General features: G+C 31.6%; 1 protein-coding gene and 1 long non-coding RNA gene across 2 annotated transcripts; one reads left to right on the top strand and one right to left on the bottom strand.

Moving 5' to 3' along the window:
- Positions 1 to 31,049: 31,049 nt before the first annotated feature.
- LOC129289929 (uncharacterized) lies at positions 31,050 to 34,139 on the bottom strand. The gene is made up of 5 exons (XM_054926671.1): positions 34,077 to 34,139; positions 33,526 to 33,588; positions 33,062 to 33,154; positions 32,454 to 32,741; positions 31,050 to 31,166 (listed from the first exon to the last, which is right to left on the bottom strand). The coding sequence occupies exons 1-5, from the start codon at positions 34,137 to 34,139 to the stop codon at positions 31,050 to 31,052; spliced, it is 624 nt and encodes a 207-aa protein (XP_054782646.1).
- A 4,834-nt stretch (positions 34,140 to 38,973) lies between these two features.
- Positions 38,974 to 45,911, top strand: LOC129290202 (uncharacterized). The gene is made up of 3 exons (XR_008588282.1): positions 38,974 to 39,299; positions 45,217 to 45,349; positions 45,467 to 45,911. It is a non-coding gene; the product is annotated as an uncharacterized LOC129290202 (long non-coding RNA).
- The last annotated feature ends 26,178 nt before the right edge of the window (positions 45,912 to 72,089 follow it).

Genomic DNA, 72,089 nt, shown 5'->3' with positions numbered 1-72,089 from the left:
TAAATTAATACAAAACTAACATTTATACTAGTATCTTAACCTCTCACAACCATTACAACATAGATATGACAAACCTAGGTCAAGATACCTATAGTTCACAACAAATTCACGCAAATGCATCACAAAGTTATATATATATATGTCCTAAGTTGGCATATGCATTCAACCATTTGCTACAAACCAAAGTAAGTGAAAAGGGCTATACAACTGAGAGCTAATCCCCTCAATGCTTGGTTGTACCTTTCTTTCCCTTGTCCCTATCAGAGCCTTCACTGTAAAATGTAACTACAGGGTGAGTTGAGAACTTAGTAACCAAATAGTCTAATCAACTACTCGTGTATGGGAATAGTTTGTGCATATGTGAAGTGGTATAGCAAATCATATAACATATCTCATAAATTCATACATATGGTTATAGAATAATATGCATGATTAACACACCACCTTATACCTTCCTTATGTCTTCCGACTGAATCTGTGGGCTGACAATTTGATCAAACTAAGTTTATGTGACTGGACTAGCCTAAGCTCACCATTAGTAGGAGGCATCCCCAGCCAAGAGCGCCTTCGCCCACTATGGATCATAGATTTCCCCTATCCACAATTATTAGGGTTGTTGATGCCCAATCTACCACTTGCAGTACTAGTACTTTCAAACAATATAATACTGAGCATCGGGGCCTTTATAGTGCTAGTGTACTATATGGATTTCCAAAGAATGTCCTGATAACACATTATGGTGAACTCTCACATTGTCACAATGATCATGCCGAACATGCTTAGTATATCCAATATATACTCATAACATATCAATGATCATGATTGTTCATTTTCACGTAAATCATAGAATTTTGCAAGTAGTTATACATAAAAATAGCATTTACTCTTCAAATACTAAAACGTTAAACAACTTTTCATTCCACCACATAACTTCAAAATCATAATTTCATATTAGTACTACGTTAATTCCAAACCAAAATATTAACTTTGAAATTTACACACTACCATCCAAACACACAAAAAGGAAGATTAGACAATCCAGTTACCTTAATCCTTTTATCACTAAAAGGGTTATCATGGTCAACTAACGACTCCACATGTGTCTACTAGCACCACAATGCTTGATCAAATGTTAGTCAACACAATTAAACCATTAATTGTCAAATCCTTACACTAATCACCTTATTTTATAGTACAACTAGGGATACTTATTATACTCAAAACCTCCATTTAACCCTAAAAATCCTTCCAACATACTACATTAGTCCTATTTAACATTCCAACACATAAATAACACCATTACATTACTCACATTGCTCTTAATTTTCTAATTTTTACTTAGGATTCGTCCAAACCTTAGCCAAAAATTTCAAATCACCATAAAACACATAAAATTAGAGTTAGAGGCTTAATTCAACTCCCCAAGGCCTTAACTAATGTAATGGGTTCAGCCATTATCCAAGAAAACATGAACCTAAAATACCTAAATCATTAGAAAGTTCGAACAAAGGGAGAAGGAGAAGGGAAGGAAGCTTTCCCAAAGCTAAATCTTACTCTAAATGCTTCCAGATTGTTCCCAAGTTCGAGCCCTAACACCCTTTGATCATCTCCCATCGTCTCTTCGCATTCTCTCTATCTTACTTCTCATTTTTTGTCTAATTTCATGAGTTAATAAATGAAAATTTTGTATGTGCCGCGGCGCATGGCACAGAGAACTCCACACTCATTTTTAAATCTCTCTCTGTGCCATAGCTCATTCGTACTTCAATCTAACCCCTTTTTATGGCTGTTTAAGGATCCATTAGCTATATTAGTCTCCTTAAAACATTATTAACCAAAAATCTACATAATTTGACTAAAATACCCTTATAAATAGTGAAAATTTTCAAAGTTAAAATCCACGATGTTACAGGTAGCATTTCATGAATAAGTGAAAGAAATTATGTGAAGATCGTATCAGTCAACCTGCCTCTTGCTTTTAGGTTGAACAATCTCAGCACAGTAGTCAATTTTGAAAATTCTATGCAATCATTGTATAAAGGTGTGCTCACATCATTTCTCAACCTCTCAAGCATTTATGGACAATCTCAAAGTTCCTCTTCAACAGCATTTGTCATCTCTTTAACATGATCATCCTCGTCTATACTTGTTTCAAAATCATATGATGCATACGTATTGTTATATCCACAGCTTCTATCAGTCGTACCCCTTGACTCACCATGCTTATGTCAACATGTATAAGTAAGATCGATTTAAAGTATACTAAATGATCTTCCAACTCGCTTGCACTAAACCACTTTGAGAGGCCACATTTTACACAAGGGCACACAATTCTATTATGATATGTCTCATGCTCTAGTGTAAATCTAATGAACTTCTTCACCCCATCCACATATTCTTTCATGACTTTATTCGTAGACTTCTATTTCTTGTCCATGATTTCTCTCAATCTAACAAGAATTGTTAAGAGAAATGATATTAGTGACTTAATTATATTGGAAGAGTTAGTTTAATCTATAAATTAACTACTAACTCAATCAATTATGAGCAACATACTTTCACATTTATATCATCTTTCTCTAAGCTAATTAAATTTAAGATAATACTTACAATTATATTAAACTAATTGTAATACTTTATCTTAAGTGAAAACTTGCCAACAAGTGAATTCTTTTATTTTTAAGTTATAAATAGTTTATAACATTTATTTTCATGATTTCTTTAGGCATTGTATTTGAATATATATATATATATATAATCCAAACAACATTAAGGCCCATGTGTTTAAGATTAAAAAATAATTTTTAAATACTTTAGAGATTTTATAATAAGTGATTTATAATTAGAAATTATTTTATGTTGGCTACAATAATAAAAAAATTATTTTTCACTTATAATAATAAGTAGAATATATATTTCAATATTAACATTAATATATAAGCTCAATTGTTATAAAAATTATATATAATCAATATATAAAAGTTGCTTTCATTTTATTCAGGGCCTTTTGCCCTCATTTCAATCAAAACATCATCATCATCATCAACAACAATACCAACAATATCATATGCTATTTTAAACTAAAAATTACACATGAATAACAATTTCAAGTAAGTTAAAAGTATTCATACACAATTTCAATCTCTATGAAACTTCATATACAACTCAACCATTAGGCAAAGAATCAAAAATAAAAATTTTTCAATCAAACTAGTTGAATGTTGTTCAAACAAAAAATAAAAAAAATACTATAAAATCGGATAAAAATAAAAATTAAATATAACTCCTATCTAATCATATATTATTAGTCTAACATGTATTTTCAAGCTATTCATAAGTTAAACGTCATGTGGTTTTTGGCTAGAGGTTTTATGCATCGATTACAAGTCATTCGATTAGGGCACCATGTGAAGAGATGATGTTGTTTTTCTCAAAACTCATCGCTCACAACTCACACCGCCGTTGATAGTCTGTTAGAAACGTCCCTCAACAGTCTCCCAAAATTTATAAAGCATACTTGTTCGGATTGCGTGAATAAAGGAAGAAGAGAGGGTGGCATTTGTTTTCAAAGTTTTTTGTTTCGGACGAGGACATTTTGGTTAGATCATGAAATTATAAAATAAATAAAATAATAACTTTAGTCTTTAAAAACATTTGGTCCTTGGGACCAATTTTTTTTTTTCAAATTAGTCCTCTTCACTAATTTTCTCAAGAGTATATTTATTTTAATAATATCTTATTAAAATTTTAAAAATTAAATACACACACAATGATTCAAATATTATTATTATTTATAAATCTTCTTCACTGCTGGCAGTCAGGTTTTGACAGCCGCGGTTAGCAATGATAAAGAAAGGTGGACTACTTAAAGAAGTAGGGGTGGTTGACATTTCTCATACAAAATTATTCTCTCTTTCAAAAATAATTTAAAATTGGTAGTCCTTTTCATACATTAAATATCCGCTGTCCTTTACAATACTTTTCTCTAGTCATGTTGTGACACTAAATATATATTTAAATATACATTAAAAATTATCTTAACCCATGAATAAAAATTCAAACATGCGTGGCCTCAAAATAAACGAGGCCAGTTGCGTCCCTCATATTCAGGAGCAGAACTACTTATATGTGGAGGGGGGCCATCCACAGTCATCTTCACGCGTGAGTGTGTCATGGGACTCGCTTTTGTGGGGCTAGGTACCCTCCCATCCCTTCTTTAAAGAACAATCTGTTCTGCATTAAGTAAAAATAATTTATATATTATATTAATTTATAAAATTATTTTTTCCGAGATAAATTATTACTATAAAAATTGGGTAGTTATTAAATAAATTTATTTTTATTATTTGATAACTAGCATATAATATTGTTTAATATCAGTTTAAGGATATCAAGCATGTAGTTTTTTAGAGTTTCTAATATATATATATATATATATATAATATGTCTTAACTTTTTTCCATTTTTTAAAAATTATATAATTCTAAATTATTCTTATCTTAATATTTTTTTCATATTATAAAAGTATTTTAACATGATTTTTATCCTAAATATTTTTTTAAAAAATATATCAATATATTTAAAATTGTTTTCTGAAATTTTGCCCCCCACCCTTCTTGTCTTAGCCCCGCCCCTGCTCATGACATTCCCGTTATAGATAGATCCTACTCTTCATCCATCACTGCCCATCTCATGCTCTCTGGTCTATCCATAGATATTTAATTACGCATCTTCCCCAGCATATTTGCTTAAGGTCAAGACATATATGCTTATCCTTATATACTCACTATACTTTTATCAAATCAATTCAAAACATTTGGATTTTAAATGTTAATGATATTAATAATAAGAATTTATTATAGAATAAATAATCTATAATAGATATGCATGTTTTAATTTAGTTGGAAACAAACACTTAAAGTATATAAGACTAAGCATATAAGGTTTTTCCTTTGCATAATTAATTGATTACTTGGAACTTTCAATTCAAAACAATGACTCTCGTCGAAAAAATGTACATACAAGTCCTAGTGCTCATATGGCCCTGCTACCATAGTGACCTTTGGCATCGCCACTTCTTCTAACTATATTGAAGTAGGCCAATTACTGACTACTGCTTCTGAATAACCAACAGCAAGCACATGACGACCCACCTCGAAGAAAATTCAAGCGTATTTGTATGTCAGAATCCTAACATGTGCATTTATATGGCTCCTTCGCTTGATGTACGTTAGCATATATTTGTGGTCTGAGGTTCCTAAGCTCGGAAAACAAGCTCACGTTAAGGCCTTCTAAGAATGGGGGCAACTCAAGTCCAAGATTACCCACCTCATTTTTTGTGCCACTTCCCTCGTTGATATGCTTGGCGCCAATGTTCAACTCACCAAGCTATTGGAAAAAATACTTTTTAGATTGGCCATACAGTACTTTTCAGATCATTTTCGCATAGATGTGGTTTCAAGGGTTGTAGAATGTTGGACATTTTAAATCGGTTCTACAACCGATCTAAAATGTTATCTTTGACATTGGTTTGAACCCTAGTAGATCTAGAATATAGAACATTTTAGATGGGAAAAACAGTATTTTCTAGATTGATTACACGATAAACCAATGTAAAAATCATAGTTTCTAGATTGGTTTATGGCTTTAACCGAACTAGATTGTTTCATGTTTGAGATCGGTCATATGCATAACCGATATAGAAAGTATAGTTTTTCTTTTTCTTTTGGAAAAAAATGCTTTCATGATAATTGTTCTCAGCCTCCCTATTACAAACAACTACCACAGCTAAAACAACCCAAAGCATCTATAGCTATGATAGATTTCAAGAACATTTTTCAAAGTAAAATTAGAACGTGTTTCAAAAACAATAAAAATGGAAGTCACTTCAATATCTGTATTCAAATTAAACTCATAATCAAACTAAGAGGCCGTCTCTTAGCCAAACTAAAAGGCCATGCGTTGCAAATTAATAAAAAATTACGAAGACGCAACGCTTACGACCATCATCTATTTCTCTCATAGAAAATGGTTCCTCATTATTGAGCTTCTGCAAGTTAAGGAAGTAAAGCCAATTAGATCATGAACTTGCAAAGGAGTAAATTATGCATCATATAATTACCTCTTCAAATGAATTGACAAAGTTCAACGTGATTTATATTTATTATATGTCTCATTACAAAATATCCACACTCCTTGCTTCCCAACTGTTTACGACACTAAAGATATATAAATGAAGACAAAAATCAACTGTCTAAAGTGATGATATTTATCATAAGTCTATAATCAAAGTTCTCAAGTTCCAACTATTTACCAGTGGGAAGGCCCGTTTAGGCTTCCTTAACTGACAGGGGTGCTTACCCTTGACGATATGGTATGTATCCAAGGCTCTATGAACAAAATACAAGAAAGAAATTACATTATAGACTAACTAAATATCACAAAACAAAATTATACACAAACACACTTACGTGTCAACCATCTTCACGAATTCCTTTTCTTGGTTTATATCATTTGGAGCAAAACCAAGTGACGGTGTTCAGCTTAGGGCCAACACCATCAATTGTCAATATTGCCATCAAAAATTAAGATTATAAATCATGCAATGTCTTAAAATCATATCACATCAACTAAAAAAAAAAAATCTTACCCATGAAAATATGGTGCCAAGAAACATTTGTAATTGCATTCCTAAACCTACTACACATGTAGTTGGATATATCTTCAGGTTCATCTGTTTTAGCTTGGATGTGAAATGGGTCAAAGAATCCATATTTTTCACTTTTTCCCAATAAGGTGAAAAGGCTGCGGAGGTACCTAAAGTATTAATAGACAGTATAAAACAAGGAAAACAAGCCAGAAATAAGAAAAAAGGAATGCAGTAAAGACAAACTATATATAATCATATAATGCTCAGCATATAAATGCATTAAACCTACAACATGTCATTGAGTTTATCCCATTGGGTAAAGTCGCCAAAACAAATAATTAAGATTTGCAACAAGAACTTGTTATTAAAAAAAAAAAAGATTTGCAGCCAGAAAATGACGAGAGAATCAAGATTGCAGACTCTTATATAATGACTAGAAGAAAGTGGAACAAACTTAATTAAAGAGATTTAAGGAACTGAAGCCTACTCCTTTCTGTATCATGCACTTTTATATATGGAAAAGGTGAAAATTCCAAGAATAACTGGCATTATCAAATTTAAGGATATTTGAATGAATGGGAGTATTACCAATCAAAGCAAGAAATACAAAAGCCAATAAAGATGAGGGAAGGCTTCAGAAACGGGAACTTACCATCCAAGTGTCGTCCCGAAAATTTATTTTCTGTTATAATTCGTATATCATTAAACTTAATTACAAATTAAAATAGCATAGAAATATAAGGTCCTAAATGCTAGAAACGCAGGATATATTCACTCAGCAAATGTAAATGGCACAGTAGTGGACAAAAATAAGGTGGTATAAATGTAACTTAGACTCCAATCAGTTGATTAACATAAAATTTTTATTGCCCTTTCCTACGTTGCCTTCATAACTCAAACCTAGCTTCTCCCCTACTCCAGCAACAAAAAGGCAAAGTTAAAAGTTTTCAAGTAACAAAACCAAAAGCAGTGAGAAATTTTAAAATTAAAATCTTGTACTCAAGTAATAAAAAGATGCCCTTGTCAGGCCGTCCCCTCTCCAGCCGAGGTTATGGCCAGACTATCAACAAAGTTATTGATGGCCCCACCCTCCACATGAGTCATGACCCTCTTATATATTTTTATATTCCATATGGAATAGGCACAATTTTTTGGGTCCCGAACTTAACTACATTAAGCAAGCTATTAGTCTATATGAATACACAATTAATGAACACACTTCACAAATAAGCACAAAGCTTGGGTACAAGTTGTGAGTGATCGGGTTTTCCAAATTTTAAGGTGTCAAGTCTGTTGAATAAGTCCAATTTCTTCCATGACATTGCAAGTGTAGCCTGTGGGTAATTTCAGCTGGAACAATGGACGCTTAATATTCAAATACATATGTATTATTTATATTTTCATGTGATGATGTTGTTCTCCATAAAATTGGTGAGAAATCATCAAGGGCCTTAGGTTCAGCGATATTCCAGGACGTAAATTTTAAATCCAATTAAAATTATAACCTTCTATTATGAATAGACAGGGGAAAAAAGTCTAAACATATATATATATATATATATATCTAACATTCAAAGGTCTCACCCTCATACTTGCGCATGATTCCATTTGATTAAGAAACTGAATCATTTGTTAAATGTAAGGCCTCCCTTACTAATATACCATTAACTTCCAAAACTAAGATAATTGTAGGGCTAACTTGATTGGATACTAAGTTCGTAAGATTTCAATAACGGAATCCTGAGTTTTCAAACTTTTTAAAATATTATGATAACATTTTATAGACTAAAATTGGTGTAAAATATGTATGTGAAAGCATAAGATTCCAAAAAGTTTCAAAACATTTGCATTTAATGTATCAAAACATCATAAGTGTAGAAAATAGGAGGTACACCGTAGCATGTGCTCAATTCACTGAGGCACATCCCTCTTTGTGTCGTGGCGTGGTTCATTCCATAGAATGACATCTTCTATGACTATCATTGACAACAACATGGGAAACTTCCGACATGCTCCATTTCTTCATTCAACGTACGATTGATGTGACTCAGATGTTTATAGAAAACTTTCTACAAACTCTAGTTAATGGCATTCGTTTTACATTCAAATTATTTCTCATTCCTTTTACAATTGAAGCACCAATTTGGGTGTCTAATTTTCAATCCAAGTGTCAAAAGCATAAACTTAGCCCTAGACCACACTCAATAGACTATAGGATGCCTGTGCAATAAATCACATCACATACATGTGTACAATCACAATATTCTCAATACTCAACCCCTTAATAACAAAAATAATAGAGGGATTCTCAATTGCATAGAGAGCATATAAGTAATCACCAATCACAAGTTTACCCATTTCTTAGTTGCACTAGGATTTAGGCTTTTTTTAGATTTCACAATTTAAAACACATACAAACTAGGGCCCAAAATATGCAAATTTGTCCAAGAATCACATAGTGTGAGTAAATGAAAAATATGAAAACTCCTAGTTAGAAATATCATGACAAATTATACATCTAGTTCTCAAAAAAAAAAAAATAAGGCCTACAAATTAGGAAGACATCCTTAGTAACTAAGGTACATCTAACCTATACTAATACATGTTAATTAATTAAGATGCGAGTGGCATAACATTTTCACACTTGTATCAAAATATCATTCACAAGATCAATGTTACATTTACACTATTAATTACATAATTTTATATAGTTATAACACAAGTGTCACAATACAGACAACCGTGTGCCCTTAATAACAATATGTATGATCACACCTATCTTATTTCCTCCTTATGCCTTTGACATGAAACTGTAGGCTATTATCCAATGGGCTTATCCATGTGATGAGATTACCTTAGCCTTTCATGGGTAAGAAGTTACCTGACTAAGGTTATTTAACTCACTTATGAGTCACGGTTTTCCTAAAATCTCCTACAATAGGGTTTTGTTCTCCATAAACTAGTTTCATCATCGAACAAGTGAAAATTAGATTACGTTTAAGTCCCTCAATAAATCATGGGACAGGCTCTCATCAAACAAGTGGGACAAATAATATAATTATATCAAGACAAGCCATCGAGTATTTAAATGGCAACCAAAACCATATAGATTTAAACTCATTCTTCCTCTTTCTAGGCAGATTTTGCCTCACATGATCATGCAATGCTCAAATACAATATCTCATAGCATGCAAAGTAATCACATTATTGGCATGTTTAACAACATCGTTGTACTTTATAAGCTTTTGTTTACCAATTAACCTACTATAAACACTCACTACTTATCCCACAGCTTAGTATGCTCCCATCATTATTAGCATTAACAAACATAATCATAAATTGATCATTTTTCAACAAACTAACCATAGCCCTCATAGGCTTGTACTTAAAGAGTTAGCCAATTTAATTAGTAAAAAACACACACTCAAAATTAATATGCACTGACAGTCCTTGATAGGGGACGCGAAAGCATAATCGTGCTAGTTTAGGGACAGAACCCTAAAATACAATGAAAAAACAAGAACAAAAAGAAAGGGATGAAATTTATGATGAAAATAAAGAAAGAAATGAATTAAACGATGAGATAATGATCAAGGATAAGATCCTCTAGAGCACCTGCCTTTAGGAATCTCAACATTCGAAGATACTACAAGAGTTGATCACACTTTTGATATGCCACCATAAGCACTAAGGCTCACAAGAGTTGTAAACTCTAAAGTGAATAATTTCATTCAACTTCTACTACTACAAAAATAAATATAAGACACCATAAAAAATGACGGTCAAATAAAAACACATCATATATGAGATAGGCGGGTGATGGTGACCAAATAAATGACGGGCCTTAAAAAAACTGTCATATATTACAAGACTTTATATGACAGATATTAAAAAATCTTGTCATTTATTTCAGCCAAACATTTCATTTATTGGAAGAAAAAAATAAAAAATAAATTTAAACTTTAAATGATGGGTATTTTAAAAACCCGTCATATAAAGTTTAAACAATATATGACGGTTATATAAAAAACCATCATATATTTGTGCCCGCCGTTTTAGATTCTTAAAATAAAAAAAATAAAAAGTTTTAAAACTTTAAATGACGGGTGTTTTAGTGGCCAACGTTTGATTTTTCTCATTTAAAAAAAATAAAAAAACGTTAGGCTTTAAATGACGGTTGTTTAAAACAACCATCATTTAAAGCCTTCTTTATATATGACGAGTGTTAAAATACCCATCATATATTATGGAATAAATGACAGGTATTTAAATACTCATCATTTATTCCTCTTTTATTTTTGTTTTTAGGTTCATTTTTTCATTCCCGCTCGTTCGTCGTCCCTGTTTTCTCTCTTCTCTTCTTCTATAAGAAATCGATAGAAATCTCACAATCAGCCTTCATTCTTGTCGTCAACCACCGTAGTCTCTCACCGGCGTGAAAGTACTCCTCCTACATCGTTCGGTTCCTCTCTCATTGGCTTCGTCTTTGTGTTTCATCCTCTCTTCTCTAAGGTACATGGGTTTGTGATTTCTATGATTTTTCTTCATTTTCTTCCAATATGCTTAGATTTCTAGATTATGGAATTGATTTATTTGAGATTATGGATTGTTTTATTGGTTGATTTTGTTGTTTAAATATCTCCTCATGTTTTGCCCATTTTAATATTGTGGGTTGTTGAAAATTGCTAATGTTTGGTATTTTATTGACTTGAAATGATTGTAGATGATTTGCTTTGCCTTAGGATGATTATTAAGATGAAAATTAGTGATCAAAATGGGATATTTTGTGATGATTGTATTTTTCTATGAATTTTGACTGATTTATTTCAATAATTTTTAATTTAAATTTTGTGCATTGTTTGATCAGAGTAGTTTTATCGTTCAAAACTACATTTTAAAATGTACTAGTGTACCAGTTTTCATTACAATTGGAGTTCATTTTAGTGACGAAAACTGACGCGCGGTTTCTGTAAAAATCATTGCTATTTTATTGAAATTTTTACATTTGGTAAAGAATGATTTGTTCTTGGCTTGAGATTGCTAATATAGGATATGTGTAATCTTAGAATGATCAATGAGATAGAAAACATTGATTCAAAATGATGTTTATAGTGTTTTTCTTTTTTCTATGAATTTTGAACGAATTTTATATATAATTTTATAATAATTAGAGTTAATTTGAAAATGCTATTTTGTGAGAATTTCTTGGTTTTGTGATTGTATATAGTTGGAATTAGTTTGTTGAGTAAGATGCTTGAAAATTACTTATTGTTTTGTAATGTGTGATTTACATTAAACCTGAAAATTACTTATTATGTGCTTTATTTTTTTATATTTTCTACTTTTGTAGGTAAATGGCTTCTCAAAGGAGTATTGGTCTTAGTGGACCTAGTAGTGCTGATCCTAGCATTGAGATGAATAACCAACAAATTCAGCAAGAAGCCAATCAAATAACTAGAGGATTGACATTGATAACCGAGGTGAATAGAAGAAGGGCTGCTGGATAGAAATATGAAGTTGAATGGAATTTTAAAGGTCAACCTATTAAGACCAACAAAAATAAATTCATCAGCTACATAGGGGTTGTGGCGAAAGAAAATGTGCCAATTACAATTAGGCACTGGAATGATGTTAGTCCAGCTACTAAAAATTATATTTGGGAGTAAGTAGAGGTAAAATACTTTACTCACATCATTGTAATTAATTGAAATTACTTGACCGAAAATCTAATTAATTGTTTTTGTTTGCAGTCAGCATTTGCAATTGATGCTAGTCGGATGAAATTTGTCATCCAACAAGCTAGAAAGGCAATGCTAACATTTCGGTATTTCGTGGGAGCAAAATACATTAAAAAATCAGGGGGAAACATTACTGCTGAGGTCCTCGACTTGATAAGGCCATTAGTTTCATAAGAACAATGGGATGAATTTGTTGCTCAACGTCTCGAGGGACAATTTCAAGTAAGAATAATAAGATGAATTAATTTTTTATTATTTTCAATATAATTAATTTTATTGATATGATTTTTTGTGTTTTGCACAGGAGTTGAGCCACAAAAAGAAAGAGTTGCATGAGAAAGATTTATACCCTTACAAGAAGGGGCACATAGGATATGCAGGAATTGAGCAACAAATGATAAGTTAATATTTATACTATATAATTTTATCTTATTTCATGGATATATGTACTATACTCCATTTAAATTTACTTAAATTTGTAGATCGAGCGAGAGGGTTCAGGGGCAAGCTCAGTTTCACGTCACAAACTATTCATAGAAGGTCGAACCAATAAAGAAGGAAACATTGTTGATGAACGTGTTCAGGAGCTTGCTGATAAGTGTGTAAGTACATTAACTTAACTTAACACTTTTTTTATACTCAATCAACTAATTTAATTTTCTTACTATATATTGCATAGGCCGAGATTGAGAAAAGTGGCATGCCTGATGATGATGTTTTGGGCAAGGTGTTAGGTAATCCCGAACACCCTGGTCGAGTTAGGGGATATGGCTTTGGTGTCTCGAAAAAAAAATATTTGGGTCACAAAAGAAAGCAAGGTCAACAGAGGATGTGGGTGCAAGGGCTGAGATTGTCACCCTAAAAGAGGAGCTATCTAGGCAATGGGACATGATTGAAGCTTTGCTAAAAGGACAAGGAGAGGCGGGAGGCAAGTTTCATATTAGTCCTAGCAGGAAAGGTAGTTACAGTGTCATGCAGCCTATTAAAAATCTCTCTGAGGTAAAACATTATTAATTTATTTCACTATTTCTATTTCCCATAACTTTAATATAGTATATTACTTATTAATATAGGGTGAGAACTTATGTGAGTTGTTGGCAAATAGCCCGAATTGTCATGTGGTTGCTATTGGTTGGGTGTTCAATTTTCCAGGAGACATGTTACATAATATGCCACTCCCTGCGTCCTATGTACGTGTTGCTATTGATGTGCCGAAGGATTTGAACTATCCGCTACCTATTCCCACCGAGGATGCAGGGATTATTGGAGAGGCGATGGGTAGTTTTGTTGGATGGGAAGCTAGTCAAGTTAGGATGCCAAGTCTAAAAAAAACTACCAAAGATGCACAGTAAAAAAAATATGATACCCCGATTTAGGCTCTCCTCTAAAAAGGCAGTCTCCCATAAAGCTATGCCTGAATAAGAGCCTCAATTGCCAAGCCAACATAGAAATTTGCTCCAAGCATATGCAACGGTACATAGGTCTAATCCTCCAGTCCTGCAAATCCCATTCGAGATTGGTATATATGGCGAAGATCGATATGATATGCTTTCACTTGATGTTGTTGATGAAGTGCTTCAACATGATATGACCAGTCTCACTGTTCTCAGCTTCTATATAAGGTAATTTTTTTCCATATATGAATAGTTAATATTTTAAATATAAACTAATCTATTTCTTGTATTTATAATAGGTGCTTGTATGACAAATTTGTTGTCCCTTTCGATTTACAAACGAAGTTCATCTTTGTTAGTCCTCATGAAGTGGGTGTACATGCCTTAATTAAAAGCGACAAAATTTTAGAACAAGCAAAGGCATTAAGCAAAAATTTCAAAGCAAGAGCTCGAAAGGGAACATTATTCATAATATCATACTGTCAAGGGTAACGAAATTCTCACTTATCATAATAATTTTTTTATTTTTAATTTAATGGATTAATTATAATTTTGCCACACTTGTTAATACTATTAGGGACCATTGGATGTTGATCGCCGCTGAACCATTCGGCAACACTTCAAAAATATATTATCTCGATTCTCTTGGAGGGGAACCAGGGAGGAGACAAATTTTATTAGAGTTGATTAATACGTAAGTGCATATATAAAGTATTTTACATATTTATTTAATTATTTAAATTTCATACTAATATATTTTTTATTGTTTCATTAGGGCGATTGTGTTATACCGCACTAACACAAAACAATCAATTCCAAGCTCCCTTACAAATTTTGATGCGGCCTATACTTAGAATATAATTAAGGTAATGAAATCATTTATTAAATTAAAATTTAATACATTAATACATATTTATATATTCTTTAATTTTTAGTGTCCAAGACAAAAGAAAAATAGCTTGGATTGTGGCTATTGCGTCATGAGGTTCATGAAGGACATCATTATCCATAACGAGAGCATAATTTCCGAGATGGTATGTTAAAAATATTAACTTTTAAATTACAAAAATATACAATGTATTAAAATTATATTAATATATGTTGAATCATTTATATATTGCAGTACTATGATGATTCTTATGTTGAAGAATTCGGGGATGTAGAAATAAATGAGGTAATTGAAGAATGGTGTCAATATATTTTCCAACTATGGACTTCATACAAAGAAGATTAATAGAACTACCTTGAAGAAGTAGCTAGGAATTTTTTTAATAGGCAGTTTATTTTTAGAAAAAGGTTACTTTATGTAATTACATTTATTTATTGATTAATTTTGAAATTGAATACAATAAATTTCGTTGGTATTAAAATCTGGAATGGTTGGCTGCTGCTATTTTGATTTCTTTTTGCAAGGGGGCTGGTATAAAAACAGCTCACGAATTAAAAAAAAACCACATAAAAAATAACGGTTATATAAATAATCGTCATTTATATTGAAATAAATGACGGTTAAAAAAAATGCCCGTCATTTATACTGACTTTAAATGATGGGTATCTCATTTACCCGTCATTTAAAATATGGTTATAATTGTTACCATACTTTAAATGACGGGTAAATTAAATACCCGTCATTTAAAGTGACTTTAAATGACGAGTAAGTTATATACCCGTCATTTATTCTGACTTTAAATGATGGGTATTTCATTTACCCATCATTTAAATTCTCAGTTTGCTTTCCCTTCATAAAAATTTTATTTTAAATGACGGTTTTATAATTGTCATTTATTGGGGGTTTTTAAATGTTAGTCGAATAAATGACACTTATTAACCGTCATTTATGGACTAAAACAACCGTCATTTATTTCCTTTTTTGTAGTAGTGTTCTCTTTTTTTGTTTACAAGAGAGAGCATGCCTAATATATATAAGCTTATAGAGAAGACTATTTCCTAAATTTAAAACCCTAATTTCCTAATACTAAAAGGAGAAATAATATAAAATAATGAGAAAATATTCAATCACATAATTTAGGAGATGTGATCCTAAAATTATGGGATTACAAAACTTAAAATTAATAATATAATTAATTCTAATCTTTGACTAGACTCAAAATAGAAAATTAAGACTAATCTTACTCCTTAAGAAAGGGAGTCAAATTAAAGGACTATTAAAGTAGAAAATAATTTAGGAGACAATCAATGGATCATAAAGGCTTTAAAATCACGTCATCCTTGACTTCTTCACTAAGGTTTCATGCTTCCTTACTTGCAAGAGGCTCAACTTGTAGTCTTCCTTATATTGGGCTGAGGTTTGCATCTCTTGGGCTTAACTCTTTATGAATTTGCATCTTAAGCACATTATACACGTATAGATGCTCTCCTTTGGGCTTGAGAGGAGTGCCTCAATGCTCTCCAAGCTCTTGGACTTCTTGCACAAGACTAACTAAGGCTTGCTTTATGGCTTTAGTTTGGGCTCTTGTCATTGGACCTCTAATATATCGTAAAGGGTCTTTAGGCATGTTGGATTGAAAGTATTGGGCTCCTTGCTCCTTGCCTTGGGCTCCTTTCATGTCATCATGCTCATGATTACCATCTTTAAGCTTCATTGTCATTAACACCATATCATCCATGCCATGGGGTCCATCAATCCTAGTTAGTAATATATAGATATACATAATATAAATCCTCTACACATATATGCTAAGGCATTACAAGCAATCCTTGATTGTGTGCCTCTGATTCCTTTTTCCTTTACACCTACTAAGCATCACCTATACAAATATTAGCAATAAAGAGTGAGATAAACATATCAATAACGAAAGAATTCCTAACTTCTAACATATTTAAATAGCATTTAAGGTTGGGTATGTGAAGTCCGTTACTTAATTCAGACTTTACCATCACATTCACACACAATCATAATATAATAACAATACAATATCAAAGTAATAGCTCTTTATTTGTTTTCAAAATACAGGATCCTGACTTCATAAAAGGTATGTTCAAATAAGAGGGCTAATGAAAGTGTAAAAATAATATCATGACTCAAAATGACACAATTACTTCTTTGAAACAGGGCCATGTACCACAGCGTGCACCACCATGTGCCTCGACATCTGGTATAAAGCCACAGGCTCTACTCCCTCTGTGCCATGTGCTACAATATGGCATACTATACGCTGTAATGCATATGACAACAATCTTGTTGTCAAATGATAGTTTACAGAGCGAACATTTGCTATATGCCAATTCCACATTTGATGTCCAATTGGAGTGATTCAAGCACCCACACAAAGCTTTTAACATATTATATCTAATAAGATAAGTTTGGACATGATCTAATGGTTCAATCTACAATTAGACACTTGAGTGCAACAAGTCATTGTTTCTTTCAAAACTTGCACCCCAAGTATTTAGTTCTTATTCCTTATCCCATTAGACTACTTTGGACCTTGAACTAAGTTTAAAAGGGCTATATACAACACAATATATCATATGTATCATATCAAACATTCATTTTGACCTTTCAATGCCACATTACATACTTCTAGGTTTATATGAGGCACAATACATACAATCACATAATATATAGACTTGTTCTACTTTAAACCATCTGACCTCCTCATATGGGGCTAAGCCTCTCCATATAGTCAGGTATCAAAAATGCACTTGACTCATACAAATGGGGCCAAGCCTCACCATTGGTCAAGATCTACAAATATGCACATATTTTCACAACACAAGCACATTTATATATATATATATATATATACACGATGGAACAAGTTATACAACATAACATACACTTGCTTGATTGGCATCTAGGCCTACCTATTTATACCTATTATTATAGTACACTTGGTGAGATGCAATTTAAAGTATACAAGCAAGTTCTCACAACATAACCACATATTCATGTTCACATACACTTATGCATTCTAGTTGCAACTCAAATCTCTAACATCAAATTTATACATTCATTATCCACAATGGTAGTCATACCACTACCAATAGAGCCTATTCTCTCCTCGCTTCCTTTTCCAACCTTCTCGTGTTCTCTTCACCTGTGTACAAAAGTAACAGAGTGAGACATACGTCTTAGTAATTCAGATATAACCCAAATATTGGTTAGTGAGCAAAATCATAAACAAGAGATAAAGTAGCATCATTGTATAAAATAGTAAAGTATACATTCATAGGATATCTTTCACAATGATAGTATGCTCATGCACTCCCAGTTTCCCCTGGCAAAACAAACTCTATGCTTGAACTAGGACTTTCAGCCTTATACAAAATAGGGCCCACCAAATCATTGTCTCAAATTAGCTATCCTCATCGCATATGGGTGGTCTCCTGAGTCCTACCTAACAGAGTATTATTAATGCTTAGACTGCTAGGACTTCCAAACCTTGCACAGAGTAGGATCACAATCCCTAACCTTGGTCGAAGGTACACTTGTGGATCATTCTCCTAGATCCTTTTTGGTAGAGCAAGGTCTATGCTTAAGAATTTCAAGATCTCTTAGGTCCTTCTTGGTGGAATAAACTCTATGCTCAAGACCTTCAGGACTTTTTAGCCTTACACAAAGTAAGGCCACAACCCCCTATCCTAATTTAAGGTATACTCATAGATGCAAATGCACATATCTCATGTCATACATTTCATGCATCACTCACACACCCACATACATAACTCTTTTTCAATATTGCTACTCTGTCAGTTTATAAACATAATACATATAGTTATACAAAAGACTTGTAAACAATTTCACAAATAAACAAGTATAAGGGTTACTCTAGTTTCCCTTTTACCCTTCTTCCTAAGGGTTACCATTCATACTGACCCTCTTAAAGGTGTAGATTCCGACGAACAAATCTTTGAATGCTCAATCTATATCATGCAATGCCCTTCAATCAGTTCTTAATACTTGACATAGGCACTAATTTCACAGAACCAAATTCCTTAATGAATAAAACAACTTAATTAAACCCTTTTTAATCCACACAATCCATTCTCTATAGTCATTATCCTTATAGGCTACTTAAATGATCTAACCGCCCTCCTAACTCATTTTACTAACCAATTTACCCTTTTTGACATAGTTCTTTAGGCTAATTTGAGCCTATATCCTTAAGGTTCAACGATTTAACTTCAGACCAATTGAAAAACCTTAGTTTCACATTTGAAAGTCTTTTTTAAACCTTTCCCTTAGATTTCAACTTCCTAAAACTTCCTGATTCAATTTTTCTACTGACCAAACTTAAAGAAATTTGGGTAGAAATGTAGCTTAGGGCTACACGATACTTATTCAACAGGTCATTAGCTAAAGCGGACTCACGATCACTGAATAATCTAAGCCCTAACAGAGCCAAGCTTCCTCTCTTATTTTGATATGTTTTTTCTCACTTTCTTCTTTTGTTTTCACGAGCTAAGAGCTCTTAAATAAAAGTCTGTACCATGCACCGTGGCGTATGCAGCATATACCATGGCATGTGGCATAATGAGATAATTCTTACTACTACTTATGCATTATGTCCCGAATTGCCATTCTACCATCCGATCCTATAACTACACCAACAACATACATTAGTCTAACACACAAAACCATAATCAATCTACTGATTACTAATCTACTCTTGATTAACAACTAGTTCCTTGGATTGAAATTTAAGATGTTACAGGGTAACTATAACAGTCTCATACCAAAACCATACAATCGTATATAATACCACATATTTCCCTATAATACCACATATTCACATAAATATACATGCATGATCATCTACCACCTTATAATCTTCTTATTCCTTTTGACCGAGTCCATAAGTTATGAAATAACAAGACTGAATCTAGATATCTTGACTCACCTTGATCTCTCCAAAATTTGAGGGGCAACTCAGCCAAAGGTCACTGCTTCCTAAACTTGGACCATGAACTCCCTAGCCTATAGAGTGTCATAATTTCCAGTACACATAACCACTTTTTGATTGAGTATCATTAGGTCATATAATTGTCAGTATATATACCTACTCCTAGAGTGAGTATTATTGGCTAAGCTAGAACCACATCTTATCAAAATTAGTGCCAGAACTAAACAACTCTATGCTCTACCTATCTATTGTCCATGCCATGTAGACGTAAATATACTCTCTCATATCACAGGCTGAACTCCTACCGATCTGTATCACACATATACATCACATTTATGAACATGCCAGTCTCATATTCTCAATATTTTTTATCACATATGCTATCACATATTCCTCAATAATTCATAATTCCACAATAACAACAATTCATGATTCTACCACAATTCATAATGACACAATAATTCATGATTCCACAATAATTTATAATTACATAATAATTCATGATTTCACAATAATTCATAATAGATCATACTCAATACTCTAGTTCATTACTCAAGCTTGAAAGACATAAATCACATACATATACATTTTTTTTGCGCACGTACACACACAATACTTATACCTTTTTCCTCAAGAACATCATTTATAAAAAATATACAATAAATGCTAGAATTAATATATGAAGGAATTTAAGTTCCTGGCTACCTCCACCCCTTGACTCAATTAAAGGGGAAATCAAAGCACACTTTCAAAAGGTTTCCAATCATGCACAATAGCCATAAAACATTAATCTACAATTAACATAATAGACTTTATCATTACCAAGCACAAGTATATACCTAACGCTACTCATGACCTAACATAACACTCTAAAATCATTCTATTAATTAGTTTAGAGTTTATATTGATTTCATTAAAATCATTAAACCTTTAAAAGTCAAACTAAACATACTTTATGCCCCCACAGTCTATTATTTGACTATAAGGATTCTTTATTAGGTCTAGGCTTTTAGGTTAAATCTCATATGAAAGGTGATGTTTATAAATTTCACATAAGGAAACAATTCAAAGATTCAACTATTGGAAATACTAATTTGGATGTCAAAAACCTATTGACCAAATTTTTGACAAATCCAACAGTAAATAAATTCACAAATGAAACTTTATCAAGACTACTTTGTGAACATGTAAAAATAGTTGTTACAAATGATAAAGTTAATAACTCCTCAATCATGAAACTAATAAATGATCCAACCATAAGGACAAACTAGATGTTATGAACTTGATGACCTAATGTATGTCCGATCCAATGGGGAAACAATTTAAAAACATCAATTTATTGAGACTTCTCTATGAAGACATGAAAACATCTATTGTGAATAACAAAGTTAATAACTCTCTAATTAAAAAGATGATCAATAATTCAACCGTTGAAAAGGATGAGTTAGATGTTATAAACCTTATGATCAATTTTAAACCTTATCTAATGGTGAATGAATTCGTAAACGTTAATTTATCAAGGCCACTTTGTGTAGATGTGAAAATAGTTTTCTCTCGGCTTCTCTCTCAAATAACTATAGCTTAACCTTGTATATAATTTGACCTAATCTAAACCCTCTCTTATATACTTATTAAAACTCATATTAGGTGTTCCTCCACATAAGAAGGGTGCCCAAACTCATTAACCTCATACTACTAGAAATTATGCTTTCGACATCACCTTTTAATGTCTGTGTTTATAAAAAATCATGGTTATAAATAAAACAGTGGCAAACATGTAAACAAGTTAATATATTTGATGTTGGTTAGGCTTTCCCACATCGGTTAAATGAGTAATTGATGTGGAATATATGGTTTTCAATGTCACTTACATGGTAATTGATGTTTAAGACCCAAAAAATAAAAAAAAAAAAATTTATAATTAAAAGGGATACAGTGTCAGTTATTGCTGAGTAACCGACATCATATCTCTTATAACATAAAAAAATTAATATTTAAAGTTTCAACATCAGTTACTATAGAAACCGATGTAATGTTGAAACCCAAAGAAAAAAACTTTGAAATTCAAAGGAATATGATGTCAATTGCATGAGTAACCAATATTGTATCGCTTAAAAGCTAAAGAAAATGGTCAGATTAGTGCTTGAGGAATGGGAAATGATGTCAGTTACTATATAACTGACATTGTTTCCCTTCTTTTATTAGATCAGCGTCTTCCCTCTATTTTTTTTTCCAAATTTTAGTTTTCAAGTTTCTCTTCTCTATCGTCCAACCCTCCGAAGTTGAAGAAGCAAATCACTCCTGTCAATACTGAGTCTGGTTACTGTCAAAGCCGTTGCTGATATGCACTTCTCTACTATCCTTCCCCATTTTTGTGACATTTTAATTCTTTAAAGGTTGGTTTTCTTCATTTATCTTTGTGGGTGAAGTTTAATCTATGATTTAGGGCTTCCATTTACTTTATTATTTCTTCCATTATGTTCCATTGCTAGTTAATCTTCCATTTCAGTGGGTGTACTTCCTTCTTCCTCTTCCTCCCTCTTCCTCCATTGTTGGTTGTAGCTTCAAGTTGATCTTTTGGGTTACATTTTCATGTTCATAGATTCCAAGTAAGTATTACTAATTTTTTTATTTTTTATTTGATTAATGAAAATTTTACTAGCTAGTTATATATATTTTTTTCTATTTTTTCTATTTGTTTCTATTTTTTAATTAATATAATTATTTTCTTTATCTAAAATGATTCTTGATAGAGGAATTAATTTTTTTATGATGAATATTGTTGGATAGAGGAATGAAATTTGTAGTTATTTAGATGAATTGAATTTGTTATAACGTTTATATACATAATATAGTAATGGCTTGTGAGTTTGATTTGTACTTCATTGTTGTTGAGATCTGAGTTAAATTTTATTTTTGTTGAAAATTTGGAAGGTCCTATTTTGAGGGAAAACTCTACCAAAATTTTTTAAATTAAGTTAGAAAAATTTTAAATATAGTATTATTTATGTTAATTAATTAGGTAGTTAAACAATAGATTATAGTTGGATGAATGCTAGAAGAACAAGTGAGGAATATGAGAATGGGGTGGGATATTTTCTTAAATTCACTAAAAGAAATGCTCTTAGTAAAAATGGACAGTATTTTTATCCATGTGTGAAGTGTTTAAATCGAAGTCGATTGGATATTGATGAAATAAGAGAGCATTTGCTTTGTAATTGGATAAATTTGAGGTATAAGAAATGAATATGGCATGGTGAAATTGAAAGATTGACTTCTATGTCCTAAGAGACAGAAGCAAGTGAGAATGCTTGGGATGATAGAATAGAAGATATGATCTGTGATATTAGAATGAAGTCCTTTGTGCAAGCGCATGCATTTGAGAGCTTGCAAAGTGATGTAGAGAAGCCTATGTATTTGGGTATAAAAAGTATACATGTTTGACTGGTGTGTTAAGTTTGGTCAACTTGAAGGCAAGATAGGTGGACCAATATGAGTTTTACTTGGTTGCTTGAATTGTTGGTTGATATGTTTTCAGATGGTAATACGCTTCTTAATCATCATTACAAGGCCAAGAAAATCTTGTGCTCGATGGTTATGCAATATAAAAAGACACGTACTTGTCATAATGATTGTGTGTTGTATAGAAAATAGTATGAAGGGCTACATAAATATCTGAAATGCAACATATCACGATATGAGTTAAAGAAGGACATTAATGGTGATATTAATGAGATGACTAAAGGCTCACCTTCAAAGATGCTGTGGTATCTTCCAATAATACCATGATTTGAACGTTCATTTTTTAATGCCACGAAAGCAAAGAATTTGAGATGACATTTTGATGAGAGAATATGTGATAGTAAACTTCAGCACCTGGCCGATTCTCCTCAATGGAAGACAATAGATCAAAAGTTTTTTGATTTTGGTAGTGAGCCAAGAAATTTTTGACTTGGACTTTATACTTATAGATTTAATTCTTTCGGTAACTTATCAGCATACATAGTGCATGGCCAATTCTTTTGGTGTTTTACAATCTACCTCCTTGGTTGTGTATGAAATGCAAGTATATGATGTTGACCATGATGATCTCAGAACTAAAACAACTTGAAAATGATATTAATGTGTACCTGGTACCCTTGATTGAGGACTTGAAGATGATGTGGGAGGAGGGCATTGATGTATTCAATGCTTACCAATAACAGTCTTTTAAGCTTTGAGCCATGATTTTTTGCACGATAAATGACTTTCTTGTATATGAAAACTTGTCCCGATACAGTGTTAAGAGGCATAAAGCATGTCCTATTTGTGAAGAAGGAATGCACTCTTAACATCTAAAGCACAAGAAGACAGTCTTTCTTGGTCATAGAAGATTTCTTAATTGATACCAACCTTATTGTAGATTGAAAATAGCTTTTAATAGCTCTCAAGAGTATGAATTTGCTCCTAAGGCATTAACTAGAGACTAAGTTTACCATCATATAAAGAGGACTAATGTAATCTTTAATAAGAATCGAAAGACTACAAGTGAGAAGAATTTATGGAAAAAGATGTCTATCATCTTTGATCTTCCATATTGGCAATCTCTTAATGTAAGGCATTGTCTTAATGTGATGTATGTAGAGAAAAATATTTGTGATAGTCTTATGGGCACACTTTTGCACATTAATGGAAAGACTAAGGATGAGATAAATGTTAGATTGGATTTGGCTAAGATGGGAATAAGAAAATTATTATTTTTATGATGAGAAGAGGGAAAAAGGCCTTATCTACCCCCCGCGACCTATACACTTTCAATAAAGGAGAAATGTAGCTTATGTAGTTGTTTACATGGTATTAAAGTGCCTCAAAGATATTCTTCTAATGTGAGAAATCTTGTATCAATGAAAGATTTGAAGCTAATAGGCTTGAAATCCCATGATTGCCATATATTGATGCAACAATTGTTACTAATTTTTATTCCAAGCATATTAAAAGTGATGTGCAACATACAATTACAAGACTATGTAGTTTCTTTAATTTTACTTGTAACAAAGTCATTGATCCTAATAAGCTAGATGAATTGGAGAATGAAGGTTATATAATTTTGTGCCAACTAGAGATGTATTTCCCTCCAACTTTTTTTGATATTATGGTGCATTTAATTGTTCATTTAGTGACAGAAATAAGGCTCTGTGGTCTGATTTATCTTCAATAGATGTACCTATTCAAGTGTTACATGAAAATATTAAAAGAATATTCAAAAAATCCATATCATCCTAAAGCCTCAATTATTGAAATATCTATTGATGAAGAGGCCATTAAGTTTTATACTGAATACCTAAATGGGATTAAGGCTGTTGGAGTTCCTAAATCTCATCATGAGGGGACTATTCTCATAGATAAGGGAACACGAGGGGTTAGAGTAAAGAGTATGTGTCATGAAGAGATGTTACAAGCTCATCTTTACATATTGAATAACATGGAAGAAGTCTAGTGTTACTTAGAGACTCACAAGAAGATGTTAAAGGAAAAAAACCCAAAAAAGAATGATATGTAGCTAGCAAATGAGCACAATAAGACATTCATCAAGTAGTTCAAGGAAAAGATTCATAATGAGTCTTATGTGTTTGATACAATAAAATGGTTAGCTGAGGGACCTCATTTTGAGGTTGTCTGTTGGGGTAGGTTTAACATAAATGGTTATTCATTTTATACAAAAGCCTAAGATGAAAAAAGTACTATACAAAATAGTGGAGTGATGGTGATGGTTGAAGCTCAGCATTTTTCTAGTTTGAAAGATAAAAACTAAAATAGGCACCCATACCCTATTATGGAATTATTGAAGAGATTTAGGAGATTAATTATACCAAGTTCAAAATTGTTGTTTTCAAATGTAAGTGGACTTATAGGAGTGGCATCTAAATAGACAATATTGATGGATTTACCTTAGTAGATCTTGATAAGGTAGGTCACATTGATGAGTTGTTTATTTTAGTAAATCAAGCAAAACAAGTATTTTATGTGACTGATCGAGCCAATAAATTGTTATCTATTGTTCTTCAAGGCAAAAAGCATACTGTTGAAGCCGATGGTGTTGACAACTTTAGTTTTGATCTTGATGAAACCCCAGCTTTCACAATAAATCCACATAAATCAATTGAAGTAGATGATACAAACAATGAATATGCTATTAGAGATGATCATTCCTAAGGAATTTGGGAGAATGAATAAAGTCATAATCTTATTATTTTAGTTTACTTGCTTTCTTATATATTTACAATTACTTTTCTTACTTATATTTTTAGATTCTTGATCAATCTATATCACCTTGTTTTTATTAGGCATATGGAGGGTTTTGGAGAAGGTGTTAATATTGCTAATTTACCTCGTAAGAAAAGGGGTAGAGGTCCTACAAAATTGAGAGAGTTCGCCATACATCATGGTACAATAGAGAGGTTGCATGTTAAACTTAGTCCAAATTTAATTCCACTTGGCACCAAGAGAGATTGATTTATCAGCTTTATTAGCCTTTAGGCTCATAGTAAAATTAGTATTCTATATAAAGATTAGAGACAAGTTCCGCAAGCTATTAAGGATCAAGTTTCGAAAGAAATTCTAGTAAGTACCACAAACTTTATTAATGTCATTTTTATAGTATTTTTGTTAATTTTTGACTTACCTAAAACTTAATTATGTTATAGTTGATCTATGATATTTCTGCTACCTCTAAAAAGAAAAGGTATTGGTTAGAAAATATTGTTGAGTGGTGGAAGGATTTCAAGTCCAAACTAACTAGAGATTTCATCTGTATAAATGGGAAGAAGGCGGGTCAAGATCTGTGTCGAGAGTATAATTTTCTTGATCATGACACTTGGAGACAATTTGTGGCATCTTGAAACAATCCTAAATTTTAGATAATAAGTCGTCACTTAATTTTTGTAGAATGTTTTTTGACTTCACTAATTTAATTTTTTTCATTTGTAAAGAAATTAAGTGTCGCAAATAAAGTAATACAATCACAAAATATATTTGCTTATTACATGTCTTGTGGGGGATATTGAAAAGTTGAGCAAAAGCTAATTGAGGAAGATTAGAAGAAAATGGAGGAAGTAGAAAAATCAAACCACACTATTGTTGTTCAGCCCTACGATGCCCAAAACATCAAAGAAAATAGAAGGCTGGGAGGATCATGAAGGGGAACTATATCACTCCAGAGGCTACTACAGTTGCTAAAAAAGATTGTAAGTAGTTAACTATTTTTATTTTTTCTTCTAATTGTTTTTGAAGATTAAGTAATCACTTGACTCATATGTTATAGGATTTACTTGAGGAGAAAGCTGCTCAAGGCTCCTCTACTCCTAGTGGAAGGATAAACATTCTATCAACTACAAAAGCCGAAACATCCTAGTCAAGTTAGAGGGGTTGATAGAGGAGTTGGTCTCAAGCAATACTTTAAACTGACTCCACAAAGCTCTCCAGGAAATATGTCCAAAGATGAGATCCATCAATTGGTGGCCAAGGTTAAGGAAGATACTCTAGCTGATGTTTGACAAGAGATTTGAGCCGAGGTTCAATAAGAGGTTGAGTAAGAGTTTTGTGAATCATTCTGGGAAGATATGATAGCCTAGATCTATGTCATTGGTCTGATAGTTTCGAGAGTTGATCATTTACTTTAGGTTTGTTCCATTTAATTTAATTTAATATAAACATGTGTCTAATTTAATTTAACATAGATTTGTATTTCATATAGACGTTTCTTGTGATACCAAGCACAAAAGGTAGCAATAATCCATCAGGGACAATGGCACTGGCATTAATTAATCCTAATTCCCCTGTACCAGATAATAATAAAGGAACTTCTTGTTATCTTTACCTAGAGAATCTAAAAAAAATGTATTGTTGTCGAAAGTCAAGTATACAAGTTTGGGTCTACAATTCATCATTAGAAGATTAAAGAGGACCAATTTAGGGTGACAATTACATGTGTTCAAAAGGATGAGAATAATGTACAATTGCCATTTCCTACTTCCAAGTTTACAACAATAGGCCAAGCAAAAGGTTCTTTCATTTTATGGCCTAAAAATCTTGTGTCAGATATCAATACAACATCACTAGAGGTAAAAAAACAAGTTAACATTATGTTATTTTCTTTAAGCTATTTAATTACTTATATAACTCTTTCATTTTATGTTTTAATAGGAACCTATAAATGCTATTAAATTTCCCTTCCTGGCACAACTGCATGAAACTTGCAAACATATGACAAAAGGCATTACTGTTAAAATGCCACTTAGACTCGTGGGTATGGAAAGAGAATATGATTTTGAATTTGACAAGACAGATCTCAGGGAGTTTCTAAATTTAAAGGAGCTAGACATATCATGGGCCAAATTGGGAATCTTGTAATTTTTCTGTCTACTTTTTTTAGTTCATTTTATTTTCAGACCATTAACATTTTGATCTCATCTCAATGATAGGTATCTCTATAATATTTGTTGTGCAATGGAAAAACAAAATACATTTAGATTTTTGTGCCCGAAAGCTGTGCAGAAAGCTCACAACGTAATACATAGAAGGATGACATATGTATGAATCATATGTTGGACACGAAAATGCCATGTTATCTAGTGCCAATTATTAATGGGAAAATATTTTTTATTTATGAATGTGTATTCGTGTGTGTGTGTGTGTGTGTGTGTGTGTGTGTGTGTGTGTATTCATGTTATCTAATACTCTTATAAATTTTTATATGCTGCAGCTACCATTGGTCACTTTGTGTTATTTGTCCAAATCAAGGTGTAGTATATTGGTTTTGTTCTCTGGGTAGAACACAAAGCAACGAGTTAATATGAATTTTAAATAAGTAAGTTTTTATCTACATAAAATTTTACTTCTAGATATATTTATACATTTGTAATATTTTTTCATTTACAAATGATAATAGTGCACTTGAGACATATTATATGCTTACATTTGGGAAATGCAAGTCAAAATCATCGGTGGAATGGATTTACCTAAATGTAAGTATGAACCTCTAACTTTCATATTTAATTATTCTTTGCATGTTTTGGTTTAATTTTAAATTTTCATTTATTTTAATGCCATAGGCAACCAGGAAGCACAAAATGTGGATATTATATTATCCGTTACATGTATGAGATAATTCAAGTTGAAACTACTAAAAGATTACAAGAGGTATTTAGTTTTGTTATTTTAGTTCAAATTCTTGTATTTAATTACTTTAAATTATTATTCTCATTAATTTTATCATTTAGATTTTTGATAATACGGAGCCTTATAATGAAGAAGAGATCGATAGCATTCGGGATATTTTAGCTCAACAACTTCTCTAAAAATACTTTTCAAAGTGATTGAACATAATTTTATAATTTTTAATAGTTGAACAAATATATAATGTAGTTATAACTTGTTGTATATTGATTATAGTTGTGTTGGCTGACTGTTTATAATCTATACCATTTTCATTTTTTCAGCTGTAGGTGTGTAGAAAATTAAAAAAAATAAAAAAAAGACCTTTAACCACGATTCTTCAAAAACTATGGTTAAAAAGATCGTGGTTAAAAATCATTTTAACTACAGTTATATATGATAACCATAGTTTAAAAGACTTTTAACCACGATTTTTGAAGAACCGTGGTTAAAAGTCTAATTTTGAAAAAAAATTTGAATTATTTTTTTTGCACAGTTTCAACGTTGGTTATAAATATAACCAGCATTAAATATTTACTTTTCACTTTCCATTTTTCCGCTTTCCCTTAATAATTGATGTTAAAAGGTTAAAATAACTATTGTTAAAAGTTCGTCCTGCAGTAGTGTCAATTTTCCTCAAAACACAATTTAATTATTAATTAAACATTATAATTTTCTTAAATTAAATTCCTTAATAAAAAACTTAATCTTATAATTTTTTTAAACTAAATTGTCAATTAAAAATAGGATGTTACAATTCTCTCTTCCTAATAGAAATTTATCCTCAAAATTCAAATACCCAAGTAACACACATGTTTGGAATAGTTATGAGTATCACTACTCTACCTTTCCTCTCCCATCTAAGTCTCAATATTGTAACTCATGTCCTCTCAGTATTTTTACTAAAAGGATGGTTCTAATTCTCAGCTGTCTATACTTTACATCCCTAATCCCTTTCTATTCTATCCAGTGGTTCAAATTTCTTCTCAACTCACATCTTCTACCTTTTCAACTTCATATTACATTATAAGGGTTCAAGATTTTTCACACCTAACATTATCCATAACCACTTACAGTGGTACTAATACTATAAATCACGTTAAAATCCTGTGAATTACAACATCATTCCTCACTTAAAACACTATGATTTTAACCTGCGAGCTCTCTAATTAATCTACTCACAGCTTTGGCAGTACAGATATACAAAAGCCTTATCATGGCACTTATGAGTAATATGTTTTCATCCTCTATTAATTAATAGTTCTAGTGTTTTACAGGTAATCGATCGAGTTCACATCGGCGATATTTATTCTCAACTAACCATAAGATATTTCATTAATGACCTCTAACTCTAATATTAGAGATAATCAAAAATTTCAATAACACCACTAGTTATACACTCATTTACATGTTCAACAAGTAGAGTTTAAGGTAGTCATACAAATATTTCAATATATTCATGACACTTCATAAAACATTATGGTTATATATATATATATCTGAAAAATTCTCCTCTTTTTTTTTTTAGAATATTTTCATATATGAATACAATCCCAATATCATTTACTTAACCAAATAAAGGAGTAACAAATAATGTATGGAAGCTAAGCTTGATCCTTATCATTCCCTTTTTAGTGCACCCAATATTATATTGCTTGAACCTCAATATGATCCTTATCGCTCCCTTGTTAGTGCACCCAAGCTTGATACAAGCATAAAGTTTGGCTTTGCCTCTATTCTTGTCATACTCCACATTAGACCCCTAGAAGTGGAGTAAACTCCAATTGTCAATGTATATATACACATACACACAATAATTAATAATTGCATAAATCATTATTGGAAAATATACTCGCATATTTGAATGAATAACTTCAAGGTCCATAAAAGTTAGTTTTGATAACCAACAAATACAAAGATTTTTCCTTTTCAAGTCTAGATTTCACATTCTCTTCAATTACTGCAACAATTCCAAAATCCTTAGTGTTATACCTAGTTACATAGACCTTTTATTATAATATAGTAATCCATGGGTTTATAGAAATACCAAAGCAATTAGATATATATATTTAATTTCCTATATCTACTTATACCCGAAATCCGATGTCATAAAAAATTTATAACTTTACCTACTTTACAAGTTAAAATTTCAAAATTAATTGGCCTCAAATATAAAATTGATCAAAAAAAATAAATGTGTATACCAAAACTAATTGGGTCTAACCACTACTGCTATCCATATGTTAAACACGGCCTGAGCTACCTCTTCAAGGTTTTCCTCTATATGTGCAGCTGCATATCGAACACAGTAGGCATCCTCAAAGTACTATATGCAAAGAGTTACAACAAATTCAAATTAATAGCTATCTAACAAAAGTTGTTAAAATTTATAATTTAAGTATCATTAAATTTAATATATATACCTTATTAGATAATGTGGTAGGGGCATGGGTGATAATGTCCTTCAAGAATCTCATCAAGTAATAGCCATAGTCATTGCTCTGATTTGATTGGAGTTGACACTGTGAAAAAAAATTACATATTAATAAAATAAAAGTGAAAAGGTCATGGTTTGTTAATTAAAAACTTAGCCTATTACATTTACCTTAATTGTGACCCATGTCTCATAAGAGTCTAATGCCCTTAAGTTAGGGGACAAGGTCTTGTTGGTCGTAGTACAATATAAGACTACAGCTCTAAGAAGGAAGTAAAGAATAAATGTCAAAAATTCATTATATATGGATATTAAAATAACAATTGATAAAAATTCAACTTACTTATTAAAAAGTTCTATCATATTTGGCCTGTTGCTTGGTTCTCCATTAAGAGGATCAAGATACCAAATTTTTGGAGCAACAGGGTTAACTACAATAAGCATCCAGTGCCCCTTAATAAGAAATAACAAGTATTATCAAATAAGTAAATATAAAAAATATTTACTTCTACCAAAAGTAGCTAGAAAGGGGCTTACCCTTGGTAGTAAGGAGTAAGAAATAAAGTATCATTGCTTTCTCTCCTATCCTTAAATTGATTCGAAAGCTGCCTTGCTTGATCAAGAGCTTCCTTTATAAATCCATTATAGGCAGAGACATCGTGGGGATTAATCAGCTTGAATCTTGACTCAAGGTTGCTAGGAACCACAAATGAGGTATAAAGGTGGCTTAGGTGAAAAAATAACTAGGTTAATATACGCGCGTGCACACACACACACACACAATTTAAGTAATTATTTGAGCATTATTAAAGAAATACCTCATATAGAAGCTTATCAGACTAGTATTGGCCATTTCATGCTTGAGAATTTCATTTAAATTTCATCTCGAATAACTTCAAAGAAGCCCGGTCTTCCATACAACCCATCATCAAAACTAATGATATCCCCCAATCGCCACTTAACGAGCCATCCTCATAGCCATCGCATATGTCTTAAGAGACACACGGTATTTATATTTTATAGTTAGCACCGGTGCTGTTGGATATTGTGAAACTATGGTTGACTCTTTGGTATGGCCTGACTTACCTTTCAGCTTGCTCTTCCCTCTCAACTGCACAATAAAAAATTTAGATATTTATAATTATATTATAAAATTATAAATAACTATTTAAATTGTACCTTTTTCTTTGGAGGCATTGGGTCCTTTGCTGACTTTGATGTTACCACTATTACAAGGTGGTTAGGCCATGCAACGAAGCTTCCTACTGCTTCCCCCACCGTCTGTGCCTCATTAGTAGGAACAGGCAATAGATAGTTAGGGTCGATGGCAACAAGTAGATAAACTCTAACACAGTTGGGCAGGAGGGGATGATTATGGATCATATCCCTGGAAATGTTATACACACACCCTGTTGCAACTACTCTACTTTCAAGAGTTTCTACTAAAAAATTGCAATTGTTCTTGCCCTAATTAAACAAACAATGACAATCAGTTTCTAAAATAAAAATAATTAAAAAAATTCATAAGATAAAACATATTATCTCAGGTAGTTTTTCTGAGGGAACTGTGCAACTATCTTTCTAACTAGGGCTAATCTCACCCAAAGTCCTCCCAGGGACTTGCCCTTTCAACAACATGTCAATTAATGCTGCTTGGGCTTATAGTTGCTGCTTCATAACGGCTTGCTCTTCTTTCAGCTCTTAGATCTCAGACAAAGAAGCTGTTGTTGCTTCTTTATCTTGCTAAATTATTATTTCTTCGTGACACTGAAGCCGACACCCCTGACATGACCAGGTTGGTTAACAGTTCTTAATGCCCTAGCCAAGATATCTTCATCCTTAGGAAGGTTGCCCTGTGAGACTTCCTGAGAGATGGAATCCTATGTAGAGTAAATATGATTAGTTTAGATATTCATAATTAACTATTAAGTAATAGATAAATGAAATACTTATAATCTTTTTAGTAACCTCCTTCATCTGGGGGTTGTCAAATTCCTTCTTCATTAGTGTGTGCCAATGCCTAGAGCTTATGGCGAGATATGGTAACCTTTGATCCCTCCTCCTTTACTTGTTTTTACTCAATGCCTACATACCCCAACCTCCTTGCTCTATAAGGATATTCGTTCTTTGCTACTCTCTCTATATTCTAAGCATTCAATTCCTTGACAAGTTAATAACAAAAAATTTTGTTAGTATATACACATATAATTAATAAATAACACCAAACTTGAAATTTAAGAAACATTAATACCTTGAATTCCTTCTCACGCTGTGAGGCAACAAAAGCATCCCAATCCTCTTGTTTTACCAAAAGCTATAATAAGGGAGGAACTTGGCTACAAATTCAGCATCAGGATCTTTCAAATATTTCTATGTGATGAAATATCTAAAAGACCGTAGTGCCCTCCCAGCCTTTTGTAGTACAAAATCTTTCCTACTCTCATCATTGTCAAATCCTGACTGCAAAATAAAATAAACAACATATCAAATGCATTAATTTTAAAAATAGTTTATACTAAAATATACTTAGTAGAATGTAACTTACTGCTATAGTATCCCAAACAGGAGCCTTCATGGCCTCATCTACTTTGCGCCACGATTTTATTGTGATAGGCATAGTAGTCTTTGCCACCACCCTAATATAACTTATAAATTTTGAGAATTTTATTGCTTGCCCTTTCTTGTTCCATTGCACATCAATTTTTTTTTCTGCAGCTCTTGTCTTTGTCACCTCTTTCATTATCGTTAGGCCTTGTTAATGTTATTGTACTCTTGCTCTAGCTTTTCTTGTGTACTCAGAACCTCAGTCGAATTCGTAGCTAGAATTGATGGAGGGGTATCAACAGACTCACTATCAGAAGCCATTTATCTGTAAAGGAAGACAATTAAATCAAACATTAATTAACTTAAACAAAAATCACATAACATTAATCAACTTAAGTAAAAAGAACACAATTAATCAACTTAAAAAAATTTAAACAAAATTCACATAATTGATTCAAATATTAATCAACTTAAATAAAAAGAACACAATTAATTAACTTAAACAAAAAGTTTCATCATTCAAGTTCTCATATAACTTAATTATACTCAATCAAGTTACCCAACAACAATTGATATAAAAATTTTATCCTAAAAAATTCAGCAACATAATAGCTGAAACAAAAGAGTTTTTTCAGGTTAACCCTCTCTTATTCAAAAATTTCATCATTTACAAGTTCTCATATAATACTTATACCCAATCAAATTATCCACAGTCACAATTAATACAAAAATTTTGTCCTATAAATTTAATATAACTCAATCATATCTAATCAAGTTATTCAACAACAAAATTAATCACCATCACCATAACAAGAGAAACAAATTTTCAACAAATTTATATAATGCCCAATAGTAAATTAATTTTTATATAATCTTAAATTTAATTTCATAACTAACAAAGAACCAAAAACCAAAGCCTATATATATTCAATCACAAATCATAGCTCTAATGAACAAAAAATTCATATTCCAATTGCTAATTCCAATAAACTCCCTAATTACAATCAATTGACAACAATACCACAAGGAAGAAGCATAGGCCGACTTACTTAAGAGAGGCAAAGCATGAGGATGAAGAAGAAGAGTAGGGGAATTAGGAAAGAAGATAACTTGCGTTTTGCACTATTGAAAAGCAAGTAGAAAAATTTGAATTCAGATTTATCCTAAATACTAAACCCAAAAATGAATTAAATAGATGAAGGAGAAATTACACTTACATATGGAAGATGGAGAATGAAGCCAAAATGCTTGAAATGAAAACTTTGATGAATGAACAACCCATGAACCCCAAAAAATGGAACCCATGAAGAATCGAGTCTAAATTTGTGTTTTTGGGCAATTTCAGTGATGGAAAATGATTTTCAAGCACTTTGGGTGTGTTTTCGAAAACGTTCGAGTTGTAGAAATGTGAAAATGAAAGGTTTTGGAGTATAAATTTAAAAGGCAATACTTGACGGTTATTTCATAATAACCATCAAGTATTCCTTACTTGACACTTGTTATTAAATAACCATCAAATAGAATACAGAAATACTTGACGGTTATTAATAAACAAACATCAAGTAATTAATTTTTTTATTCTTTTATTTAAATCATATATTTGATGCTTATTTACAAATAACCGTTAAGTATGCAGATATATTTGACAGTTATGTCAATATAACTATTAAATATGTACTAAATACTTGATGGTTTTTTTGAAACAACTATCAAGTATTTAGAGCTTTTTTTATTTGTCGTTTTACACTTATAATCATCAAATATAAGGCATCATATTTAGCTTATTTTGTTGTAATGATAAGGAATCACTTCTCTTAGGAGCATCAATATAAGAACACCCTTCCTTAACCAACCCACAAAATGTACAACCATAGTAGCTAAACCAAAGTTTTCTCTCTGCAAAATTAAAATATGGTCTTTTGTCCACTTTTTGAATCCAAAACACAACAAACCACACACAAAAAGCCAAATAGTTTGGTTTAGAGTTTAGGATCAAAATACAATGTGAAGTTATCTTACATCTTAGACATGTAGATTAAGTAATTGAGCCTTCTCAACATATGAAACCAAAATCAATCACAAATCCCAATTTGATGCTTGATTATCTTAGAAAACAATCTCTTTGGATTCAAAATAGAGTTTATGTAGGTAGGGTAATAAAAATTCATTTTATAATACAACAGTTTGTGACATGAGAATTTGTCCCAAACTAATAAAAATTAGTTATGTTCCATATTAACTTCATAACCTATGTGCTTATAGCATGACATCACCAATTTTTAGCATGATTATATTCAAAAGATATTTCTTTGAAATCCCCATGAATCTTGAACAACTTAAACAACGCACAAAGTTAAACAATTATTGAGTTCCTCTCATTAAGATCTAAGCTTAAGTAATTATTACTGATCAATGCAAACATCAATTCAGAAAATAAGAGTTTGTTTTTAAAATCTAGTCTTAATATATAAGAATCATTTTTTTTAGACCCCAGAGTGAAATCGCACATGCATTGTTACAAAGTCAAACTCTAATTCAAAATATTCATTTTCAAGTACAAAAAACCTTGATTTAACTTTTCAATTGTACATAGCTAGGTTACCATACTACAAAAATAGCTCTAACTCAATTTCAACTAATTTCAATTAAATCCATACTCTTTTTTTTATGACTAGGTAATGTTAGGTAACTTCAATAGCTTTTATAAGACATTAAACAGAATGACGTGTAATATTAATTTACTAAAAATTATAAAAGATTAATTCTACCAGAATTATATATTCAAGGCTATTGAACTCACAAAGTTAACTAGAGTTTCTACAATCTTGGTCGCAATTACATGTCCCAAGAGTGGAATAGCAAAGAAAAACATCTACCCTCAATGTAATTTGACTTAGAATGAGATACCAATTAATTCACAATATTAAAGTGACTTATGTGACTTTACAAATCTAATCCTCTCATTAGTACAAAACATAAAAAAAAAAACTAAACAATAAATAATAGACAAAATGTGAATTAATAATAAAATGTCAATCAAGTTTAATTAAATATGTCAAAATTCAAACACAATAAATGTATCTCGATTCAGTAACAATTAAATAAAAAATTTAATTGAAATTAATTAAGAAATTAATGAAAATATTTATTACATATTTATTTAAATTTAAATAATAATTAATTTTAATTAAATGTGTCTCAATTCAAACTTATTAATGTGTTTGAACTGAGACACATTTATTGTGTCTAAATTTAGATACATTTAATTAAAATTGATTAATAAAATAATTAAATAACATATAAAATTAAATTAGAATTAATTAATAATTTAAAAAATAAATAATTAATTGTGCCTGAAATTCAGACACACTTATGGCTACAAGTGCCATACGTGCTGGTCCTGATTAATCAATTTACTTTATACCTTTTACTCTGCGTGCCCTCAGCTCCTCATTCCTGCCTCTCACTACCCTTTCTCATTTCCCTTAGGTCTCTCTCACACCCCCAGCTCCCCTCACTACCCTCAGATCATTAAAATTTTTAAAAAAAGTACATTAAATAATAGATAAAAAGTTAATTAATAATAAAATGTTAATCAATTTTAATTAAACATGTCCAAATTCAGACACAATAAATGTGTCTCAATTCAGAAACAATTAAATAAAAAATTTAATTGAAATTAATTAAGAAATTAATAAATAAATATTTATTACATATTTATTTAAATAATAATCAATTTTAACTAAATGTGTCTCAATTCAAACATATTAATGTGTTTGAACTGAGACACATTTATTGTGTCTAAATTTAGATACGTTTAATTAAAATTAATTAATAACACAATTAAATAAACATAAAAAAGTAAATCAGAATAAATTAATAATTTAACAAATGAATAATTAGCTGTGTCTGAAATTCAAACACACTTTTGGCAATAGGGGCGTGTGGTCATTAATCAATTTACTTTGTACCTTTTACTCCGCGCGCCCTCAGCTCCTCAATCCCGCCTCCCGCTATCTTCTCTCATTTCCTCAAGTCTTTCTCATGCCCCACCTCCCCTCATTGCCCTCAGGTCATTAAAATTTTTTTAAAAAATTGTACAATAAATAATAGATAAAATATTAATTAATAATAAAATATTAATCAATTTTAATTAAATGTGTCTAAATTCAGACACAATAAATGTGTCTCAATTCAGAAACAATTAAATAAAAAATAAAAAATTTAATTGAAATTAATAAACAAATATTTATTACATATTTATTTAAGTATTAATCAATTTTAATTAAATGTATCTCAATTCAGACATATTAATGTGTCTAAACTCAAACACATTTATTGTGTCTAAATTTAGACACATTTGATTAACATTGATTAATAAAACAATTAAACAAACATAAAAATTAAATAATAAGAAATTAAATTAGAATTAATTAATATTTAAACAAATAAATATTTAAGTGTGTCTGAAATTCAGACACACTTATGGTGACAGCCGCCACACGTGCCAGTCACCATTAATCAATTTATTTTATACCTTTTACTCTGTGTGCCCTCAGCTCCCCGTTTTTGCCTCTCACTGCCCTTTCTCATTTCCCTCAGTTTCGTTGCCCTCAGGTCATTAAAATTTTAAAAAAGCTGTACAATAAATAATAGATAAAAAGTTAATTAATAATAAAATGTTAATCAATTTTAATTAAATGTGTCAAAATTTAAACACAATAAATGCATCTCAATTCATAAACCATTAAATAAAAACAAAAAATTTAATTCAAATTAATTAAGAAAAAAATAAATAAATATTTATTTAAATATTAATCATTTTTAATTAGATGTGTCTCAATTCAAACATATTAATGTGTCTAAACTGAGACACATTTATTGTGCCTAAATTTAGACACATTTAACTAAAATCGGTTAATAAAACTATTAAATAAACATAAAAAATTAAATTAAAATTAATTAATAGTTTGACAAATAAATATCTGAATTTCGAACACACTTGTGGTGACGGGTGCCTCTCATGCTTGTCGTTGTAAGTTTGTGTGAAATTTTCACACACTTGTGGCAACAAGCGCCACAAGCGCGAGTGGTGCCTGTCGCCATTAATCAATTACTTTACACTTTTACCATGCACGCCTTAAGCTCCTCATTCTTGAATTCACCTGCCCTCTCTCATTTCCCTTAGGTCTCTCTCACACCCCCAGCTTCCTTCATTGTCCTTTCTCATTTCATCTTAGCTGTCTCTCTCTCCCGCCACTCCCTTCAACTTCCTCGCTCCCTTTAGCTCCGCTCTCCCCTCAGTTACCTCAATCCCGTTACCAGCTGTCTTCTCTCATGTGCCCACAGCTCGCCTTACTGTCAATATCTCACAATTCGTCGCTCCGGTAGCTCACCGTGCCCGTAGCTCTCGCTTCCTTGAACTTGCCGCCCCCAGTTCATTTGCCGCTGGCCCACCTCCTGCACCGCTCGCCTCAATTGGTAATTTTCTCCTAATTATTTTTCTTCTAAATTACCCTTTTAGCTTCATAGAATTATTTTTATGTTCTTTTCTTACAATTTTTTTTGTTTGTTTGTTGGGATAATTTTTGGACACCCATTATCTTAAATTAGATTATTGTTTAATGATTATATGTTATAGTTTGAATTGGTTTTTAATTAGAGTTAATAATTATTGACAATTCATTTTAGATGTGTTTAAATTGATCAAATTGAGGAGTTTGGTACCCATAAATTTTCTATTTATATATTGCTATGCTTCCAAATTTTTTTAAATTTCAAAATATTATTTTTTAATTTATTATTTAGACTTTAATTTTTTGAGATTTGTTGAATTTTGTTTAAATTTAATAAGGTTAAATAAAATAATATAATTAACAATTTTATTGAAATTGATTTAGTGCATAGGAAATTTCACTTTATAAATTGTTGTGCTACCAAAATTTTATAAATTTCAAATCACAAATTAATTGTTGGTACTTAAAATAGGTAATGATGAATCATAATTAGATAGATGCTTTATGAATATGTGATGAATATGAGAGAGGGGTAGATTAATTTCTAGAATTTGCAAAGAACAATATTCCTAATAATAAAGAATTATTTTATTGTCCATGTGTTAAGTGCTTGAATGGGTTGCAATAAAGTCTTTTAGAGATTAAGGATCACCTAGTTTGTTTCAGATTCTACAAAGCATATAGACAATGGGTGTTGCATGGTGAATCTAAAAAAGGCAGCATGCCACGGGATGAGGATGATGATATGGATTTTGATGATTAGATAAAAGATATGTTACGTCATATTGGCATTGAAACCACTGAGAAGGTGTATAAATATGATAACTTATGCAATGATTCAGAAGCACTTTTGTATTCAAAGTGTACAAAATATACATAACTAACAACGGTGTTGAAGTTGTTCAACATGAAAGTAAGATATGGGTGGAGCAATAAGAGTTTCACAAAGTTAGCTACTCAGACTATTGAAAGAAATGCTTCTAGAGGGTAATACACTTTCAAATAATTACTATGAGGTGAAAAAAATATTATGTCCAAGAAATTTAAGGTGCCAAAAGATATATGCTTACCAAAAGAATGAAGATTATAATATTATTTTCATAAATTTAATTATTTTTATTTTCTTTATAGTGTCCTTAACAATCAGGAAGTGTAGAGTGTGGTTATTATGTAATGATTTTCATGTATAAAATTATCACTCAAGGTACTATGCATTCATTTGATTAGGTATTAATTTGTTAATATTGATTTATATTTTGAAGCTTGCTATATGCTTGAGTTATTATTCATATGCATATTGTTATTAAATTTACAGCACTTTTAAAGTTTAAAGCTATATTCTATGTAAGAGTTAAGACATATATGTAGCCTTTGGTCTAGTTATTTCTTAGAATTAAAAATGTTAGAGCAAAAACTTTATAGATATTTGTCTTGAAAATGTAGATTTTTAGTTGATATGTTTGTACTAGATATATTTGTATTGGTCTCTGGAGTTGCTGTTTATATATATTAATGTAGGTTTGTAAGTAAGGGATATATATAGTTATAAGCAATTTTATAACAAAAATTATAGTATTTATGGCCACAGTTATTGTAATAACAATAGTAAAAGATGCATCTATGGCGACAGTTGTATCCACAATTGTCACCATAAATGAGTCTTTATTCGCATTTTTTGCAATAGGTGAAGCTACAGCTTGTGGTGAAAAATGTCATCTTTTGCCATAAATCTTCTCATCTTTCACCACAGGTAAAGCTAGGACCTATGGCAAAAAATGTTAGTTTACTACTACATAATCTTTTACTACACCATGTCTTTTGTCGTGAAAAATATGTTTTAATTATGGTAAAAAATTCTTTTTACACTAGTGTCTTTCTTAATAAAAGGAATATTTGGTAAGTATTCCTACCCATTCCCATAATGACATAGTCACCTTTGGGTTCTAAAAAAATACCAACTAAAAATAAGGGTAATTCCAATACTCATCTAGGAATAAAGTTTAACAAAACATCACAATTTCTATTTTTAACTAATTATTTCCTCCACCAATTTCATATATTCTAATTAAAACTTAAATTTATCTCCCTGATTTGTCCCCACTTGCGAGATTTTTTAAACATAAGCTCAAAAAAAAAAATACTATGCTTAATTTCATATCCTTTCTCCCCTCCTAAAGATGGGACCAAATACAAAAGAAATTAAAGACTAACTTGGATAAATATCTAAGCAAAGGAAAAGGAACATGTGTAGAATATATATATAGCCAACATTCTAGATGCATGATGCACAATTTACATGTCATATTATCCAAGCCATAGAACTCAGGGCTTTGATGTCAAGTAAGCTCTTGCTTATTAACTAACCTACTAACACTACCACCTATCTCACATTTTAGTATGATCCCATTATACTTCTCATTAACAAACATAATAATAAATTGATCTTTTTTTGAACTAATTAATCATGGTCCTTATAGGCTGATACTTAAAAAGTTAGCCAATTTAATTCATAAAAACACATACTCACAATTAACATGCACTGATAGCCTTAGTTGGCAATATAATAGATATACATGATATAAATCCTTTGCACATATATACTAAGACATTACAAGCAATTACTAATTATGTGCCTCTGATTCCTTTTTCCTTTACACCTATGAAGCATCACTTGTAGAAACATGAGCAATGAGGAGTGAGATAAACATATCAATAATGAAAGAATTTCTAACTTCCAACATATATTTAAATAGCATTTAAGGTTATGTAAGCATAACAATCTCACACCCAAAACCATAAAAACACATATAATACTACATATTTCCCTATAATACCACATATTCACATAAATATGCATGCATGATCATCTACCACCTTGTAATCTCCTTATTCCTTCTAACTAAGTCTATGGGCTATTAAGTAACAAGACTGAATCTAGATATCCTAACTCGCTCGAGCTCCCCAAAATTTGAGTGGTAAACTGGCCATAGGTCACCACTCCTTAAACTTGGATCATGGACTCCCTTGCCTACAGGGTCTCATATAATTGTCGATACACATACCCACTCCCAAAGTGAGTATTATTGGGTAAGCTAGAACCACACCTAACCCCTGTTGGAGTTGGTGCCACAACTATACAACTTTTGCTGCTACCTAAATATTGTTCATGCCATGTGAACTTAAATATGATCTCCCAGCATAAGGTGAACTCTTATCCATATGTGTCACACATATACATCACATTTATGGTCATAATTACACGATAATTCATAATTACATAATAATTCATGATTCCACAGTAATTCATAATATATAATATTCAATATTCTAGTTCATTGCTCAAGCTTGCCATACATAAATCACACATATGCATCTTTCGCACATTCTCATATATATATATATATATATCATGCTTACACCATTTTCCTCAAGAACATCATTTGTAAAAAAAAAAATACACAATAAATACTAGAGTTAATGTATTAGGGAATTTAAGTTCCCGATTACCTCCACCCCTTGAGTCAATCAAAAGGTCACTCAAAACACGCTTTCACAATGTCTCCAATCTTGCACAATAGCCACAAAACATTAATCTATAATTAACGTCATAGACTTTATCATTACTTGGCACAAATATATTCCCAACGCTACCTATGACCTAACATAACACCCTAAACTCATTTTGTTAATTAGTTTAAAGTTTCTATTAACTTTATTAAATTTAGTAGACCCTTAAAAGTCTAACAAAACTCACTCTAAGTTTCTATAGTCCATTATTTAACCACAAGGATTCTTTATGAGGTCTAAGGCGTTAGGTTATATCTCATATGAAGGAAAAAGTTAATAAATTTTACATAAGAAAACTAAGTAGAGATCTAACCATCGAAAATATCAATTTCGATGCCATGAACCTTCTGCCAAATTTTAGATAGATCCAATGGTAAAAATATTCACTAATAAAACTTTACTGAGACTACTTTGTGACAATGTGAAAATGACTATTACAAATGAAAAAGTTAATAACTCCCTAACCAAGAAATTAATAAATGATCCAACTGTTGAAAAGGATTAATTGAATTTTACAAACATGACTACAAAATATAAGCCTGATCTAACGGTGAACAAATTCAAAAACATCAATTTACTGAGACTTTTTTATGAAGATGTGAAAACATTTATTACAAATTAAGAAGTTAATAACTCTTTAATCAAGGAACTAATTCATGATCCAACCATTAAAAAGGATGATTTGGATATTAAGAACCTTATGATCAAATGTAAGCCTAATCCAATGTTGAACGAATTTGTAAATGTCAATTTATGAAGGCTACTTTATGTGGATGTGAAAACAATTTTCTCAACTTCTATCTTGAATACCTGTAGCTTAACACCATATATAATTTGACCTAATCTGACCCTTCTCTTCTTTACTTAGTGAAACTAATATTAGGCTTTCCTCACATAAGAAGAGTGCCCAAACTCATTCACCTTAATTTTTCTCAAAATACAATTTAATTATTAGTTAAACATTATAATTTTCTTTAATTAAAATTATAATTTTTTATATTAAATTCTCAATTAAAAATAGGATGTTACATACTCACATCATTTTATAATCATTAACATTATCACATCATAATGTATCATAGAACTCCATAATGTCATATACTCACATTTTCACATTATCATAGAACTCCTTAATTTAACATTTCTCTCATTATTCATCACACACACACACATCATTTCAATAAGTTATTCATTGTACCATATTAACTCATCACATATCACATGCTTCATTCACAACCAATTCCTAGACAACTTGACAAGCCAATATCAACACATGGCTACTTAAACTTCACATACCATACCTATAGTGAACAAATTCACACATTTTAAAAATGCTTATAAACTTTTTAATTAATTAACATACAAAAGTATAAGAAAGATTCCCTTAGTTACCTCAAATATTTAAAAGGTTAAAGATTTATCCTTTAAATACACACTTCTAAAGCTATTCAAAGCTTGAATAGTGCTGAATTATAATTAATCTACAGTTAATTACATCAACAATAATCAATATTCTCATTAGGATAATTTTCAATATCTAAGTCAACACCTCTAAACTCTCAAAACCCAATTTTGGGTATTTATTACCCATAGGGTATATCAGATATTAGCTTTCCTTAACTCATATTGGTCTTGACAAATAATCTAACCATAATTAATGACCATTAACTGCTCCTAACAACCTTTATAAATACCTTTTTTTGGGTATTTATTACCCTACAATTACCAAAATTCATAAAGCCATAAATGCCTAAACAACTCTTATTAACTTTGTTAAAGTCAATGGGTTCGGACCCATAGTTTCAAAAGTTTGAAAATTCACTTCTCTAGCAAACCCTAACTCTCAACTTCGATAAAAATGGAAGAGGAAGGAGTGGAGGGCTTAGGAGACTTACCTTAAATGTTTACAAGTTTCAAATTGCTCCTAATCCTTCAAAAATTTGCAATGCCCTAACCGAGCATTTTGTGTTCCTCTTCGTTCTTCTTTGTTCCTCTTCTATTTTTTTAACTGTAGAACGCTCTTATTACTACTAGAAAATCACCACATGCTATGCCACATGGGACATGCATTGTGGCATGTAGTACAAAGAGCTCTACTTTGCATTTTAGTGGTTTGTGCATCTCAACATGTGATATAGAGGCGCTTTCTCTTATTCTTCTCCCTTTGAAGGTTCGAGTGGTCTAATTCCACTTTAAACCCAATTTTAGGGTTGAAATCACAATTTAAAATATTTATTAGCTCTTTATAATCACAACCAAATTAATTTACTTATTAACCTCATTTAACTTTGCTTAAATAAGGTTAATTTTTTCAGGATGTTATACTAAGAGGAAAAAAGGCAAATGGTTCCAATACCTAATAGTGGAATTTGCTTTTGCATTCCATTGTTCACCTTAAGTGGGAATTTGAAGTTTGTGGTGGAAATCAGACCTACTCCCACTATTGAGGTAAGTCTTCCTCAAGCATATATGAATATATATATATATATATATTTCAATATTCTTCCAAACATTCATAAATAAGGGAGCAGAGGGAGTAGAACTCACCATGGATTGTGAAAGCAGAGATAGAGCCACACAATGGAGTCTGGAGGTAGAAGGGAAGAGCAACGCTACACAAGCCTAGCAAGGTAGAGCCAATGGAAAGAAGATTGAAGGAGTAGGTCGTTCAACCGGGAAGAAGATTGAAGGAGGAGGTGAGGTGAGGGACAAGGAGCGCACACTTATGAAAAAAAGAATGAAAAGCGTGCCATCATGAATTCTTTAATTTAGGTAGAGCCGGTAATTCGGGCGGGCCGGGCTTATTCGGGCCGGGTTTAAAAAGCTCATATAGCTAAGCCCGGCCCTAACACCTTCGGGCTTCGGGCTTATTCGGGCTGGCCCGAATACCCGAAACTTTTTAAAAATATTTTTTCTGTATTTTTTGAACCAATTTTAATTTTTAAATAATTCTATTAATTGTAAAATATTATCTTAATTTTAAAAGAATAAAATAAAAAATAATTTATCAACTTTGTATTTAAGTAGCTCTGTTATTATTTTATTGTATTATGTATAATTTATTCATGAATATTTCCTTTACTTGTAAATTAATGTCATAGTTGTTTAAATATTGCTCTTATCATAGTCATATATAAATATTTTATATACTTTAATTAAATTATATTATTTTAATTATGATTAAGCTGATCCCAATTCAATCACAGTTAGACTACTAATTTAAAATTATTATTTTGATTAGTTCAAAGTTTTAAATAACTTTTAGGTAAATTATACCTTTCATTTTTATGAATATAAAAAAATTGCCATCATTATATTATATAAAAAATTATTTAATTATGAGTAAAATATTATTTTTTTTGAAATTATTTTTTTAACTTTTTATATTGTTTAACTCTTGTATAAAAGGGATTCTTACTCTAGTTTACTCTTAATTTTTAACCAAATCTTGCATGGACAATAACCAAGTAATTATTCAAGAATATTATTTTATTTATTATGTTTATCTAGTAGTAGAGTCAGAAATTCATACATACCTAAATTTTATTTTTAAAATTATTTTCAATTTATTTTTACTTTAAAATTAATTCTCTTAATTTATTAAAAATATAAAATTATTTTTTTACATGCAAATGATTTATAGGACTCAAATTTTTTTTAACAAAAAATGGGTCTTAAAATATTAAAATTAATATTAAAATATATTTTAAATATTATTTTGAGATATTTTATTGATTAAAAATAATAAAAATATGAAATATAACTATTTTAATTTTTTTTTAAAAAATAACTACATTAAAACACTTATATATATAGTATTTTGGTATAAAATGATATAAAATTTGAAAAATTAATTAATATTTATCATATTTTATATATTTTTTAAAAAAATTATTTTTTTATTCGGGTATTTGGGCCAAGCCCGAACCCGATCGGGCTTGGCTCGAATTTCCTCGGGCCTATTCGGGCGGCCCGAATAGGCCCGAACAATAAAAAATAATATTTTTTTCGGGCTTGACCTTAAATTTTTCGGGCGGGTTCGGGCTGGCCTGTCAGGCTTGGCCCAAATTACCGGCTCTAAATTTAGGCTGGAGTGCCATATCAGTTTCTAAAAAATCTATTCATTTTTATTTTTTATTTAAAAATTATAAAAAGTAATTTTATATTTTATATTTTAATCATTCTATTGATTTTTTAGATTAAATTTTTATATACCCGACCTAGATCATATTAAAAAGAAATATTTTGCAAGAATATTTTGCTTGAATATCCATATTAGTTTTGCTAAAGGTCTAAACGATATTTTTATTGTTAATATCAAAAATAAATTTTTTCATCCTTTATAAATTTTATTCTTTTAATACATGTTTCGCTGACTATACTTTTTTTAAAACTTTGATCTAATATATTATAATATGTATTTTGATTTTTAATTTATTGAACTTTCTAGATCGGGTTTTTCAAAGCTCATGTGAAACTTATAATTTAAATCGGTTGCATAAATAACCAATCTAAAATGTCCTAAAAATATTCAAATAATTATGAGAATGTCACCTTCTTACATTTTAGACCGGTTATGTCGGAACTAATTTCAAAAAGGATGTTAAATGTCTTTTATTCACCAGTGAGCTTCTCGGGCTTTGACCAGGGTGCTTTGTCGGCAGAACTATTCTCTAACTTGCCAAGGACTTAGATGACATCAATAAAGTTGCGTATTTGTCACTTCCTCACTTGTAACGCTTATCCTATGCAATTGAAAATGATATGGTTGAGGAAAATAAAAAATGAAGCCTATAAATTAAAATTTATAAATTAATTATTGGGTTATTATTTATTTGATAAGTTTAGAATTTTTACTTAACTTTAAAAAATTATAGCTAAATCTAGAAAATTTATATGAGGATACTTTAAAATTATATTAAAATCTCTTGAAGTCCTTTATGTTGAAAAAAAAAACATTTTTAACCCTCTTCGGTTCCAAACAGTACAGTCTATTTATTTTTCCAAAACTGTTTTGCTTCTTTTACAGAATGTGCCACAATTTGAAAAAAGTCATAACTCAAGGTTTACATGTCTAGATAACCTACTTTAGGATTTGTTAGAAAAATTTATGTGTCTAGTTTGCTTATAAAAATTCTCATGGGGCAGTGAATATAGTTTAATTTAAATTATACAATGAAACAATAATATTGCTATGAAAAGAGCCCAATCTACACAGTCTTGAATATGCATATTGAGATTATGGTTTCAAGACCTTATCATGACTCCAGAATGGTCATTATGCATTTTCACACATCAATTATACATGTCAAGATCACATCATGAAGTTACATGCATGGCTCATGAGTTTATACAATTTTCATATTCTATAAAAGTAATGTTATGTGAAATTCATTCTCTCTTCCACTTACCTTTGCTTCGTGCTTTACCTCTTCCTTTGGAGGCTTATAACCTATCTTGATGAGTCATTGGGAGTGAGATTTAGGAGAATCTCAGTAGCAAACAATCACCACTCAAACATACATGGCAAAGCTTGGCATTATAACATGCTTGCAACTATATTAAAACTTTCATGACATAAATGACATGTTTAAACTATATATCAATGCATTATTTGAAAAACACAAACATGGGCCTATGATATGTCACAAGCATAATCTCCTATATAAATGCATGATTTCACGAAGTCATCTAACATAACAAACATGCCAATTCATGCAAGCAACAGCCATATAAGAGTAAAGTAAAGTTTGCTACCCTAAACTTTCTAACTTAGCTTCTCTCCCTTTTTTTTGTTTTCCTCTATTACCATATTTAGAGCTTCATCGTCAAAGCCTCCAATTCCACTTCCGTACTATCCAATGGTCCTAAGTAAACATCATAGATCAAACAAAAAACTCTTCGAGACCATTGGAACCACTAACATATCAAGAATACATATACTTGCTCTTTTGACTTAAACTTCCTACTTCAATCCTCTTCCCTTCCTCTTGATTTTCTTCAATTTTTGGAAGAAAAAATTTCTAGATTTTGATTCTAAAGGCTTTATTCTTGTAAGCTTTTGTTTCTTTAGATCTTAGGGAGAATGTTTTGAGTTTTTATATGGTATTCTAATATTTTGAGGGGATAATTAGATGAAAAGAGGTGTTTTGGGCACAAATCAAAACCCAAGAGGTTGGGTTTTGCTCTTCAATAATTTAAGTCTATTGATTTAGTTATAATTTTGCCATTTGAGCCTAATAAGATTTAAATTAAGGTTTAGTTTTCATTATAAGGGCCAATGGTGAAAGTTGGTGACACTAAGTGAAGGTTTTTAATTGATTAAAAAATATATAAATTAGAAATTAGCCTAGTGATGGATAATAAATGATTTTGATGGTTAAGTGATACTATGTGAATGGTTGGTTTAATATATGGACCATTAGGATGGATTATGACTCATTGACCCAAGTTGTGTGGTATGAGTTATAGTCTTCATTAATGCTATTTGTCATGATAAGTGATGTGGATCACTTATATGTTGTAGGAAATTCTTGGTGGAACTTATTGAGAAGTTAAGGAACAAGCCAAGTTTTATTTTGTATAAGAGGAACCCTTTTGGTACCAAAAGGGTTAAGGTAATAAGGAAATTTATATTTCTTATTACTTTTTTTAGCTATTTTTGAATAAATATTACTAGCTATCATGCATTACATGTTTGAAAAAATTAAATGTGCTTTATAAGCAGTTATGGGGTACTACTTTGATTATAGTACAAATATGTTTGCTAATTGTTTAACAACAATGTTTTTATAAAAATGAGATTTGTTTACATGTATTTTAATCATAAGGAATAGAAGTTACACTTAAGGAAGTGTAACTAAGTAAGGTACCTTAAATAGGCTAAGGAACCATTTAAGGGAGATTTATAAATGTTATACTACCTTAGAGTGTTGAAGTGGTCTATACTCGGGAAAGGTAGACACGAATAAAATGCATGATCTCGGTGGGAGTTCACCAATGAGAAGGTGTGGACTTTTGATATTCTATGGTACACTACCAGTACTCAGTGTTGCCTTACATATTGTGGGCTCAGTACACTAAAGTGATTAGTGTATTGAGTGTTTAACAACTCTCAGTGGGGGAGGGAATTCAACATATGAAGTATGAGGTTGAGTGCCTAGGCCAAGGTAGCCCTCACATAGAGAGTAAGTCGGGCTGGCTCTGGGAGGGAGTTACCTTTAACTGCTCAAGATTCACATCAAAGGGGCATAGGCGGTTCGGTAGATTAGATCATGCCTTAGATTATGTTTTGTCCCTGTGGAGGTATAAGTAGGTATAAGGTTTACCTGCGAGTTAAAGAGTACCAAGGGGCATTCTGTTGGTCATGGAAGGCCACACTGGCCTAGGTCATGCATTCATGCATTTTAAATGGCTAAATTATACTATGTTGAATTTATTATTCGTTTATTTGATTATGGCTTGCTTTGTAATAATTAATGTAAATTTCTTTATTACTAAGACTGTGGTTGTCTCACCCCTTTCTTTTCAATATTTCTAGGTCCAGGCGAAGGAACTGGTGAAGGACGGGGAAGGGAGCAGAGCTAGGGATTGTTTGTGAATTGTAAAGAACTGAAACTCCTTTCTTTTGAGAAAATATATTGTAATGTATTTAGAATTAGGGTGCCAGTAGGATATAATTATGTATATGTGTGTGAGTATGTGTGGATTGTATGGCTTGTGTATGAATTTTTGTTTGCTTGTAGATTTGTGGTTAGGAAACTTAGCTATGGTGTATGTTTTGATGGATTTATTTAGTAGACTAAGTTTCCACCACAAGAAAATATTTATTTTAGTATATATGTGATTTCACAAGCAAATGCAAAGTGGTTGCACTGCAAATTATGTGCTGTGGGCAAACATATACCTTGGAAAGAGAGAGTGGGTGCGTGGGCCCCACAGAGATCTCTAAACTAAGTAAAAATGTTTAGCGTGTGTATTCATATGTATATATGATATTTGGAATAGTTTTTGGCCACTCTTGTGTGATTTGTGCATTTTGGGGGTTTAGGGTCCTTTTTGGGAAATGGCACCTGGGTGGTTAAATTTTGGTATAAAGGGTTTTTCTATTATTTAAATGTTCTATCAGGTGTTTTTAGTCCTATTTGACATGTCCAAAGTGTTCCCACAAGTTTGTGACCATTAGGATGAGATTTGGATAATTTTGAAAATGGTTTTTACCAAAAAACTGTACTTTTACATTCGGGTGTCAAATCTTAATCCAACCATTGAATTTCTCTAAAATTTGGATCGTAAGTAAAACCTTTTATAAGCTTCATGTGGGCTTTTAAATCACATCAATCGAATATCGGACGGAGAAACAGCGTTTCTCCAAAATTTGGTCCGGAGGAGTTGTCATGACAGCAATATTTGTTGATGTTGCAACATGCACGAAATTCAATCCGTCAGTTGGATCTTTCCAAAATTTGGTATGCTAATATTACTATTTAAAATTGACATGTCAGCTTTGGAATCACTCCGATCGGAGGTCTGATGATGAAATGGTGCACCCCAAAAGTTAGTCCGGATTTAGCTTTCATGATAGCAAAAATAACCAATCTTTTAACATGTTTAATTTTTAATTTGACCATTGGATCTTTTTGAAATTTAGTACACTTATAGTACCCTTTGAATGTGATATGTGAGCTTTAAAAATCACTTCGATCGGAGGTCGAATGACGGAACGGTGCCTCACAGAAGTGGTCTAAGAGGGCTGTCATGATAGCATTTGTCATGACCGCATCTTTTTATTCTACTTTTGTCTAGCTTGCTTCCGTGCACTATAGGTAGAACCTATAAATTTTTTTAAGGTTTTAAATGATTTATTTGTTAAGTTGGTTAGAGGATCAACTCCTTAATCACATTTAGTTTGTTTGAATTATGTGATTTTTGGATAACACTCGGGGCAAGTGTTACAAAGGATATGCCTTTGCAAGTTCTATGAGACTTATATAGCTCAGAACACCCAAGAAATGATACTGGAATTAAGAAAAATTAAAAATATGAAAATAGGCAAAATTTTGAAAAACTGACAGAATTGAAACACATTGAAGCAGTATTTTTGTAAATTTTTTTTGAAAGTGAAAAGGACAAAATTAGCAAAAACTCAAACTAAAAAATTAAAGCTAAAACACTGAATTAAATGCAGGAATTTTTCTAAAAACATTTCCAAATAGGGAAAGAGATATGCTTATCCAAAATCAGCCATGTCTGCCTAGAGTGTCACTGGGAGTCAACAATGGACCTTATGTGCTTGTTCAGTGCACAACTCTTTGGTCCTGAATCAAATTGAGCTGAAATTTTTACCTGAAACTTTCAACACAGAGAAGGTTATACAGTCCAATTTTAAAATAAAAATTCATAGTCAATTCTTCCCAGTATTTTTTCAAATTAGGGTTTACAGAACTAGAAATTCTAGTAAACCCTGTTTCAGTCAAGTAAAAATTCAACCAACTTAATGGCCAAATTAGCAATTGTGTTCAACAGAAAAAGTGTTTCTAAAATAACCAGGAACACAATGAAACATGAATCAGCTCAAAACGATATGTATACCGAAAATTATACCTGTCCAAATTTCATGTAAAATTTTTGGGCAGAGCAAATTCTCATAGCTTGCTGGCACTTGAGCTAACCTTGACAGTTTTGGAGCTCACATCCAGAATTAATGTTGTAGCACCAAAATGTAGGAGCAAGTTGACCAATAAGATAACCAAATGCTCAAATAACAAATGTTAGCCACTACAAGCACTAATTCCAGAATTCACAGAAATGAAAGACAAATTAAAAACATCAATTGAAACAACAATTTATATGGCCAGTTGTTCCCTGGCAACGGTGCCAATTGATGAAACCCTAAGTTACTTTAGGCCATTAATTAAAACTTGAATGTATTTATAAGCATACTAGGTCATCTCCCAAGAGAGCAATGTACACAAATTAGGGTTCAATTGCCTACAAATTAAAAGAGTGGTGATATGATTATGCTACTATTTAAATTGCTAGGAATTAGATATTTGTAATTTTTTAATTTGAATGTGTTGATATAAATGAATGAGATGATGAGCTCAAGTTAGAATCCCTTATAATAATCCTTGAATTCCATATTTGCAACTACACAGTAATGACAATTAGCTTAATGAAAAACACTCTAAAACCATTAAACTGTTGTGAAACATTGCATCCAATAATCACTATAAATCTAAGCCAAGTGGAGTGAAATTAACAATATAATTAAGCCTTATTCTTAGCCAATCAATTCAAACCAAATTGAGTGGCAGAAAAACTTCTCAAACAATATTCATATAAACACATATGGATCTAGCTTGAAATATGAAGAAATCTGAACAAGAACATCAAGAACATATGAATGCATTCAAGAACACCCAACTGAATTCATAAATTCCAAAACTAAAACACAATATAAAATTCAATCCAACATCCACAACTTCAATCTAACATGTAATTAGAACCAAAATCATAATCCAACCTAAACTAGAATTTCAAATCCTTGAAAAAGATAGAAGAAATTATAGAATTAAAATTACAAATTAAGAAGGTAAATCTGAAATACTCAAATCATAGGTTCATCTTCCTTGAAGCTCAACGAAAATCAACCACTCATGCTCTTCCTTTTCACTTGAATTAGAACTTGAGAAGCCTCCATGAATGTATGAAGATCAAGAAATCTGAATCTGGAAGTTAGGTATAAATCTGGATGAGTTGAGATGCTGGATTGAGAATAAATGAAGACGAAATGAATTAGGGAAGAGGAGAAGATCTGGACATGTGATTGATAATAAGAAGATGAAGAAATAAAATCTGAAAAATGGATTAATAGTGCTAGATGAAAATGAATGAAGAAGAAGGGAGAAAAATATGACAAGTGAAGGTGAATAATGAAGATGAAATGAAAAATGAAGGATTAAGTATGTGTGAACAATGTGAGTGGTAATAAAACCAAAGTGGATGCTGATAAAAACAAGAAAGGTCTAAATCTGAAATGAGTTGGAAAAATGGACGAAAATAAGCTAAAATGGGAATAAAAATGAGGTGGAAAATGTGGCAAGGGACATGTGAACATGTATAGGAAATGTGACTCCTCTTTAGGCTCCCAATCAGTTGCTACATGCCTTCCCATTAGATCTGATCATGTCACACCTCCCATGCCTCTTCTTCACTTGATGATGTGTCCCTCAATACTTCCCATGCTCCTTTGATTTTTTTTATTTAATTAATTCTCTCCAATTAAATCTAAATAATGGTGCTACATTATCCTTCAAATAATTCTAGAATTTGTGCCCAACAGTGCCTAAATTCTTCATTTTTATTTATTTGCTATCTCTTGAATTTCTCCAAGCATGTTGACTAGCCCTTGATCCTTAATTCCAAAATTTCCCTCACAAAATCTGAAAATAAAAACCCAAGACTAAATAAATCCTATAAAAAATAAAAAAAAGAGAAAAGAATTAATGCCTAAGATCTCAAATTAGGGTATGAAAGTGTCAAAACAATCATCAAATAGCACTATTAGAGTTTATAAAATCAATATAGAAATAACAACTTAAAACTGAGAATTAAACCCTATTATGCATAATTTGATGCCAAAAATCAAGTGTTTTAACATGTAAAATATGAGATAGATCATGGATATAAGAGGAGGTTACACATGTAATGCACACTGTGGTGCATGGCCCACATTTTGACTTATTTTCCTTGTTTGAAAGGCATGCAATGATTGATATGAATGTATATAATTTTTTTTCCTGTTGGGTATGGCTCTAATATGTTAAGATTTTGGTGATTTTATAAAAACAAGTCTTGGGCTTAAGCTTTTCAAATTAAATATTTGATTATAGTTTATATCGTGTATGGTAATCATGCTAATCCTCTCCTTATTTGGTGGTAATATAAGGAGAGGGTTATACAAAGAATCCTCTAAATGTAAGGACCAATCTTTTCTATTTGTGTTCACCACCTTTGTTAAGATGTTCCTAACTTCCCTATCGAATACTGACAAGAGCTATCACATGCCCTTCAAAATAGTTACTAGTTTCAACCTTAATGTAGCAGAAGGTCATCTCCCCGGTGACTATCCTAATTCAATTGTGAGTTTACTAAGTGGATAAATTACCCAAGTTTTTGAGGTTTGAACTAAACTAAGCCATCTAAAATACTAACAAATGTTAAGGTAAGAGAATATGTGAATTACCTTATGTCAATAATGGAGATCCTTAGGAATTTAATATTAAAAATTTCATTGTCTACTAAAGTATTTAATTAAGAACCCATTCTTCACTAGATAAAGTTCCTCTTAGATTTAATTAAACCTAGTTAGATTAGCTAGTTAACCTAACTTAATTTCCTAGATTAACGTGAACTAAGCCACAACCAACTCATTAAATTAAGTATCCTAGTGTGTGTCCTCCATCTAGCCTATAGCTAAAGCAAGAAAGAGACATGGAAATATCACAAAATTATGTAACACCCCAATACAAGTCAACGAACATACCCACAAGATTATGTAAAGGCTAATTCTAGACAAATCATATCACACTAATTTAATATTATGAAGCAACATGACATGTCTAAAATTCAAGCTATTGAACAAGGCAAAAGAATATAGTTAACAAGAATTCTCTCATTACACAAGATGATGATCTCAAATTAGAGTCAAAAGCCAATCAAATTGCAACTTAAGTCTTGAATTACAACTTGAAGTCAAATGAAGAGAATTTAGAGTTAGAAGATCCTTAGCCAAGTGAAGACTATGTGAACTCTATGTCTTCCATTTGCCTCCTAGGAATCCTCCAAGATCTCTAACCATCCATCACCATAATTGACATCTTTATTGTAATACTCTTTACTGACATTACCATACACTCCACTACAAAAAATCTAATCACTGCGAAATGATTTAGTTTGAAAACATTGAAAGCCTTAGGATCTTAAGAAAGGATTTCAAATCATTTTATAAATCACTCGAGTTAAAAAACCCAACACACCAATACATACACAGTGGAAGCAATAATTATTTGTGCACTAAATGCCAAAAGAAACATGCACATATAAGAAAACAAAGTGCAACTTTGTATTGTGTGCCGCAGTTTATGCCACATGCACTATGGCATGTGGCATAGAGGCCACAGTCATTTGCTCTGTGCCATGCATCACAACATGCGGGTACATGCATCATGATGCACATACTTGAATTTGTTGTCAAATGGCAGTTTCTGATATGAAATTCAAATGTGCACCATTTCCACATACAATGTTCAGTTGAGATGAGTTAAGTGCTCGCGTAAAGCTTGTTTCGAAATCTAACTAATAACACTAGTTTCAACTCAATTTGATATTTCTATAAAAAATTGAATACCTAAGTGCATTTTGATCATTTTCTGCCAAAATATTACCACTCAAGTGTCTCAATTTGAAATTAATGGTCATTGGCCATTTTTTGGGCTTTGACGAAATCCAAATAGACAATACATACTTGATTGACCATACACATGCACAATATATCACAAATATATACATGTGGCCTGTAAACTTACCATTTCACACTTTGGGCCAAAATTACATTCCTACTTCTTCATCTTTTACATGGCCAAATCATCCCACATACTTTTCAAACATCTCATACTCACACACATATACATTCCTCCACTAGCCACCCAGTCATTTCATCATTCACATATATATAAGGGCTAGAGAGCTCAAAATCATCAAGCATACCATAATCACATTTTTATGCACATGCATAAATCCTATGACAACTTATACATATTTAAGACCAATAACAATAACTTCATTAGACCCAAAACCTTACAAAGGCTTAGTGAGAGATTTTTACTCAACCAATGTCTTTCCCCTTCAAACCATTAGCACTGGAGCTTGAAAATGTAAATAACCATAGGTAAGATAAAAATTTTACTAACCAATATAGCTTATTTAATGTCTATTATCACAGATAACCATGCCAAAGTAATAAAAACTAAAATAATGCCACACACACACACACACATATAAAAGTAGGAAATCATAACATCACTTCAAGGATTCCTACACAAATACATACTAGCATGATCGTCTAGCCACCGAATCTCCAATGCTCCCCGACATGTGGAAATGACGTGCGGTGGAAGTTTGCCTTCTAAACTGCCATATGATAGTAGATTTTATTGTCATGTGCACCGCAATGCATTATGTGCCATGCCGCGGTGTATGGCACAGATGAGAATAGAGTCATGGCTCTGTGTAAAGTCCCAATTCAAATCCAAACTTTATCATTTCCAATCACACAATCAATAAACACAAGAATAATAACATCAAAGTAATAGCCCTTTATTTGTTTTCAAATCATGAGATCTCAACTTCTTAAAACATATATTCAAATAAGAGGAGTAGCAAAAGTATAAACACATTCATAAGACTTAATAAGACCTAATATCTCAACCCAGAAAAAGGGCCATGTGTTACGGCACGTGGTACAGAGCAACATGCTTTATTTCTGTCAGTGCTATACACTGCGGCAGCCATATCATACACCATGTCATATATGATAGTAATTTCTACTGTCATATGATAGCTCAAAAGATGAACTTCCATCACATGCAATTTTCACATCCGACGTTCGATTGGGGTGATTTAAGTTTTGATTCGATCTAATGATCCAATCTAAAATTGGACACCTAAAAGTGCCAGAAATCACTTTTCTTTCAAAAACTTGCACCCTAAGCACTTAATTCTTATTCCTTATCTCATTAGACTACTTTGAGCCTTGAACTAAATCCAAAAGGACTGCATACACCTGATTGACACTACTAACCACATATATCACATCATTTACTCAAATCGACCTCTCAATGCCACATTATACACTTGTAGACTTATATGAGGCATAACATATACAACACATATTCACATATATGCAATTAGAATTTTTTCGCTTTCAATCTTCTGACTCTTACATATGGGGCTCCACCATACTATATGGTTAGGAATTATAATATACTCGACTCTTCCAAATAGGGCTTCGCCTTACCATTTGTGTCAAGATCTCACATATATACACAATTCACAATCAATTCAAATTCAACATATATATATATACAAGTGGAACAAGTTACATAACAACATAGACTTACTTCATTAGCATCTAGGCCTACCCACATACCCTCTTACTAGGGCACCCATGGCGAGATGCAATATCATTTATATATATAAAAGCAAGTTTTCATAACACAATCCATATACACATTTACTTATGGGTCCTAGTTGACAACTCAAACTCTAATTGTAACCTTCCCCAATACCTATCAGATATATGAGAAGATTAACTAAAACACTATACTAATCGCACCAAATAGTAATTAACTACTTTGTTTGAAAAGCTTAGACCCAAGACTCTTTTGCTAAATTATCAAAATCACAACATATCTAAGTCATACATAGTAGAATATAAATCATATACATTCATATGTACAATTGCATGCCACCAAAATAGAGAACTGAAGTTTCTTTAAGGGCCATGCACCACGGTATGCAATACATGCACTGCGGCATGTAGCACAGAGCCACATGTGTGACTTTGTGTCATACATTGTGGCGTGAGATGCCATGCGCCATAGCATACTAATCCAAATTTTTGTTATAAAAAATAATGAACTTTCGGCGTGTGCCATTTTCACGTACGACATCCAATCAGAGTGATTCAAGTACTCACACGAGGCTTATCTTATAAGCTAGCTAATGAGATAGGTTTAGACAGGATCTAATAGTCCGATCAAAATTTAGACACTTGAATGTAAAAAGTTACTTTTTCAAAGAATTTCACGTACCCACATGCTCAAATCGACCCTATTGTCTCATTAGACCACACAAGGCTTTGAACCAAGTCTAAATTGACCTAACACATATGATTAACCATAATATATCACATATATTCACATATACCAAAATTTAACCCCTCAATGGCCTATTTTCATATTTCATAAATTTGGTATAACTTGATATAAACTGACCCATTGGCCATTTTCACTATAAATTTACATATATCAACATTCATAACAAAATCACAACTTAATATTAACTCCAAATAACTCATTTCATCATAATTTTCACATATGGGCTAAGATTCATTAAAACTCACAACATTTTTCAATCTAAATATTCAAAGCATACATGCAATCCTATGGCAACTTATCTACATATATACATAAATTTTCAATTCATTACACAATCTCAATGACACTCCACAACAACGACACTACTATGCTGGTCCAGACTTTTTTCCCTTGCCCTAATCACTACTTTATCTTGTAAAAATATAACCATGGGGGTGAGATAGAAATCTCAATAATAGAATAACTCACTATGGGCAACTATCACATGAAACTATATGAAAGCATAGCATAATATATCTTTAAACATAACATATATTATATGTTCACTTCAAATTTCAATTATATCAATCATTTCATATATGTTATAATTGATACATGTTATGTTAAATGGTATATATCAATCATTTCAAATTTCACTTGTGTTAGTAAAGTGGTGAAAGGAGGTGTAAAGAGGTGAAATGTGATACACTGATGTGATTTAAGTGAAACTTGTGATATATGTTATGTTAAATAGTATATTATGCTTTACTTTCATATAATTACATGTGATAGTTAATATGAGTGAGTTATTCTGTTACTGAGATTATTATCTCACCCCATGATTACATTTTTCAGGGCAAAGTAATGATCAGGGTGAGGGAAAAGAGTCTGGACCAGCATAGTGGTATCGTGGTAGTGTGAAAGCTCTAAGTTGTTGTAATGAACCAATTTAGTATAAATTTTGTGTATATAAGTTGCCATAAGGGTTGCATGCATGTTTTGAGTGGTGAAATAGAGAAATTGTCGAGATTTATGGTAAATGTTGTGAACTTTGGTGAATCTTAGCCCATATGTGTAATTATGATTGAATGAGTAATTTGGGGAAAAAATTGAATTGTGAATATGTTATAAATATGGATAGATGTAATTTTGGTGAGAAAACACTAGTACAGATAATGCTTTCTAAACCAGTTAAAAAAGCTTATCAAAACCAGATCTAGAATCGATTTAGATCAGGCTGGTTTAGAAAGTGTGAAACTTTCTAAACCAGTTTAGAAAGTCTCACATGTACAACTGGTTTAGAAAATAACTTTCTAAATGGGTTCATTATTTGGTTTAGAAATATGCACTTTCTAAATTAGTTTTATACAATAAATTAGTTTACAAGGTCTTATTCTAAATTGGTTATTATGTTAACCAGTTTAGTATATATACTTTCTAAACCAGTTAAGGTAAAAACAAGTTTAGAAATCATTGCATACTAAATAGGTAATGACTTTAATCGGTTTAGAATATGAACTTTCTAAACTTAATGTCTTAACTGGTTTAGAAAGTAGTCATTTTTTTAATACTTTTGTTTGTTTTATCTTGAACCTCCTAATTTGTAGGGCAAAATTTTCAGTAACCTGCAAATGAAAACTAGCTAGTCCAGTCTAGTCTAGTATAATATAGTAATTGAATAACTAATATAAATGAATAAATTGAAATAATATCCAATTTAAATATGTAGCTCAAATAAACCTAAAACATTGTATGTACAATTTCATGAAACTAATCAAACTATATAAAAAAAACATTATAAAAACTATATGCTACCCTATATGAAGCTTCATGAAAAAATCCATCCACTATTACTTGACCTTATTAATGTCCTCCTCGAGGAATGTTTCAACAAGCTCAAACATTTGAAAGAAAAAACAAAGTATTGGTAAATTGTGAAGGGAAAAAAAAAAAACTAGATGGACTAAAAAAACAAAACAAAACTAATACATTTACCTCTTGGGTGAATGAAGTTACGCTATACTTGATGATGTTGAAGATGTGCTGCACGACATACAAGCCACATAATTGGGACTTCTTTAGTTGTCTATGACTTTATAAATGAATAAAAAAAATAGTATTTTTAAAAATCAAGTAGGTTAATCTCAAAAGAAATATACTATTACCTTTGGCATGATCTATATAGGGTCTTTATGTGCTTCCCCAACTCGGCATATTGGTATGTCCTCATAACCTTATCAACAAAATTACAAAGTCAATAACCATTAATTAAACATGATAAATGATGCTTTATAGTGAAGGGATACTTATTGATCTACTATCTTCTTCAAATCCTTTCCCACTTTATAGTGAAGGGGCATAAGAAAAGGACAACATTGCTCTTCATAATAAGGAATGCCAATTGCTAATGGCCACTCCAAAAAAACATTAATAGAAGTTAGAGAAAGCAAATTCAAAGTATAATTATATGAAAGAAAAAGTTTTTCTTACGCATGGATATATGGTGCAATATAGCACTCATTCCCTTCGAAAAACCTCTGAGATATATATATTCATGTTTCAGCTCCAGAGTGTTCCCAAACTTTTGAGTGTGAATTGAACAAAGTAATCTAAACTTATGATATTTTCCCGATGACACTAAATCACGATGGATATACCTACAATATTAGATACAAGTTAGTTAAACTATTTAATTATACTAATTTAAGATAAGATACTTACATTAACTATAAATGCATGTGTGATAGGGGAAGCTGATCATTATTCAGCATTCCCATCAAGTCCTCCCTCTCAACCCTGACATCCACATCTTTTTTCTTGACAATCACTATATCTATTGAAAAAATTGCTACCTCAAAGGTTTTATTATATGCCGTTAGAATATATTGTTGCATCCAAATTAATTGCGATTGAGGCTGAGGTTGAGGCTGAGATTGCAGATGTGGTTGCTACTATGATTCTGGCTGGGGAATATAAATAATTAAAAAAATATAGATAATGTAAAAAATTTAAAAGTACAAAATATAAATTGAAAAAATATAAATAATTTGAAAGTAAAAAACACTTACTTTGGTTGCAATCATGTGAACAAGCCTCTTTGGCCAAAGGATAAATGTCTTTTCTACCTCATTGATAATCTTCACCTCTTCAGTCAGAGGTGGGACAAGGGCATCAAATACTACAACCTCCTCAACTACCACTCTGACCTGATCATTTTGTATTTTCATATAGTGGATGGTTGGCCCCAAGATTATGGACTAACTAAATATCTATCAGGATCCTCCACATATAGCTCATAAGGATCACCCAAGGTAGCACTTGTAATGCCCTTTGATAGACGCCCAACAACACAATAACTTCCTTTTGTGCTTTAATGACTTGTAAGAGAATGGGTCTATGAGCCAGATGTATCTTGTCTTGAACTCAGGATATTCATCATCTTCTCCTCCATTTATTTCATCTTGGCATTTAGCATGATGTCAAATTATACTTCTACCTTTGTCCTCACCTCTACCCTTGTCTTCGCCCTCATAGTGGCCAACATCACCTCCAAATCCTTCCTAGTAATTATTCCTCAAGCATGTTAGGCAAGTACTACACCAAAGATGGACTTTATGCCCACGCCACCCCTAACTCCCCTAACATGGCTAGGATGCTCTTGCTTTCCTATAGCAATAGTCAAGATATCATTGCTCCCGTTTGGAATAAAGGATCCCTTAGCTTGCTTGTTTTCAAGTTCATCCTATAACACTAAACCATAAATATTAGTAATAATTATTTAATTGAAGCAAATAGAATAAGAAATAATAACACTTACAATCTTTTCACTAATAACACAAGCCTTGTTGCATGTATATGACCCGCTCCTTTTTTAGTGTGTAAACTTCCATCTATCCTCACAATGCACTAGAGATGGTGGAGAAACAAGAGCAAAAGTGTTAGACTCAACTTGTTCCTCTAACCTCTTCCTCTTCTGAGCCATCAAATCTCGATCAGCTTTGGCATATCTAGTATAAGACATTGTGTGGGGACAATTATTTTTCTTACCATTTGCTAGTCCCCTTGCTCATTTTGCCTATAAAAAGATCAACATAATAGATGAGTTAGAATTAATAGAAATAAAAATTAATAATACAATTGAAATGACTTAGAATAAATCAAAATAAATCAACTTACTAAAGCTTCTAGTGACGTCCAAGCCTATAAAATTGTTCCCAAGTATCTTCATCAATAAACAAATACTTGGAACATGGATTAGGGCATGGCTCACCTTCTTTCACCTTAATGTGCATGTACTGGCACGCCAAAGTAGTATTGAACGAGCTCCAATGGTCACAACAATTTTATAATATTCTTCTCCTTAACCCTTCATCATTTGGCACATCATATATAAGCTATAATGCCATATTGAAATAGTTAATAATAAGATATAGTGATAATAGTTAATAAAATGGTAACAATAGTGACTTGTTACAATCATATACCTGGATAGAGTCCTAAATATGGTTCTTCACTTGCTCTAGCACGTCTGCCCAGTTAGGTATCAAGATGTTAGGCTTGTTACATGCAAGCAAGCCAATAAAGCTAGCATATTTGACTGCATTTGGCCTAATTGGTCTCTAATACTCATCAAACTCAATTGGCATCCTATCCCCATAGCACAGTTAAGGGCCAACCCTTTCAACCTCGTGCCACTTCTACCCTTCCTCTGTGAAGACTACTTGCTTTGACTCCCATTAAAAGGCTCGCTCAGAGTCCCAGTAACAAGCTCGGCTTGAGAGATACCATCAAGGTCACTCTAATTACACTTCGATCCTCCATTTCACATTGTTTAGACAAATAAAATAATATATTAGTTTACATTACATAAACAAAACAACATAAATAAAAAAATGTCATAAAATAACATTATAACTAATTAACTAACTTGTAGAATATATTTATATTAGAATATTCTCCCATAGCCCTTCATGATGATCATTTCTTGCACCATATTCATTATCCTGCTCATCTTCTACATTCAATTTAGGTAAACCCCTAGAAAAAAAAGGGGTTTCAAAAAGATCTAAATTTGAACTACTCAATCATCAATATCAATTACCTTTTTTTCTTGGATAGCAATGGACTAACTTTTATTTGTTGGATGAGTTATATAAAACACTTATAATGATCAAATTGAATGCCATGATTTAACCCACTTGCATTTAAAAACAGGCACTTTAAATTTAGTATAATCAACCTCCCAAAGCTCTTCAACAATTCCATAATAAGGCATGGATGCCAATTTAGGCTTTTGGTCTTTCGTACTGAAAAAGTGGACCCCTTTCTCTAGTAATATGACACCACTGTTTTCCACAGTACTCTTGTCATCCAAGGACTTTGTGTAGAAGGAATAACCATTACTATATGCTGTCCAACTGATCATATGATACTTGAGAACTTGTGCCAACCCCCTAACCATATTAGAAACACACTCTTCCTTCTCAACCTTTTGTTTAAACTAAGCTGCAAAAGTCTTGTTATGCTCCCTAATCAATTTTTGCTCAGTCATTCTACTGTTTTCTTTCCTTACAAGATCTTAATAGGAAATTTTGTACTCTCAAGCTTGATCAATATTATTCTAGATTTACAAGTAAACTTGTTGCAATTGGTCACAATCTAGACTCTTTATGTAACCCCACATTTACTCCTATCTTCATTACGAGAGATACTAACCCAAATATGTCATACTCCATTCAAGTAATCTTAACAAAATTCAACTGCTTCCACAAAAACATACTTTTAAACAATGAATGCTTCAGGTCAATGTAGATTCTTCACATAACTTTTTAGGACTTTCATTGTCCTTTTAATAGGATGCATCTATCATAAGTGAATGGGGCCGTATAATTTTATCTCCCTTACCAAATGAATAATTAGGTGTACTATAATATTAAAAAAGAAAGGAAGGAAGAACTTCTCAAGTTAACATAAGCTAAGATAGGTCTCAATTTCTAGTTTATCCAATTTAATAGAATCAAGGACTTTACTACATATAGCATTAAAGAAGAAACAAAGCCTAGTTATAATGCTCCTCACATCATCTTCTAAAATTCCCCAAATAGCCATTAGAAGTAGTTGTTGCATTACAACATGGCAATTGTGAGACTAAGCCTATAAATTTTAAATATTTTATCAACATAAACTTCTAATTGGTGCAAAAGATCATGGTACGCATTTTAAAGACTTCCTTCTAATTGGCATCAAATAACTCCACACCTACCTTTAAGTCTTCTATCAAGGTTCTTAGATAAATATCTATGTTGTTTCTGGGGTATTTCGATCCTGAGATTAACATAGAAAGCATAATGTATTTGCGTTTCATACACAACAAAGAAGATAAGTTGTAAATCACTAGAAGAACAGGCCATGAACTATGAATGCTACTAAGACTAATCTAAGGATTCATGCCATCCATACTAAGTCCTAGCCTAAGATTTCTTGGGTTATTGTTGAACTTAGGAAATAGTCGATCAATTTTCTTCCATTGTTTAGAATCAACTGGATGTTGGAGCTTCCCATCATTAATCCTCTCATCTAAATACCAATCTTAGATTTTTTACATCCCTTTTATTAGTAAAAAGGTGCTTGAGTCTTGGCACAATCAAAAGATACTACAATACCTTCGTAAGATATTTTTTCCCTTTATACCTTGGTCTCTTGCATATTGAACACTTCACATCATCTTCAAACTCTTTTCAGTAGAGTATGCAATCATTAGGGCATGTGTGTTTTTTTTTTTTCATTTCAAGCTCAGTGGACATAGTATTTTCTTCGCATCGTAGTATCAATTTGGTAGCACATTTTTATCTAGAAGCAATTCTTTAATTAAGTCAAGTAATTCTATAAAACTCTTGTCACTCCATTCATGTCTTGCTTTCAAAACCATCAATTTCAACAATACTAACAATAGTTGGTACTTTTCACACCTTGGATATAGAGGCATATCTGCATCACTGCTCATATTATCATATGCATGTGATTACTTAAAAGCCTTTTCTCTAATATCACGAACTATGTCCTCTAATTAATCTACTGTATCATTGTCACCATCATCATCAACCTTTCATTATTATGATGTACTCAACCTCAGCCTTTCCACTTCTTCACCACGCCATATCTATGTTATGTAACTTTTGCAAAATCCCTCACAAATCAAGTGTGTGTATATTTTTATAGCATCTAGTCGCCTTTCGTTCAAGCAATCCATACAAAGATAATAAAACTTCCCACTGTTATCTTTGGCATTCTTTTTAGCAAAGTCTAAAAACCCCTTCACCCCATTATCATACTCTTTGGTATATCATTTAGCATTCATCCAACTTCAATCCCTAATTAAATTCCTAAAATGTAATAAAGTTGACAGATTATTGTTGCTTATTTCCAAAATTTCCAATTTAAGTTGGAAATTTTCAATTCTTTAGAGAACATTGAGCAATATTCTTTAGCCCTTTCTACATAAGGGAAGGGGCCAAATAATAAGTTTTACAAAAAAATTTGACAGAGTCTCCCCTAAAAGTTGGATATTCCAATAATTTTACAAATGAAAATATCGCATTTTAACCAATAACAATCCCTAATATAAGCTAACAATCCAAAAAAAAATAGCTTTCACACAGTTGATAGAAATTTCAACAGCGTTCTGCTTAAAAATTGGACTTTCCCATAATTTTACAGAGACAAACTATATAAAAATTCAAATCAAAAGTCCTAATCTAGAATTCAATTTTATCTAGTAACAATATCCCAAGCATTTCATCAGTAATAATCAAGATTATACATAATTTTAGCTATAATTCAAGCATTAATAGTATTAAACCATGATACTGGAAAAAAAAATAATAAGCAACTTAAACTATGATCAAGAGCAAGTTAAAATAAAATTTATATTCAACCCTCAACCAACCTAACAATACTAGCAAATTAGATGGTGAAACTTAAAAAAAATGAAAAAAAGCAGAATGATGAAGCTTGAAGCTTGAATAACACACCTATGTGAGGAAGGAGAGAGTCCAAAAATTGTAGCAAGCAGAAAATGAATGCTTGAGCTTCCTACCTAAACATTGTAACAACCAGCATGAAAATTAGAACAAATTAAACTTTAAAAATTAATTAAAGCAAATAGTACAGAAATTAAATGGGAGCTCTAGGATGAGATGAAAGTGATTAAAAACTAAATACCTAATTGTAAACTTGAGGAACCCATAATCACGAACACAAGCTCCAAGAAAGTGAATGAACCATGAGAACCCAAAACCCAAAAACACCCAAAAGAACCCAGAAGATGAACTAAAACTAGATGGGTGAAGAGAACCCCAAAGTAATGAAAGGTGAAGAGAATACTAACCCAATCTTAAGGAAGGTGAACAAAAGTGAGGATGATCGATTTAGGGGAGGAGAATCTCTAGCATTGGGGAGGAGAAGCTTGTAAGCGAATGGCCATAAAGGGAAATTTTAAACAGAGTTGAATAGAGAGCAAGATGAGTGTTAGTAGGTTTATGAAGACCTTTCTAAACCAATTATAATACAATAACTAGTTTAAAAAGTAATTTAAAATGCATTTTTTATTATATATCACTTTTTAAATTGATTATTCATAATAATCGGTTTAAATATGAAAAAGAAAATTTATTTTCCAAAAAATATTAAAACTTTCTAAACCAGTTATTGATAAGTCTAGTTTTAAAACAATTTAATATTGAATTATTTTTTTAAGAAACCATTTCTAAACTGATTAAATAAATAATTGGTTTAGAAAGTATTTTTTTACACCGGGTGCTCTTATAACCGATTTAGAAAGGGCTATGAAATGCTATCTTAATTACAATATTGCCACTATCTCTCTTTTCTAAACTAGTTTAGTAGGAACCAATTTAGAAAGTGGGCCTTGGATAACTAATTTTCCACGAGTGAAAGGGTAAAGTGATGCCAAATTGTAACATATTGTAAAAAGTTAAGAAATGTGAAAATTAGTCGTTGAGGGGTCAAGTTTTAATATATGTGTATATATGTGCTATGTTGTGGTTAATCAGGTGTAATAGGTCTTTTTGGACTTAGCTCAAAGCCTTGTGTGGTCTAATGCAAAGTGATTGATTTGAGAGCTTGGGTAGGCAAAATTTTTAGGAAAAGTGACTTTTTTTACCCCGAGTCTCTAAATTTTGATCAGATCATTAGATTGTATCCAAATCTATCTCATTAGCTAGCTTATGAGATAAACTCTATAACCTCCTCTCATATATTCACTTTATATAAGAGAAGACTACAGTATTACCATTTTCTCACATATACTCATGAAAATCAAATTTCTTTTCAAAAGTTTTGGCCGAAGACTTAATTATAAAACCAATTAAATCACAATACAATTAGAGAAAACACAGCGAAATTAAATCATGCACACCTCAGATACATAGTGGACATAACCCACCAACATTCCTATCTCAATTGCATGCATTTCAGCACCTAATTAAAACTAAAAATTGGTCAGTGTGCCGTGGCATGCGGCACAGAGCCACATGCTCACCCTATCTTTGTCGTGCACCATGGGATGTGCATCTATGCACTGTGGCAAGCCTGTCTATTTTTCTGCTGTCATTTTAACAGAAAATAACGAACTTCCAATGTGCACCATTTTCGCATACGATATCCGATTAGAGTGATTCAAGCATCCACATGAAATTTAGTTTGTATACTAACTAATTAGATAGGTTTGGACATGATCTAAAGGTCCGATCAAAATTTGGACACCCAAGTATAAAAATTCACTTTTTTAAAAAAAAAAATTTGCACACCTAAGATCTCAGTTCAATCCCTTTATCTTATTAGATCTCACTAGGCCTTGAATCAAGTCTAAAAGGATCTAATACACCTGATTGACCTTAATTAATCACAATCACACTCATATATCGAAATTTGACCCTTCTACGGCCAATTTTCACAATTCACTAACTTTACATACTATGCCATTTCTTGGCATAACTTAGCCTACTTGGCTACTTCTCAACTCATACATATGCAATCCTATTCATAATACAATCTTAGCCCATAAATTACTCATTTTATCATAATTTTGGCTTTTGGCATAAGATTCACCCATCATAATCAAAACACAATCTTAGCCCCCAAATTACTCATTTCCTCATAATTTGTCCTTTGGATTAAGATTCACCAATACATAACCATTGCATCCCAAATATACTCAAATCAAAGCCCTTTTGTCTTAAACAACACATATACACATAATTCGGGCTTGATTCCATAAAAACTCAATTCAATACATGCATGCAATCTATGGCAACTCATATACACTTATATATATCATATTTCAATTTAGTTCATTACACAACCTCAAAGTACATGGCTTCTCAACTCAAGCCGGTCCAGACTCTCTTTCCTTGGCCTGCTCACTTCCTGATCCTATAAACATGTAACCACAGGGGTGAGATAAAAATCTTAGTAACAAAATAACTCTCTTCTATTGACTATCACATATAACAATATGAAAGTAAATATAATATACCATTAAAACCTCATAAAGTAGTATTTACATCATATCACATTTCATTTTCCAATTTTCATCAATCTTAAAGGATTCCATGCTATCTCATGATATTTCATAATATCATAAAATACTAGCATCATCTATACTAATGAAACCTCTGAATCACTCCGACATGAAACCATAGGCTCATCTCAGACTAGTTATACTCTTATTAGTCTTAAGCTCACTTGAAGTGATAGAATCACCCGGCCAAAGATGTTCTAACGCATAATACAGACTATGATTTTCCCCTAATACACATAATGGGGCATCATTGACTCCCACCCATATCACAAAGATACTAAGGAATCTCTCATCTCCAACACAATACCTTAATAGGCACTTAGGAGGTCTTCTCTAACATAGTACCTTTCAAGGCACTAAGGAGAATTGTTTTCAACACTGCACCCTAACAGGGTACTAAGGAAACCTTGCCATATAGTTTTTATCATCCCCTATACCTGGGTGAACTCCCACCACTTAGATCATGTTTTCTCGAACCATTTAAGGTTCCCTTTTCATAATTTACTTTTTCTTATATGTAATATATATATATATATATATCACTTTACATTACAAAACACAATTTCAATGCTCATCTCAACCAAAAGTCATTTTATACACACAATTACTCAATGCCACAAAACATGTTCAATTCAAAACTAGTTCATGCATTACATAGCATACTAACATACAGTTACAGTAAACAATCAAACAAAAAAAGTTATTTGGTTACCTCAACCCTTCTGTCACTAGAAAGGTTACCCCAGATTTCACTATCACACAAGCTTATCTCAAGCTTCCTTTCTCTATTCACGCGTCCAATATACCAATCTGAACACATTTAGCACATTTTAGTCATTTGGCCCATTTTCACTAAAAACTCATTTTTACTATTTAAGGCTATATTTATTTGTAAACTCTTTTCTATTTATCCATTCTAAGACCATAACTACCTAATTACTACTTTACATGTCCTCAACCGATCTTATTTTACTCAAGACAGATTTTGCCCTAACTTTCTCTCTGTAAAGACCCAAAATTGAGCCTCCAAGTTTAAAGCTCTACTGTTTAGCTTTAAACTAGTTACAAAGCTCTAATTTAACTTCTAAGAATCTTTTTATTACTACTGGGCACGAATCAAACCCCTCAAATTCTATCGATTCAATTTTTTTATAACTCATTTTTAGAGAAATTTGTGTAGAATGGAAGGTAAGAGTTATACAGAGCTTACCTGACAAGTTACCGATCTGAATTACTTTCCACCGCTCTAAAATGACTTAACCTATTTTCTCAGCCCTTATCCTCTCTCTATTTCCTGTGTTTCTTAAATTTTCTCCTCCAAAATTTTCTAAAATTCACAACTTATGAAGTGAATTTTTGGTTCATACACTACAGTGTACTAAGCATGAGTCACGGCGTGTGGCACAATGAGACTTCTTCTCACCACTCATACTTACTTCGACCTGAAATGCACTCCTATCACCCATATTTGTTGATACAGCACATAAACTAGTCAAAATATCAATTAGTCCTTTGAATCTCTAATCCCACTTTAATTTTCACTTCACCCTTGATTTACCTCTAGACTTAGGATTAAGAAATTTAGGATGTTACAAGCTCCGTGTGGGTGCTTGAATCACTTCGATCAGAGGTCGCATGTGAAAATGGCGCATATTAAAAGTTCATCATTTATGTTATCAAATGACAGCAGAAGACTGGCACGTCGTAGTGCATGGTGTCACATGCCACAGTGCATGACATAGAAAGTTTGGGCATGTGACTTTGTACCATATGCTATGGTGCAAGTATTGTACATTACAGTGTATGGCCCATTTTCCAACCTGATTTTATGGTTTTTAAGGCATGCAATGAGTGATGTGAATGCAACTATTTGCTTTCTACTATATGATGCTCTAATATGGTATAACTTTACTGATTTTTAAAAAACAAGTCTTTAGCCAAAGCTTTTTAAACAATATTTGATTATTGATTGGTGTGATTGAAGTGGTGATTTAGTTAATTTTCTCCTGTATTGAGTGGATATAGGAGGAGGTTATAATTTTAGTATCAGTTTCTTAAGTTTTGAGACTTGATTATTGAGATTGTTTGATGCATTCATTTAGAGATATGACAACTTAAAATTGTTTATTACACAACTATTTCCTTAATGTCCTTTATGTATCTTATTTTCATCCTTAAAAGGGAACAAAATAGTAAAATATGAGGAAAGGCACTCATGCTAGAGGTGTTTTGTCTAAATGATTTTTCGAGGTGGAGCATGAGTTAGAAGTTTAACTAGTTCAACTATGAATAGACACGATAAGCTACTTGAGGAGCTTAGAGATATAGTGGTAGACATAAGGCAGACAGTTAGGAATCATGACATGATCCTGATAGGTAGAGAGCAAGAAGAGAGAGTTGAGGTTCAAGATGTTCTAGTACATGAGGTAGCACACAGTAAACTTAGACTATCTTAGGGTTCAGATAGCAGACAAGAGATTATTGGCATTGGTCTATCGATTAACTGTACTTGGAAGATGTTTAGGACATAACCTCTTGAGCATAAGTCAATTATGTGACAAAGGTTATGAGGTTATATTTAATATTATGCTTTGCATTGTGAGAGATGAACAATCAGGAAAAACCATCTTAGAAGGGAAAAGAGTTCACAATGTATATTCAATCAACC

Source organism: Prosopis cineraria, unplaced genomic scaffold (genome assembly GCF_029017545.1).
Source record: "Prosopis cineraria cultivar Desert tree isolate PC_DT_omini unplaced genomic scaffold, ASM2901754v1 PC13, whole genome shotgun sequence".
In the NCBI taxonomy this organism is placed as follows: domain Eukaryota; kingdom Viridiplantae; phylum Streptophyta; class Magnoliopsida; order Fabales; family Fabaceae; genus Prosopis; species Prosopis cineraria.
Note: the sequence above shows the minus strand (reverse complement) of the source record. Positions and strands in the feature narration are given on the sequence as shown.

Excerpts from the sequence above, each read along its gene's own strand:
- LOC129289929 (XM_054926671.1), bottom strand. The coding sequence starts at position 34,139 with ATGGCTTCTGATAGTGAGTCTGTTGATACCCCTCCATCAATTCTAGCT. Across the intron at positions 32,742-33,061 it reads CTGTTAACCAACCTGGTCAT|GGCAAGAACAATTGCAATTT; the intron begins GTCAGGGGTGTC and ends TTGTTTAATTAG. Across the intron at positions 31,167-32,453 it reads CAATGCCTCCAAAGAAAAAG|TACTTTGAGGATGCCTACTG; the intron begins GTACAATTTAAA and ends CTTTGCATATAG.